Below are 72,089 nucleotides of genomic sequence, written 5' to 3' on the forward strand. Positions count from 1 at the left end.
TCGTGGTCGACCACGATGGAGGAAGAGAAGACGATAAGAATTGTAATAAGAGTAAAAAAAAAACACTGTCGCGAAGAGAGCGGGAAATATATAATGAATAAAATAATCTGAAATAAATGAGAGGCGTGGGAAGTATTTGTAAATTAGTTGGAAGCACACTCTCAACTGCCTCCCACTCCCCGCCACCCACCGCGGGCGGCCTTGCCACCCACCGTGGGCGGGAATGAGTCTACTATAGACTCATCCATCTCCATTTGTTAGCGGGAAGACGAACTCACACCTTGGTGACCCACTCCCATCATTACCCCATCTCCAGCCCCCATTTCCCCTCCTCACCCCCATTCTTCCCTACGAGTCCTATCAACACCCGAATCCCGCCCTACAATTCCCTTCAAACTCCAGTCACTACGAGTCCAGGTTATGAAGGCTCTGTGAAAAAGATAACAAGGAACCACATGACCTGGAAGTCAGTGTTTCAACCCCAGCTCCAACATGGTGCCTTGTGTGGCGCCTGGCTTGGTGCTTCTATTGTGGTGTGATGTCTGGCTTGGTGGTTGTGGTGTGGTGTGACATCTGTCATGGTGGTTCTGTTATAGTATGGAGCCTGGCTTGGTAGTTCTGTTGTGGTGTAACGTCGGTTTGGTGGCTTAGTCGTGGTGTGACGTCTGACTTGATGGCTTTGTCGTAGCGTGACGCTTAGCTTAATGGTTCTATCGTGGCGTGGCGCCTGGCTTGAGGGAGAAGGATGACCAACAACGCCGCCGACGTCAACTCCTCCACTTGTAAGGTAATCACGCAAGTGATTAAGAGTTTAGTTAATGGTGTGCTCAGACCGGAGGGTCGTACCGAGTGGTTGTGTAACAGGACGACTGAATAATTCAGCAATTAGCGAGCAATTTGGATCTTCATTTATATGTCTGTGTTAACGGGAAGGGCATAATAACTTTCTCAGGTGCTGGATTAGAATGAAGTTCTTGCATGTAGATGATTTAGGAGGTTTCGAAAAATATGGATAAATAGAACTGTAATTACAATTTTGCAAATTACTGAATTACTGAATTTTTATTTTATTTAGGTTTTAATTGTGTAGTATTGAGTTTTTAATTTGGCTTTTAAATGTGTATTATTCAGTTTTTTAATTTGTTTTTTAAATGGATATTATTTAAAACCAAATTAAAAATCTTAATAATACACTTTTAAAAAACTAATTAAAAAACCTGAATAATACCCATTTAAAAGCCAAATAAAAAACTCAATAATTCACACACTTAAAACCTTAATGTGTATTATTGAGGTTTTAAATTTGTATTATTAAGGTTCTTAATTTGGTTTTCAAATGTGTATTATTGAAGTTCTTAATTTGGTTTTTAATTATACGTATTCATATTGCTCTGAGACCTTGTTGGTGTATAATACCAGAGTATAATCCTTATGTACTGAACACCTGATATGTTACTATCTACAGAGCCTGCTTACATTTCATCTATGTAAATGCACATTAATGATACTATGTAAAGAACACATCGACCACTTTATGTAGGGCAGACGTAACTCTGTGTATCTATGTATTTATGTCTGTAGGTTAGATTACCATTTAAAAAGCACTACAATCACCTTCTGTGGTTGATTGTTCAATAAATCCCTGAACTATATGTTTAACACATCTCTCACCCTGTCCATGGAGGACAGAAGAAAATGTATATATGCTGGTTAGCATTGTAAATGTGTGGCCACGTCTGTGATAGAAAATAATAATAATAATAATAACAAAAAACTACCATCCTCAGGGCCTATCCAATATCCATAGACCTACTGACATCTCCAGAACCCATTCACATTCTGTGGAAGAAACTAAATACATTTACCACCCAAGACTGAATATAGTATATGAAATTCTGTAGCCTCTTATGACAAGGCTATTCAGATTCTGCGTGGTAACAAAGATAACATTGTCTCAGTAGAACGGTTAAAAAACGTACCCAGTGGAACTTGTGATACCAGACGAATGATGTACAGTATGAATGATTAATGTATAAGCTGTGTAGGGGAGACGAAATGTAAATGTTATGAACAACAACTCTTCCATTATCTTGTAATATCCAAAATTGAAAATTATTTGTTTTTAAAAACAGACTTGACAATGTGTCATAATATATTGTAAGTTCATAAATGTTACAGTGCAAAAAGTTTTGTAACTAGCTGCCATTATAATTATAAGGTGTGCAGATTTGGTGAAATTTTAAATGTAAAAATACTCGCTGAGGTCTGAGTAAAACCTGCTGTGCCCTCTGTAAACCTTTTTGCGCTTCCGCTCACAGGATGAGTAAGGGCGTGAACAATAAACTTCCACTCCCAGGACAGGTACGGGGTGCACAATAAACTACCACTCACAAGATGAGCACGGGGTGCACAATAAACTACCGCTCACAAGATGAGTACGGAGTGCACAATAAACTACCGCTCACAAGATGAGTACGGGGTGCACAATAAACTACCGCTCACAAGATGAGTACGGGGTGCACAATAAACTACCACTCACAAGATGAGTACGGGGTGCACAATAAACTACCACTCACAAGATGAGTACGGGGTGCACAATAAACTACCACTCACAAGATGAGTACGGGGTGCACAATAAACTACCACTCACAAGATGAGTACGGGGTGTACAATATTCTACCGCTCACATGATGAGTACACGTTGCACGCTAAATTAGCCTCCTTCGACAGCAAGTCAAAATCAAAACTTCAGAGCCAACTATCCAACCTCCAGAGAGAGAGAGAGCAATGACATCATACAAAGTGATGTCAATGTTGTTTGTTTGTAGGAGGGGGAGGGTGTTCATTGTTTGTTTGTCTGGTATTGTATTTTTATTGTTCTTCTTTATTGCTGGTTTACTTGTTGTTGTTTCTCATTGTTTTGTGGTATTGTAGTTTACTGTTGGTTTGTTGTTGTTACTTATTGTTCTTGTTTGCTACTGATGTTATTTGCTTTCTTGGTAGCTAATGCCGCTTATGTGTTAGAAGGTAAGTCGGCCCCCCTCCACAGGGGAGAGTTCACAGCCTCACACGAGGGCAAGTTGAAATTTAAATAAGTTTATTGAGGTATAAGTACACACAAAGGGATGAGGTGGCTCAAGCTAACGAGGGCAAGTCGGCTTCACACGAGGGTAAGTTGGCCCATATGAGGGTAAGTTAGTCCCCACATGAGGGTAAGTTAGCCTCACATGAGGGTAAGTCAGCCCATATGAGGGTAAGATAGTCCCCACATGAGGTTAGGTTGGCTCACATAAGGGTAATTCTGCCTCACACAAGGGAAAGTCAGCCCACATACGGGTAAATTAGGCCCACATGATTAATTGCTCTGTATTAATTTATCTCTCCATTTCACTAGATAATAACAACAATTGTCTTTATCATTATATATTAATTAATTTTGTTATTAATATAATTGTATGATATTAACCAGCTCACTTAACTTCCCACATACAAAAGTTTAATCCATAATCACTGATATTAATATAATTTTCGATTCACCTCGAATACATTATTCAACAATGATGATAAGAACGCACTATAGTATTCAACACTCTTCCGTTACTACCAAGTTATATATACTTCCGTTACTACTATATATATATATATATATATATATATATATATATATATATATATATATATATATATATATATATATATATATATATATATATATAAATCTGGCGTAATTTTTTTGTAAGCGAGTGGAGTGGACAAAAAATATAAAGTTATCCGTTGTGACAAATTAGTGAGCGATGTGGTACTCTTTGTGTAGTGCTGGAAAACGGACCAGGAATTCTGAGCGAGGCTTCTGCTAGGAATATTTAATTAACATTTATTTTGTGTAACTCAGTTATGCCGTTGGTAAGATTTGTTATGGGGCATAAAATTTTGTAAATAATATTTGTTTGTACAATACATACATTCCAAGACTGAAGGAATATCCAGTTAATCATCCCGCCCTCATGTCACTTCCATTAATCGATATTTTCGCTTATAGATCTATATCTACTCAGGTGTAGTGCGGTATATAAACCCAAAACTCTTGTTTATTCCCTTTATTTACGGGTTATTTGTGCCACCTCCTGGGTGGCTTAATCTTCATCAATCATCAATCAATCTTTCCTGTTTACACGCACCTGGGCCTTATATATATATATATATATATATGGAATATATATATATATATATATATATATATATATATGGAATATATATATATATATATATATATATATATGGAATATATATATATATATATATATATATATATATATATATATATATATATATATATATATATATATATATATATATATATATATATATATATATATATTCTGTGTTGATTATTGTCTTGTTTGCGGCTTCTATCCCCCTTAACTAGTGCTCTTGCATATTTGTATGTATGTATGTAATTCTCACTGAGAGAATTAACCCAAAACAGTCCCGGATTCTTGGATGTCTACACATTTGTCCAAGTTCCTAGCATCCTTTAATTTTAATTACAAGAAAGCTGAGTTGCATTGAATTGGATATGTCTAACAACACCAGCCCATAACACCTACCCATACCACCTACCCATACCACCTGCCCATACCACCTACCCATACCACCTACCCATACCACCTGCCCATACCACCTACCCATTCCACCTACCCATTGCCCTTGCCGAAAACCGATTACTGATACCAATTACTCATGGCGCGGTGCTTGCAAGTGATTTATCACATTTATCTTAAATTTATTTACCATATTTATTTTAAATTTCCTATATATTTAGAACTACAAATAAGTTTCACACAAGGAGCCCTGAAGAATAAATTAAACCTATACTGATGAGAAACCTTATCCATCAGAGGAAATAAGGATGTCAATGGGTGTAAAACAGAGACAATGGGTGTAAAACAGAGACAATGGGTGTAAAACAGAGACAATGGGTGTAAACAGAGACAATGGGTGTAAAACAGAGACAATGGGTGTAAAACAGAGACAATGGGTGTAAAACAGAGACAATGGGTGTAAACAGAGACAATGGGTGTAAAACAGACAATGGGTGTAAAACAGACAATGGGTGTAAACAGAGACAATGGGTGTAAAACAGACAATGGGTGTAAAACAGAGACAATGGGTGTAAAACAGAGACAATGGGTGTAAAACAGAAACAATGGGTGTAAAACAGAGACAATAGGGTGTAAAACAGAGACAATGGGTGTACAATAGAGTCAATGCATTTAAAACAGAGACTAAGTCTAGCCTTTAATAATGGAACAGAGGCATCCGCGACGTTAATATGAAAGCGCTGACCATCTGTAGCACAGTTTCACTGGGTTGATGAAGACAGCTACACACACCAAGACAAATTGCCCTGCCATTTAGGCAAGATATAGCACAGACAGCCACACACCTGCAGGGTCTGGGGGGGAAGGGGATCTTAGAGAACGTGTTTTACACCCCTAACGATGCGGTGTTTACCGGCCCCCTGCATATAATTCCCCCATAAAGAAGGAAAATAAAAAGCCCTAAAAGCTGATATATTCTAATTGGATGCTGTCGTAACGAAGGGAAGTCCCCGGCCGCCCTCAACGCCGATCTTCAGGAAATCTAATCAAGGTAACGATCTCACCTGATCCTGTTGCTCCTTACCTGGCTACCTGGAGAGGTCCGAGGGGCGACCCGAGAAATCCATGTGACGACCTGGAACGAGTCTCCAGAGGACGCGAAGAGGCTCCGTGGAGGACCTGGAAAGGATATAGGCAGGCTTTAAGGAGGACCTGTAGATGGTCTAAGCACGCGTTAAGGAGGACTTGGAAGGATTTGAGCAAGTTTTTAAGGACCTGTGGAGGATGACCTGTTTATCCGGGTAACCCGAGGAAGATCTAGAGACGTCTCCAGGGGTGGGTCTATAGCCTGCCAGTTGCCATAATATTCGCTCTAGCAATTGCCATAAATACGGATGCTGCAAGCTGGCACAATATTAACGACAGGACCTGCCACATATTAACACTCCCCACAGGCACGCACCTCCTTCCTTCCTCCCCCCCTCACCTTCCCTCACACTCCGCATACTTTACCCTCAACGCACAGCCCCAAAATTAGCATTCTATCATGCTATTACTGATAACAAAAAACCGTAGGTTAATTTGCTGTGTTAATCACGTTGGACCACTTTATATTAAGTTAATCCACTGATAAATTATTTTAGAATGCAGTAATGTTTTTGAGTAGATTTTGCGCGTGATAAATCCTTTAGCATTGTTCGAGTACAAATATCAGACTTGGTAGAGACAGGTAGTAAAAAATATCATAGTTTTTACCATGTTGATGTTCTTCATTATCGTTTGACAGTAGCCTATTGATGCCATTTATTGTTTCATTTTGGTGTATACATTTGTTTTATTTAAGTGTTCAGGTTTGAAGAAATGTTTTCCGTTCATTATTATTTATTGTTTTTTTATTTTATTCATTGCATTCACATTTATTGATTACAAACAGAGGGACTAGATGTTGCCCGGATGAGTGGCTGTCAGGTGTGGCTGGGTCAGGTGTGGTTTGGACAGGTGTGGCTGGGTCAGGTGTGGTTTGGACAGGTGTGGCTGGGTCAGGTGTGGCTGGGTCAGGTGTGGCTGGATCAGGTGTGGTTTGGACAGGTGTGTTTGGGTCAGGTGTGGCTGGGTCAAGTGTGGTTTGGACAGGTGTGTTTGGGTCAGGTGTGGCTGGGTCAGGTGTGGTTGGGACAGGTATGGCTGGGTCAGGTGTGGCTGGGTCAGGTGTGGCTGGGACAGGTGTGACTGGGTCAGGTGTGGCTGGGTCAGGTGTGGTTGGGACAGGTGTGGCTGGGTCAGGTGTGGCTGGGTCAGGTGTGGTTTGAACAGGTGTGGTTTGGACAGGTGTGGCTGGGTCAGGTTTGGTTGGGTCAGGTGTGGCTGGAACAAGTGTGACTGGGACAGGTGTGGCTGGGGGTGACGATGCAGAAGGGTAACAAAAAATAAAAATGTCCCTACAGACATCATCAAAGTTTCAATGATTGGAGACAAAATGATTATTAGATCGAACACCAGCAGTCACCCCTCCTTCCCGTCTACCCCTTCCTACCCCCTCAATACTCCCGCCCTCTTCCCCCCCTCTCATCAGCCCCGTCCCTTCCCATTTCCAAAGGAACTCATTTTTCCTGCGGGTGATGGATTGTCTATTTTGTGATTTGATTGATCCGTCGGAAGGGAGAAATATATATATATATATATATATATATATATATATATATATATATATATATATATATATATATATATATATATATATATATATATATATAAAGTCTATAAACTGACTAACCAAAACGCCAATTTTACTAGGGATAATTTGATGCAACGTTGTGGTTATGTTGTGGTTACACTGTGGTTATGTTGTTACGTTACTAATTCGTTGTGGTTGTGTTCCCAAACAGATGAAAATCTATTGATAAACTATGGAAAACTAAATCGCCATTTCAGATTTCATAGGAAACTTAGGTTGTAGCAATAGGAGCCAAGCCTACTTTAAAAAGGGGCACGGGGCTCCATGCTTGGGATAAACCCTCCCCTCCAACCCCCCACTATGACACACTCTCCCATACATTCACAATTCTTCATGGAAAGTTGCGTGAGGCTAACCACGAACGTCTGAACTCCAACCTCTAGATTGATCCAAACAAACTTCCTCTATTATAAATTTGGATAAATATCCAAAGATATTTAGGAGAGAGAGAGAGATAGACTGACTCAGAATTTCTCCACAGACTTGGAGAAAGAGTAACTGAAAAAATTAGTGACAGAGAGTGACAACCCGACACAGACTAACATAGAAAGTCAGAAAAAAAGACAAACTGAAAGAGCAGAGACAGTCATAATAAAATATAGAGACAGACATACACAAAGAAACAAGAATACAGGCAAAAAAAGCAGGCATAGACAGATATAAAAAATAGACATAAAGAAAGAACTGTGGCACCCGAGTCGACCCGGGCACCGCCGGCTACCCCCATCCCAGAATTATATAAATATAGGGTGTCCCCAAAAATGTGTACACACTTTACCAGCTGATAGCTCAATTCATGTTTCTTTAATTTCAGATTTAACTCATTGGAATTAAAAATTGGCAGCTAGACAAACTAAAATCCTACTTGAGGATTGGAAACGCAGTTGAAGTACAAAGACAGCGTAGGAGGGAGTTTCAAACTGATCCACCTACGCGACTTATCATCACTTGAATTATAGAAAAGCTTGAAGCCTATTCAAACTATTGAATATTTGAAACTTATTCATATGGAACTATTCAGAATGACCACAAAAAGCGTTCCGGAATACAACATGGACGTTGACGAGCCATACAAAATAAGAAAGGGTACTAAAAACGTTTCAACAAAATCCAAGAAAATCTCTGTGGCATCGTCTGTCCAGCGCATTTTGAAGAGCTGCCATTAGAAAAGTTACATACCAAGTCCACGCTATCAATGTAGGTGATCCGGATCGAAGAGTGGAGTATTGCGAAATGCACTTGGCAAGTTGTGTAGAAGATGCACACTTTCCAACAAAGATTGTGTTGAGTGATGAGGCTACATTTAAATTAAATGGTTCACTTTAACCACCCAGATTGCACTTACTGGGGACCTTTGAATCCTCGTTATGTTAAAATATCATGTTAATTTACCAGGCGCTACAGTGTGGCGTGGCTTATCATCCAGAGGATTAATTGGACCATTTGTTTTATGCAACTGTGATTGGTCTCATTTACTTGAACTTGCTGCGACAGTCTGTCATGCCAAGCATTAGAGAGGTCTTTGAAGATGAGAAGTTTTATTTTCAGCAAGATAAGGCACTCCCCCACACAGCCCATCCTCCTGTATTAGTAGTACTTATAGTAACGATGAGGACCATAGTACATATACCGACGTACAAAGAAATTAGAAAGTAGAAATCGCTACTATTCAGTTAGACAAACCGGAAAACTAGTTTCTAATTATGTTGCAAAGACAAACTTGACTAACCTAACCTTCCTATGCCTAATGCACGATATCTGAGGCCTAATATAGTACATATGTGTTCTATTCTAAGGCCTAGGAATATTTAAGTTTGCTTTTTAGGTTAAATTTTTCCGACTAGACAGTGAATAGTACAAAGTTCTACTATCTAATTGCTTAGAACGGCAATTTTTGTACTATGGTGCAGATAGTGACAAAAACTACTATCTAAACAGGAGAACGGGTTGCCCAACACGAGCATCGTAATGTATGAGCGTGCCATTCCAAGTAGCACGGGCTATGGTGAGCCCGTAATGGACTTACCTGGCACACGGACATCAGTTTGAAAACAGGCGTTGATAAAACCAACTGAACAATGTCTATAGATACTATTACACCCCGTCTTATGTTTATCAATACTGTCACTAGAAACAGAATCACACAATCAACATAGACAAAATATAAAATCTAATCACTTTAGACAATGATTTGAAATCTGAGAAGTAACATTCTGGACTAGATTATTGTCACAGACACACGGGAACACTCGACTCTCTCTCCGTCACTCACTCACTAGTTACTCAAAACAACTCTATGAACTCCTGCAATTAAAATGAACACAAATGTGTGGTTTATGTAAGTATCTGGTGGAATATTTACCTCGCCACCGGGAGAGTAGTGATAGCCTCTCCTGCCCCGCCGCCATGTTGTCGTCTCCTCCACTGAGGACGTCCTCTGGTATTAAGACACGTGGATGGGAAATTGAAATTGAAATTGAAATAAGTTGATTGTGTGTATTTATACCTCAGTAAACTTATTTCAATTTCAGTTTCAATTTCCCACCCACGCCCTTTATTAATACCAGATGACCCTATCATTTCTGATTAACCTCTAAATATTCCCATTTAACATTGCTCTATGTGTAGGTCATGTGAAAGAGTCAATTTTTCCTTTAGAAAATATTGATGTACATTCTACCGGTAAGCCATAATTAACACATGTCTTCCGGCCCTACTTTCACGGGCGGAAGGATATGAGGGAGCCGCGGTGTGCCAGCTGACTGGGAACATAAACAAACACAAATTCCTCAATGTTTGTGTTATATAGACTTCTCTCTCTTAAACAAAGTGCTACATAAACTGTCTCTTCAAAAAACATGTTTCATAAGGGAGATAAGGTGTGTATACCTGCTGGTGTTGTTGTCATATATTCCTATAGTGTTTAGAGTTTAGCTAGAGTATTACCAACCTTCCAGCAAGGATAAGAAGAAAAGGTCTTTTCCAGTGATGGTGGAGCCTCCAGTCCGGGGATGACTAAGGGTAAAACTATATCGGTGTAGAGGTGAACGTGAGAGTGGTTAACCAGTAGTTGAGAATGGTGTACTGCGCGCATGCGCCTCGCGCACGATCATATCCTCCCCCCCCACACATACTCTAAGCCTGGTAGCACCAGTGGTTATAACGAGGACAGTACTAGGGGGCAAGTGCAGTGTTTGACACACACACACACACACACACACATTAAGTGCTTCGAAAGTTCTGAAAAGGCGGACATTCGCCTTTTTATATATTTGAAAAGACTGTATTTGGATTCAAGATCATATATGGATTGGAACAAGCCCACCAGCTGATTTCTGTGGTAAGTACAACTCTCTGGTACTGTACTGTAGGCTTCTTTTTACTTTGAAGTGTTTTAAGCTATCATTTTATGTTGTTTTTTTTTTGGTTTGTTTTGTTTAGAAATGCATAAGTACATCATAGCATTGAATCCCATATGGGATAATAGGTTTCTTAAATTGAGGAGAGGTTCTCAAGACACCAGTAATCCCTCTCGTCTCATCATTAGTTGCAATCTTTAGTCAAGAATTCAATACATAAATTGTTTTAAATAAGACAAATAGGATAATAGGATTCACCACAACAACAACGAAAAACGTTACTAATATGACAGCTAATGATATTCTTTAGGTTCAGCTTACCCATGTTAGGCTTCACTTAGATTATGGTAAGTTTTGAGCACCATATTCTGAAATGGACATAATGTCTCTAAAAAATATACTGTACAGAGGGAGAAATGACAACCTTAGTCTCAAGCTAATGAAACCTCTCGTTATGACGAGAGATGAAGAAAGCTTAATTGACTTGACTTTCTCTAGATAGGGGGAATAAGAATGAGATGAAACCTGATGAAAATGTAGACATGGAAGATAAGGAATAACATGGAGGATGTTAAGAAGAATGTTAATGTCAACACAAAACACAACACCAAACAATGGACTAAAAGTCTGATGTACATTTAGATTTAGAAAAGCCCTTACTAAATTCTAGTGTGGAAATGGGTTAGTTGATTTATGAAATAGGTAGCTAGGTAGCATAATATACAATTGGTCCTCTATTATTGTATATATACTTGTGTATATATATACACACACAAATATATCTATACTTTATGTATATATATATATATATATATATATATATATATATATATATATATATATATATATATATATATATATATATATATTTCTGTTTTACTTCTCATAGAATTGAACGCAACAGCATATTATCACAATGGCATGTTTTTATGGCTAAAATATATGTACGTGTGTATGTACGTATATATGCATGTATATATGCATGTATATATGCATGTATATATGCATGTATTTATGCATATATATATATATATATATATATATATATATATATATATATATATATATATATATATATTCTGGCAGCAGGTTTTCTTTTAAACATGTCTCATTGAATATGACCGCATATTCTGTATTTACTATCTTCTGGTTTAGGGCTTCTATCCCTCTATTATTCTTGCATCAGGGTTTAGTTGAAGAGGAGTTCTCCAAAACTCATGTTCGTTTTGGAGCATAAGTTTTGGAGAACTCCTCTTTCAACTAAACCCTGATGCAAGAATAATAGTTAGAGGGATAGAAGCCCTAAACCAGAAGATAGTAAATACAGAATATGCGGTCATATTCAATGAAACATGTTTAAAAGAAAACCTGCTGTCAGAATATATATATATATATATATATATATATATATATATATATATATATATATATATATATATATATATATATATATATATATATATATATGCATAAATACGTGCATATATACATGCATATATACGTACATACACACGTACATATATTTTAGCCATAAAAACATGCCATTGTGATAATATGCTGTTGCGTTCAATTCTATGAGAAGTAAAACAGAAATCTTTTCGCAAGATATATCCATATATCTATAAATATATTAGACTGAACAGACATTTCCTCTTTTTACGTGCACGCTCGAAGCCCTCCTCGCCGCACGGCCTGTTTAATGGCTAGTGGTAAAACTGAACATGGCACACGACGAAGGCGTTTGATCTCTTATCTCCGTCTGCAAGTGACGCTCCGGATAACGAAAGCCCTTGAAGATTATTCTATGCTGTTAGGGTTTTGGCTTTTTTGGGAGTGTACACTGTGCTACATTGATAATACAGTGTGTTATTTTGGACAGTGCTGCTCTCACGAGTATTTTATTTTAACCTTCATGCACCGTACCTGGAGATGCAGGTAGGGTGCGAGTGAGTGGGGGAGAAGGGGTGCAAGTGAGTCAGTGTGTATGTGGAGGTTGGATGGATGAGTAGGCGGGCGAGTGAGTGAATAGGCTAGAGTGGAGGAGAATGCCTCGGTGAGTGAATGATTTGGTGAGTGAGAACGTGGATGGGGTAACTTATTCATCCTTGCCCTCCTTGGATGATGAATAAGTGGGTGCGTGAGGGGGTGGAGTTCAAGTAAGTTTATTGAGAAAAGGAAGTAGATCTCAAAAGGATAGAGTACCTTAGGCTAGTTCTACCCTTGAAAGGGGTCGAGGGGTGAGTGTCTGCTACACCAGCACCCCCCCCCCCTTCCCCCCTCGCCCCCCAACCGGATAATCTAACACTCTCAAGTCGTCATATTAACTGGAGCGGCGGAGCAAGATTATCTCCGCGTAATGTCTCCATTAGAAGCAAGGAGCCCCGATGGTGGTGGTGGTGCTGGAGGTGGTGGTGGTGGTGGTGGTGGTGTTGGAGGCAGTGTTTAGCTAACAATTCTATTAAACATTGTCTACGGGGGAAGTGATGTCTAGCTCTACATTCCCCGCCTGCTAGCCTTGATGTATATGTTCCGTTATAATTTGCCCTTAAAGTTGTGGATGGAGGTGGCTTCCACAGCTTCTTCTTTCAGTTCATTCCACTTGTTGACTACCCCCGTACAAGGTACGAGTATTTCCTAACATTCCTTCGGCTCATTTGTGTTTCCAGCTTTCACCTATGTCCTCTTGTCCTTGCTTTCTCTCAATCTGAAGAGGTTATTTTTGTCCACCTTATCTATTCCCCTCATTATCTTGTACGCTGTGATCATATCCTCTTTGTTCCTCCTGTCCACTAGGACTGTGAGATTTAGTTCCATTAGTCTATCTTCGTAGCTTAAACCTCTTAGATTTGGCTGCTGTTTTGTTGCAAACCTTTGTAGTTTTAAATTGTTACTTTATGCTTCACTAGGTGCGGATCCCATGCATGTGCTGAATAAATCCATTATTGGTCTAACAAATTTTATGTAGATTGTTTTGAAGGAGTCCCGATTTAGGTTTCTAAACGATGTTCTTATATTGGCAGCGTCCCATATGGTGCCGATGTTATTCTGTTTATTTGTGTCTCCGGTGTAGTGTTGGTATTAGATCCACTCCCCAGCCTTTCATTCTTTCCAAGTTCTGTAGTTGCCTTCCCTTAATGATGTTGATACATCTTAATCTCTTCTCTTTCTTTCCCATCTTCATTACCTTTCACTTGTTAGGATTGAATTTCAGCAACCATATCTTTGACCACTCCTTAAGTTTGTCAAGGTCGTCGTCCTGTAACTTTCTGTAGTCGTCCTCTGTTTTTACATTCCTCATCAGCTTTGCGTTATCAACAAACATTGATATGTACGAGCTCACTTCCTCTAATATATCGTTCATATAAATTAGGAAGAGGAATGGTCCCAGGACCGACCCTTCTGGGACCACACTTGTTACATTCCTCCAGCATGAAACCTTCTTTCTGTGGCTCTTTGGTTCCTATCCTTCAGGTACTCCCTTAAACAGTTCAGTGTTTCCCCAACTATCCCAGCCTGCACTGTCTTTCATGAGGAACAGTGTCAAATGCATTGGAAACAATCTAGGGAAATCCAGTCTACCCAGTCCTGCTCTTTACTATCGTATTTAATAACCCTGCTATGAAACCCAGTTAAGTTTGTCTAGCACGACTTTCCCTTCCTAAAGCTGTGCTGACATTTTGTCTCACAGTTGGGCCTCTTCAGATGCTCCATCAGTCTTAACCTGATTACATTCTTTTATACATTACTTTACGTGGAATACTTGTCGAAGACACAAGTCTGTAATTTCGTGCCTCCTAAATATAGTGCGTCGCTTCCACCCAACACACCCACTCTCATACTCCCACCCGACACTCCCACCCGACACTCCCACCCGACACTCCCCCGACACTCCCACCCGACACACCCACTCTCACACTCCCACCCGACACACCCACTCTCACTCAATACACTCACTCTCATACTCCCACTTAACACACCCACTCTCCCCCGTCATAATCATTTAATATTTCCTTCCCTTTCACATTCTATTAGATTCTCTCACTTTCCCTCATGTTCCATCATCCTCCCTTCGGTTTGTACAGTGTTCCCTCACCTCCCTAACAGTACCTACGGTGAGAGGAGGCACTCTCCCCTGCAGCAGCCTCGTGGCCAACCCTTCACTATCAAGAATAATAATGAATAATCACTATTCCTCTCGGTTATATTTCCCTACTCTCGCTCTCACACTAATCCCACCCTGTTCCTCCTTACCACGTATTCTCTCATTTTCTATTTCTCTCACTCTTTCCCTATTCTTCCCTACCGCGTACTCTCTCTCATTCTGTTTCTCTCACAATCTCCCTATTCTCACCCTATTTCTCCCTTCCACGTATTTTCTCTTTCATTCTTTTCTGATTCTCTCTCTCTCTCTCTTTCTATCCCAAAATAAACTTTTATGCTGACAGCCTTTGTTCCCCCAAGCTGTTATTGTGGCCCGGTTTCAGTCGCATAGAAAACGGGTATCGGAGCGCCTACCGACAGAGCATAATATCCCGGTGATGTAAACATCCCGCCCGTAAAACTCCTTCCACTCGAGCACAACAGCATGAATGGACGGAGCCACGTCGTCCAGTCCTGTATGGTCATTTTTCCAACGATCTACAAGCCGGAATTCGGCTCTTGTAGCTCAGCGTTGCTTAGCACTCTCTGGTTACCCCACCACCTGAGGGTACTACTCCATTCATGTGGGGGTATGGATTGGTTGTGGTTGGTAGGGGGGGGAGGGGGGGTAGGGGATTCACTACAATATATCATGGCTCGTTTGGGGGTCTAATTGGCAGTCTTCCTATTAGGCTCTGTAATTTATATGGCAAAAAATACATTTTTTTCAGATTTTTTTTTGTATCTATATTTTCCATTGATACAACAGTGATCTGATGGGTGCACACCTTTAGTGCCTCATCAGATAAATTAAAAAATCTTGTGCAGAGAAGCGTGGTCGTGTGCGCCGGCCGGGAAAAATGGTTTTGTATGTTTTATATCAAAATGTTTACTGACTATCCCATTATATTTCGGAAATTTCCAAAGGATGTTACAGCATCTGACTGTTTGTGGAGATATAAAAAAGAATTACAAATTTGTTTAATCTTTGTATGTATGTATATATATATATATATATATATATATATATATATATATATATATATATATATATATATAATATATATATATATATATATATATATATATATATATATATATATATATATATATATATATATATATATATATATATATATATATATATATGTGTGTGTGTGTGTATGTTTGAGGACTGGCTGCGACTCGAACGTCATCGAACTGATGACGTCCGAACACTTCCGGAACAAGTGCTTCACTGACGACTTTTGTTCGAACCACAACGCTGTAAATACTTCACGCACGTACTACAAATCCAAATAATAGCCAACAGAACCTAAACACCTAACATAACCAATGCCTGAATATACACAATTAATATTATAATAATAATTTATAAATGAGAAAATTCTAGTTTTTAATTAACAGCATGCTTAAATTTATGAATGCGTCTTTGGGGTCGACAGCTGGATGGAATGGACTTGGTCTAAGGACGGGTTGTGAGTCGTGTGTAAAGTTTTTCATTCATAAACGGAGTTTGGCAGGTGCATGGAATGGACTTTAACCTTTATTTATGAGGACGGGCTGCATTAGCACCAGAGCTATGATAACTGAGCTATGAGTTTAGATTTAAGAGACTGATCCCTGTATTACCAGAACAAAATATACACACTGGGCCCTGATAAAAATAAAAACAATTATCCGTGACCAATAAATTAGACAGAAACAGACTGTTCAGTATAGGAGGGATATTTAATAAAAAAAAAATGTTATAGTAGCCACCAGACAATTCGCTCCTTGCTCAGTTGTAGAAAAGGACAAGAAAAACAGAAGAGAGGAAGCGAGGCCGGAAGGTTTGTGGCTGACGGTGTGTGGCAACACTGGCGCGAGTGTCCGTGTTTGGACTCCTGCCGACGCCCCCGGCTACGACGTAATTACTCCCCCTGGGCCTAGTCTTCTTTTCATATTCGGAGTCGTCGATGAGTATGTCTGTCATTATATGTGTTCATATTTTCTGCTTGCATGCCTGCATTTGTCATTTCCGTTCGTCTTTCTGTCTATCTTGATATCTGTCTTGTTGTCCTTTGTATATGTTTCTGAAATATTCACAAAATTTGCGGGAAAAAAATGTAGCCTATCTCGCTCAAAAAAGGACACTAAATTAATAATGAATTTTGAAGCTATGTGAGATACATATATTGTATTTAAAAGTATTTTGTGCGTGCGTGAGATACATATATTGTATTTAAAAATAGATTTCCGCTAGGCATATTTACTAATAACAAGATACATATGTTTCTTGTAAAATGTTAAACGCAGTAAAATTATAGGATTTTGCATATCATATATATAAAGTACACACATATTGGTATATACATATATTAGTATATTTTGATAGAAGTCTTTCTTGTAGACAAATGTTATTGACTAACAGAGAGAAGATGATATCAATTATCCTAGCACGAATCTTCTTTATATATCTTAGATTCTTTTTCACTTGAGAAGAAAATATAAAAATATTAATCTACAAAAGATCATTTTTATAGCTTTTATAGCCTGACACTTAGGAGATTAGTGTCGTTGAACTTATCAACATTTTATCAATAAGTTAAACTTATTTTATCAACAAGTTAAACTTATTTTATCAACAAGTTAAACTTATTTTATCAACATGTTAAACTTATTTTATCAACATGTTAAACTTATTTTATCAACATGTTAAACTTATTTTATCAACAGCATTTTATTAACTAGTTAAACTTTTCGTTGAAGTTATCAACACTTATCAACAGGTGATGAATCGTTGAACAGAATATATAAACCAAGAAGGATGAAACATCATATATCAACAGAGTGGGGGTTGCATCCTGGGGAGGGTCCCTTCTCCAAGGCTTAGGGGTCTCTACAATTGCACCAAAGGTGGTACTCCTCTCTATATATACAGTAAATATATCCGAGGTGGTTGGGGAGGGGACAAAAAACAATGTCGCGCCAGCCAATGTAATAAACAAATCTACAGGTATGTAAAAAAAAACAAGAGAAAAGCTCTTAAAACTGGGTGTCAAAACAGAGACGCCAAGGTTGGTGAGATGAGGCTTCAGTAGTGAGGGCGGCGACAGCTTACGAGAAACCTCCTCACTATAGCAAAGGCAAGTACCCGTATTGCCCGTATTTCAAGGGCAAGTACCCGTATTGCCCGTATTTCAAGGGCAAGTACCCGTATTGCCCGTATTTCAAGGGCAAGTACCCGTATTTCCTAAGCTTCATGTCAAACATTTCTGTGCTCCTCAAAAAGGTGATTAGGGTAAATCAGGAGCATCGATCGCGGTTGACAACTCTCTTCAGAACTCCGCCGTTTGTAACAAGCATTACAAATGCATCATATTAAGAAAAGTAAACGCTTACAAATGTTCTCGTTTTCTATGCATCGGACTCGATGGGTTAGTGGGTTGCTTGGGTTCGTACTTTTTTCGTTAGGCTAGAAGGTTGGATTTTTTTTATGAAGGGAAAATGAAGAGATTCAGCAAAGACGTGGGCAGCATACTGAAATCAAAGCAGCTTGGTTTTGGAGCCACCAAGGTTGTGAAGTGGTTGCTCATACACCACGAGTGAACATTGTCAACATCACCCATCAAACACCTCACAATAATAGATTTAAAAAAACTAACTTTCTACGAGGTCAAAGGATGAGATGAAATCCGTGGTATTCCTTGCCATCTCCCTGTCCCATGTTTATTCATTCACTCATGCTGTAGTGAGGAATCAAAGTGTTTTTTTGTTTAGCCATACTGATACTTTGCTCGCTTTCCTCTTCTTGCCGGCCCGACAGCCTAGCCACGTCCAGATTTAGCACATGATTCTTAACCTCATTCCTGGTAATTTCAAAATCTTCCACGGCTCCAGTGCACATGTTTACTGTATACAAATTTACTGTAAGTATACATGTTTACTGTATACATGTCTATTTATAGCCACGCAGAAGCTGACCAATACGGGTTGCATCGTTTGAAGTGGGACGGGGGGGATTCCACTTTTATGGAATGCCACACAAAACCCAACGAAGACAAGAACATTATCAAGAGCCTCATCACATTGCACTGCCCAGCAGAGAGAGAGAACCTTGCTTATCCTGTAGTGCTGTCAATCCTTCTTAATCGCCCACATGGAATTTCGTTATACTCCACGAAGTGTGGTGGTAGCTGGTGTTAGATTACAGGAGTCTGTACCCTGGCTGACCCTTGTATCATCTTCAGTACTCGTCAAGCAGGTGACCCCGCCACTTTCAGAAAAATGGCTTAGTTCAATAAACACAGGGAACGAGACCACCACTCCGCTTCAATCGGATTTAATACCCTTGGCTACTGAAAAAGTGCCATACAGTTTCTTCATGGATTAGGTACCTAGCTCGTCGAAGAAACAATGAACCCAGATTCGGCAAGCTTCGTCTTCTAGAGCCTTAATGTGGGAAAATGGTCTCTGCATCTTTGGTCCCAACCCTTGTGGGGGCCACGATGCGGCTGTTCGAGGCTGTGAAGGAATGAGCGGGGCTGTGCATTGCTGTGCAGGGCTGTGCAGGGCCGGGTCTGGGCCACTTAGGGCGGACGTGCTCCCCAGCAGTAAAGGGTCTGGTCCCATGCAGACATCTCTGTATCCTGATTACCCTAATCACGACAGGAAACATTCATAAATCTCATCTTCCTGGCGACCACTCAATCATTGGCACTCACTTAGCGGCCGGTGCCACAGTGCCTCGAGGACCAGGCTCCCGTAAGAGCCAAGTTCTGGCCTCAAGTGCACGCACACTGAGCCTTTGTTACCGACTGTTGAACATGATTGGTTGGTGAGTGACAGTTGGATAGGGATGTCCTTAGGAATCCGTATTTCATACGAATGTCAGCAAGAGCGAAACTCCCGCTGATAAGGCAGGTCCCCGAGTCCCTATGTCGCCGCCCACCCTCATGAACTTTGATATGTTGCTCTTTTCAGTGTTCAATTAAGGGGCAACAAAGGTTTAATAAGTCGTGTTCCTTATTTCCCAACTGCAACTTGAGCGGGTGAAAGAGGATTCCGTTTTCTATTGTGTGATCATTGTCTTGGTCGGGGCTGGCGATCGATGTCATTACCGACACTTCCTGCTGCCACCGCCACTTCGCCGCTAACCCGGGACGACATACGGGTCAGTTCCGCGCCCGTAATTGCGTGCATGTTAGGGCTGAAGGGCCGTGTTGATGCCGCGTGTGGATAATTGAGGGAGAGACGGCGGCAGATTCGGCTCCGGGACGAACAATGTGTGGGAGGTCGCACAGAGCCACCAATGAGTCGACCCCCAAAGATTTTCTTTACGTTCTCGCCCTATAAACCTCTCCTGAAGCACTCCGGTGCTACTTGGCCAAATAGCTGGTTTTTGTTCGGTTTATTTATACTTTCAGTCTCATTATCTCACCTCTCTTGCTTATATGAGTTAAATATAAACTCCATAACGTGGTAGAGGTGTGTGCCCCTCGTTGGCGACGCTGCAGGGAGCGACATGGGAAACCAGCAATATGGCGGATACTCACGTACATTTGAAGGCGGCGAGGAGGGAAGACAGTGCCAAACTTGCAGTGCCTCGAAGGCCGGTTTTGCTGGAGGTAGTCTATACTGCAGCGACTCTCTTGGCGCCGCTGGGATTAGCATTTTCCTCCCCCCAAGTCATCCAGTTCTCGATTTACGGCCAAACATGGATATCTGTTGTGTGGTGATGTATAGGCCTCTGTGGGGACATGGAAGGCTTTGTTTCTCTTGATGGAGCTGTGCTTCTGCAGCCCCCTTCAGCCCTGCCACCCCCACCCCCTCACCCCAGGCACCCCCCTTACCCCTGACACCCCCTCACCCCAAGGCTGTCACCCCTGCCACCTCCTCACCCCAGGCCTGTCACCTCTGCCACCCAATTCCTGTCATCCCCCCTCCATATCACCCCTGCCACCCCACAGGAATCATTAAGAACTTTGTATACCACATATGTCAGACTAATCCTGGAGTATGCAGCTCGAGCATGGAGTCCATATCTAGTCAAGCATAGGACTAAACTGGAAAAGGTTCAAAGGTTGGGCACCATTCCTCCCCCCTTCCCCCCGTCCCAACCCAAATCCTTATCCTGACCCCTTCCAAGTGCTATATAGTCATAATGGCTTGGCGCTTTTCCCTTAAAATTACCTTGCCTTCCCTTGCTACCAGACTAGTACCCGTACTGAGGGGGATATGAGCTACAAGGAAAGACTACGGGAATTAAAGTTAACGTCGCTGGAAGACAGTAGAGTTTGAGGGGACATGATCACCACATACAAGATTATCAGAGGAATTGATAGGGTAGATAAAGACAGAATATTTAACACAAGGGGCACACGCACTAGGGAACACAGGTGGAAATTGAGTGCCCAAATGAGCCATAGAGACATTAAAAAAAACTTTTTCAGTGTCAGAGTAGTTGATAAATGGAATGCATTAGGAAGTGATGTGGTGGAGGCTGACTCCATACACAGTTTCAAATGTAGATATGATAGAGCCCAATAGGCTCAGGAACCTGTACATCAGTCGATTGAAGGTTGAGAGACGGAACCAAAGAGCCAGAGCTCAACCCCCGCAAGCACAACTACGTAAGCACAGTTAAATATTAATATAAATAATAATTACATTTTGCCTTAATATATACATTTATAAAGGAAGCACTCACTTGCCATTTGGAGCATACCCAGTACAGATGCCAGTATAATAATAACTCAATAACTAATAATTTAGTTATAATAGTTATTAACTAATAATAACTCAAGGATTACAATATTAGCTACAACTAATAACCCAATACGATAACTGATAATTTTCTCCAGTTCCTTGAATAGATTTAAGTTTTACCCAGTCCTCATCTAATACTCCAACCTTGGAGTATTATGGCCCATGGGCCTCCTCTATCCTCATGCTCCAGCCCTCACCTGATCATGCTCCAGAACCCGTCTCATGCTCCTTCCTGCCTTCATCTCACGCTCCAGCTCTCAGCAGATGCTACAGCCCTGATCTTATGCTCCTGTGCTTTTCAACTCGTATAACTTCTGTTTCTCCTTCTCCTGCTCCTCTTCATCCTCCGCTTTCTCTTCCTCCTCCTTCTCCTCTTCCTGCTGCTGCTCCTCCTCGTCCTCGTCCTTCTCCTGCGTCTTCCCTCTCAGCGTCTCCTAACCAGTCTCTACATACCAACAACCCGCATGTTCCCCTTAACCTGATACCACCTCTATCTCTGACTCCATGCCTGATACTCCTCCTCTTTCTCCTACCTTCCTTCTCTTCCTTTCTCCTACCTTCCTTCTCTTCCTTTCTCCTACCTTCCTTCTCTTCCTTTCTCCTACCTTCCTTCTCTTCCTTTCTCCTACCTTCCTTCCCGCTCTCACCTGCTGGATGGTGTTCCAGCAGACATCTGGAGGAATTTACCGGGTTACGATTTAAAAGTAAACATTTGCTTGGGATTCCACTAATCAACATTTATAAAAACAGCTAAAATATGGGAACATGTAGCGTGTGTGTGTTTGTGTGTAGTTGACGATAACGGGAATAGAACGTCGTCTTCTCTATTCCACCGTTATTACCTGACAATTGTTGATGTTGAACTCTAACAGCCAATTCTCTGCCCATTCCTTTAATTGGTTGAGGTCTTCAAGTCATTTTTAGCAGTTTTCCCGATGTTCTAGGAATATATATATATATATATATATATATATATATATATATATATATATATATATATATATATATATATATATATATATATATATGACAATGTCAGACCACGGAGGAAAAATGAAACAGGAATTTCCTTAAGTACTTTCGTATATTAATACATCTTCAGGAGTCAAATATATATATATATATATATATATATATATATATATATATATATATATATATATATATATATATATATATATATATATATATATATATATATATATATATATAGAGGTGTTGACTCTGGAGGTGACACAGATTAGACAAGCCAGAAACCCGCTTGAGTCTAGCACACCACACCACGACGACTTCCTTACCTCACACCTTCCTCCAGGTATCAAAATACGATCTACCACCTGCTGGCTGCCACACTCATGGGTTATACGACCCTCCCGCCACGACCCCTGCCTCACCTGCCGCCACGACCCCTGCCTCACCTGCCGCCACGACCCCTGCCTCACCTGCCGCCACGACCCCTGCCTCACCTGCCGCCACGACCCCTGCCACACCTGCCGCCACGACCCCTGCCTCACCTGCCGCCACGACCCCTGCCACAACCTTCTCCCCCCCCCCCCCCACCGTTCATGACGCCCGGGTGATGTACTTATGAAGCACTGTCCTGGAGAGGAGAGCAAACACCCCAGGCCTAACAACAAAAACAACAACACCACTGTTCCTCCCCTTCCCTATCCTCCCCTCGCTCCCAAAACACCATCCCTGCCACCTCCCCTACCAACCCCCACCACCACCACAACCACAACCTCCTCTATCACCCACCACCACCACCACCACAACATCTACCACCCATCACCACCACCACAACCTCTACCACCCACCACCACCACCACCACCACAATCTCCTCTACCACCCACCACCACCACAACCTCCTCCTCTACCACCACCCACCACCACCAATATCGTCCACCGACGCGACCACCACACTCATGTACCACCATCCACCACCATCGCCTACCCTACCAGCATGACCATTCTCACCCACAACACACCAGGGGCGGCAGCTCCCGCCTTTACACTGAATGAAACCATACCCGTGAATCCTAGGTGCTGTCTTGTTTGTTTTGGCTCGGGGAGAGCAACACGATCCTGGAGGGGGGGGGGGGTAGATGGGGGTAGGATGGGGGGGGGGGAGTGGTGGGATGGGGTGGAATAAGTGGGAGTGCGGGACGATGTGAGGGGGGGGTGATTGTAGGGGAAGGTGGGGAGAGGAGTGGATTGGTGTGGGGGGAGGTTAAATTTTTTTTAAATTTTGCCCCGAGGGGCGAGTTTATTGGGCAGCGCCACTCATCTTGTGAGTGAACATACCGCCATAGCAGAATGTACAACACTCCCCAATAGGAAGAAAACCCGCTGGGTTGTTCATCCTGTCACTTGTACCCAGACACAGCTGGGACTTGCTTAACTGTCTCAAGTGAACAGCTCCTCAAACAAGAAGATTAACATTTATCAACCCTTAAAAGCTTACGTTATCTTGCGGGTGCAAAATGGGGAAATCTTTTAAGAACAGTATCAATATTTGACAAATAGTGTTTTCCTAACTCAAACAATGTGGGGTTTATTATTCTACAGTTATTCCTAATGTCTCTCAGGTGTTCACATTCACGTAGATAGTGGTCAAGGCGGTGTCCATCACTCTCACCACAGATTCTGCAACTTCGCTGATCAACTGTTGTTTCCATTCCAAATCTCCATGGATATTTGTATCCAAGACGGATTCTCGCTATTACAGATTCTCTCACTCGTCGTCCTCCTCTTCGGCCATACTGATTGGGATTGCCAGCTGCAACCATGTTGTACCATCGTACAGATTCACTGGTTTGTGCTTCTATCCTCCTTTCCTCAGTTACCTTGTCACGGTGATGTTGCCTGATAATACCTCTAATTTGTAGTTGAGTCTTGGGTATGAAGTATTCAATATGGTCTCCTTCAGCGCCTTCAGCAGCCAGCACATCTGCTCGTTCATTCCCACATATTCCAACATGGGAGGGGATCCACAGAAACTTGATGACTCTTCCCTGATTGGTAAGTACTCTCACAGCTCTCTTGATTTCAGCGACTATTGCAAGATTTTCTGCCTGATTTTTACTTAGGCTTTGCAGTGCTGCTTTTGAATCGGTGCAAATCACTGCACCATTAGTGTTCCGTTCAAGAAACCTTAACGCCATAACAATGGCAGTTAGCTCTGCTTGCGTTGAAGAGGCATAGTTCTCAATGCGTGCTTTTTCTTCATTTCTGCGTTGGAAGGTATTATCCCTGATTACCGTGTATGCTGCACCAGCCCTGCCATTGATAGGATTAGATGACCCGTCAGTGTAGATTTGATCTAGTTCATCTCCGGCTTCTTTATAAATGTCCTCGAGATACTTGTGCCTCATTTCTTGTGGTATCATGTTGGATTTTTTCATTGCCATTTCATTGATGATGATCTTGCATGAGTCATCCTCCCAGGGAGGTAACCTCTCTACAGGCAGGAGCTCACGGGCTTGCTCAAGCAGGTGAAGCTCTTCAAGGTAGCAGACTGATCTGTGATGCCATTTTTTGCTTCTCCTGTTTCCCCCTGAAAGTAGCACAGAGCTCAGTTTTTTCTTGGCAATATCATTGTAATGGGGATCTCTGGCTATCCTAATTGCAAGCTTAGCATTCAGCTCCTGAATTCTGCTTTTAATACTGGGAAGGGACAACTCCTCTCGTAGATTAGACGTTTTGGCAGTTCTTGGGACTCCAAGAATGATTGTCATGGCTTCATTTTGAATGCTTTCAAGCCTTTTCATATCGGTTTGGGAGTAGGTGCACAGTACTGGTGCGGCATAGTCTATGACGGAGCGCACATAGGCTGTGTACATCATTTTGAGCACGGCAATTGAGGCTCCATGTCCATTCCAGGTCATAGCTTTCAGCGCCTTGAGTCGACTTTTGCATGTTCCTATGAGTTGATTGAGCTCCTCTTTCTTTCCCTTGTTAGAGCCGACAGTGACGCCAAGGTACCGGTAGTGGTCAACCCATTCAAGTGTTACACCATTAATTTGCAGTTCTTCATTTGCTCTCCGCTTGTGATGGGAGTCCATAAACGTATTTTGTTGATTAAATTGGAGCGCGTTTTTCTATTAACTTTCTAGAAGCGAGAATATTCTGTACAGTTTACAAATATTATTGTGATGAGTGTGTGAACTGAGGACGCTCTCACCGTCTGGTTATTGTGTAATAAACTCATTTCTTTTGGCTCTGTCTCACTCCTCATTACTTTGTAATTTGTGAAGTTATTATCACCTATCGTCATTTTATGAGGTACTAGATGTGAGGCAGTATGTCTGTCACCTGGATGAGAAACGGCAGGAATGTCATTTGAATGAGAAACAACGTGATTGTTAGCTGGAAGTGAAGCAGCCTTGAATTACTATCTCATTATATCTTTATTCCTCTCTGATTATTAAGTCCTTCTTCTCTCCTCCCTCTCTTCTCTTCTTCTTCTTTCTCTCTCATCCATTCTTTATCTCTAATTTTGTTATAGTTCTCAGGAAACAAACAATTATTGACACTCCTAGAGTTTAGTTTCTGTGATTACAATTACATCGGGATTGGTTCAGGGGAGATGAACGATTAGTTCCAGGGGTGCAGAGTTGGTTTTGGAAGATAGAGGGAATGGAGTGACTGGTATGATTTGGGGATGGAGGCGTGGCCAATGTTGGGGTGAGGGGTGAGGCATCGTTGGCAAGACGGTAAAGGTGTATTGGGTATGAGAAATGAAGTTGCTTTATAAACATGGGATGTGGCTGAGGTGGTGTGGATTGGGGGGAGTTGGAGTGGATATACTAGATTGAGTCATGGATACCGGGATAAATGAATGATCATTCATTAACATAATAGTCGAGTGAATGAGTCGGGGGAGGGTTGTTGTTGTTGTTGTTTTAGATTTAGCTACTCAGAACGAAGTGTCCATGTAGCACGGGCTATGGTGAGCCCGTAAACGGGGGGTAGGGTTTGGGTGGATATTATGAGTGCTGAGGAAGTGAGGTCTCCGCTCCTTCACCACTTCCTTCTCTCTACACTTGGAGTTTCCTATCTCCATTTGTCACGTCATTGCGAAGAACACACATATTCCTTGCATTTTCTTGAGTACTGGTGCGCTGTTATTGCCAGGATTTATTTGAGACATTACATTTTCTATTTTAAATTTTGCCCCGAGGGGCGAGATTATTGGGCAGCGTCACTCATCCTGTGGGTGGACACACCGCCATAGTGACAGTATTGGGCAGCGCCACTCATCCTGTGGGTGGACACACCGCCACAGCAGCATGTACAACACTCCCCAATAGGAAGAAATCCCGCGAGAAATTATCAATCAAATTAAATATTCAAAAATGGTAGTACATTTATAACTAGGAACGTTTATATAAAAAGTACGGTATAATAATGAGATAAGTCACGATAACAACACAATACGAAGACATTGTCATTATCAGACTCACAAATTTAATCCATAACAACTTATTACAACTTATTACAATACTGACTGGACTAAACAGGTGTATAACAATCTAAATCATACATTACAGTTTAGTCACAAAGTGAGTGACATTTAGCTAAGAATGAGAAAGATAATGTGTTATAAATACAATAAATAATCACATAATTAGGATGATTACAGAATTATAGCAGTAGTCCTGGCTTGGCGCTTTCCCTTGATAATTCCTTCCTTCCTTCATCACATTACATAGTTATCACATTACATTACTCAGCACAGCACCAAAACCAGTTGATTGACGGTTGAGAGGCGGGACCAAAGAGGCAAAGCTCAACCCCCGCAAGCACAACTAGGTGAGTACATCAACAAATTCTGGGGCTGTCGTGGCTCAAAATTACTCCAAAAATTGACCAGACCACACACTAGAAGGTGAAGGGACGACGACGTTTCGGTCCGTCCTGGACCATTCTCAAGTCGATTGTGATGAGGACAGGTAGGGACAGGCAATAAATAGGCAAGAGAGAGCTGAGGAGGAAAGGAAGGTGTAGGGGATAGTAGTAATAATGGTCTCTAATGGTCATTAACTTGTTAATGTCTCTTGGTTATTAAGGCATATCTCCCTACGGCTGTGGCTAGCGAACAGTTGAGGATAGTTCTTACTTTTGACTGCTACGTTATTTTCATATTGGTTCTCTTTTTCCCCCTCCCCCTTTCCCCTTTCCTGATTCCCCATATACCCGTGTTTTATTCTTTTTTATGTACGTTTGTTACTCCCTTTAGTTCTTTAGGCTCTCTGTTTTGCTTCCATTCTCTGTTGCTTCTCTTTCTTGCCTAAGGGCTCTGCTTTTATAGCTGTGGCCAAAGTTCTTTCAGATTCCTTCGTCTGGAAGGAGGGGAATGTATCTTCTTTCAGTTTATCAGTTTATTTGTTTTGTCGGCATCTTTTTTTGTGTGTTCTTCCTCAGTCTACCCTTCACCATTGTATTTTATCCAGTAATACTCTGGAGTGTGTGTGTGTTTGTGTGTGTGTGTGTGTGTGTGTGTGTGTGTGTGTGTGTGTGTGTGTGTGAGTGTGTGTGTGTGTGTGTGTGTGTGTGTGTGTGTGAGTAAGTAATTATCAATAGAAGGCACCAAACCGGGAAGGCTATGTAGCACCATCTTGTGTGTGTGTGTGTGTGTGTGTGTGTGTGTGTGTGTGTGTGTGTGTGTGTGTGTGTGTGTGAGTAATTATCAATAGAAGGCACCAAACCGGGAAGGCTATGTAGCACCATCTTGTGTGTGTGTGTGTGTGTGTGTGTGTGTGTGTGTGTGTGTGTGTGTGTGTGTGTGTGTGTGTGTGTGTGTGTGTGTGTGTGGCAGAGAGGCGCCACGGGGACAGTGGGTGGTAGGCAAGGGGCAACAAATTGCTCGGGAGTACAATGAAGACAAATGACTCTGGAGGCCTCAGACGAGTCAATGCTTTTAGTTTTTGTTGCCATCTTTCGCATATATTGAAGTTGACAGGTCATTATCCCTTTGTTCCAAGGTGTTCCTCCACTTTATAAATGGGTAGTTGGCTTCAGGTGCTTTAGGTGTTCTGGCGAGGCCTGAGGACGGTCCCCGCTCAAGACGGCGCATCAGTCGAAGATGTAGCAGTCTTAGGAATGAAAGTAGCAGTAGATATAGAAGTAGAAGTAGTAGTAGTAGTAGTAGTAATGCTAGTTGTAGTAGAGGAAGTGATGTTAATATGCCGCGATGCTGGAGAATGCTAGTCGCTTTATCTTTATCTTTTTGCTTTTGCTTTATCTTGGGCTTTGTCTTGAGGGATGTGGACTTCTTAGTAGTGTTCTGGGCTGATACACGAGCGTCCAGACAGCGCCGTGATCCGTATGCACATAACTATGCACAGATAACATGTGTAAATTACACAGGGCAAATATATATATATATATATGTTGCCATAAAAAGGTAAGGGTGGGTGGAAGAGAGAGTGAGAGAGGGAAGGAGAGTGAGGGAGATACGAGGAGAGAGTAAAGGGGGATGAGAAGAGAAAACGAGGGAAGGACAAAATGGGGGGGGGGGGGGAGATATAGTGTGAGGAGGTAATAGGAAAATATAAGCGAGGGATGAGTGGAGGAAGATAAGGAATGAGGATATCCAATGAAGGATGTCACCTTCCATCTACTAATATTGGTATGACCCCCACAAAGTTTTCGAGGAGACTGATCTGCCATCTTCAAGCTGGCGCCCCCTAGACACCATATGCATAGTGTACATAACACAACACTCACTGGGAACATGCTGGTAGATAATACAACGCTCCTGGCAGCTACCAGAGAAGACTGCAAATATCGCAAGGTATGTGTGACTGACTGTGTGTGTTTGTGTGTGTGTGTGTGTGTGTGTGTGTGTGTGTGTGTGTGTGTGTGTGTGTGTGTGTGTGTGTACTCACCTAGTTGTGTCTGCAGGATCGAGCATTGACTCTTGGATCCCGCCTTTCGAGCATCGGTTGTTTACAGCAATGACTCCTGTCCCATTTCCCTATCATACCTGGTTTTAAAATTATGAATAGTATTTGCTTCCACAACCTGTTCCTGAAGTGCATTCCATTTCCCCACTACTCTCACGCTAAAAGAAAACTTCCTAACATCTCTGTGACTCATCTGAGTTTCAAGCTTCCATCCATGTCCTCTCGTTCTGTTACTATTCCGTGTGAACATTTCGTCTATGTCCACTCTGTCAATCCCTCTGAGTATCTTATACGTTCCTATCATGTCCCCCCTCTCCCTTCTTCTTTCTAGTGTCGTAAGGCACAGTTCCCTCAGGCGCTCCTCATACCCCATCCCTCGTAGCTCTGGGACGAGTCTCGTTGCAAACCTCTGAACCTTTTCCAGTTTCATTATATGCTTCTTCAGATGGGGACTCCATGATGAGGCGGCATACTCTAAGACTGGCCTTACGTAGGCAGTGTAAAGTGCCCTAAATGCCTCCTTACTTAGGTTTCTGAATGATGTTCTAACTTTTGCCAGTGTAGAGTACGCTGCTTTCGTTATCCTATTAATATGTGCCTCAGGAGATAGATTAGGTGTTACGTCCACCCCCAGGTCTCTTTCACGCGTCGTTACAGGTAGGCTGTTCCCCTTCATTGTGTACTGTCCCTTTGGTCTCCTATCTCCTAGTCCCATTTCCAAAACTTTACATTTGCTCGTGTTGAATTCTAGTAGCCATTTCTCTGACCATCTCTGCAATCTGTTCAGGTCCTCTTGGAGGATCCTGCAATCCTCATCTGTCACAACTCTTCTCATCAACTTTGCGTCATCCGCAAACATCGACATGTAAGACTCTACGCCTGTAAACATGTCGTTAACATATACAACAAATAGAATTGGTCCCAGCACCGATCCTTGTGGTACTCCACTTGTTACTGTTCGCCAGTCCGACTTCTCGCCCCTTACCGTAACTCTTTGGCTCCTTCCTGTTAGGTAGTTCCTTATCCATGCTAGGACCTTTTCCCCCACCCCCGCCTGCCTCTCGAGCTTGAACAGCAGTCTCATGTGCGGTACTGTATCAAGGTACTGTGCGGTACTGTATGTACTGTATCAAGGTACTGTGCGGTACTGTATGTACTGTGTGTGTGGGTGTGTGTTTACTAGTTGTGTTTACTAGTTGTGTTTTTGCGGGGGTTGAGCTTTGCTCTTTCGGCCCGCCTCTCAACTGTCAATCAACTGTTTACTAACTACTTTTTTTTTTTTTTCACACCACACACACACACACACCCCAGAAAGCAGCCCGTGACAGCTGACTAACTCCCAGGTACCTATTTACTGCTAGGTAACAGGGGCACTTAGGGTGAAAGAAACTTTGCCCATTTGTTTCTGCCTCGTGCGGGAATCGAACCCGCGCCACAGAATTACGAGTCCTGCGCGCTATCCACCAGGCTACGAGGCCCCCTACACACACCCTGTGTGTGTGAGTGTGGGTGTGTGATTAGTATGAGTAACTTTGAGTGTGTTTAGGTGTGGGGTGACTGGGTGTGAGTATTTGGGTGTGTGTGTGAATGAGTGTGAGTGTGGGTGTGGGTGTGGGTGTAAGCGAGAGCGTGAGTGTGGGGCCCAACAAAAGTTCCTTCTCATCAATCATCCGTTAAACAAGATATTTGTTTTTCCAGACAGCTCAGACATGGACACGATAAACGTGCGTCCAGCGGGTGGTAGCAGAGTGGGCGGGGTGTGGGCGGGGTGTGGGTGGGGTGTGGGTGGCGTCGTGGGCTTCGCGAGTTCAGTTTTAATCCCTGGTACAAATTGTACCGTACCCAATGACACCCATTTGGCAGAAGCAGAGACGTGAACCTATATTCACTCTTATGTGCCGAGGGAATAGCGTCTACGCCACAACTGGCCAATGGCAAAAATATGCGGCATTATTTATGTCTTGAGAGGCATTTGGGTGACCCCTTCCACCCTCACTTTCCTGGAATGGGACCCCTCCCAGCGGAGAGGAAGACCTCTCTTCCCACCTGGGGATCCCTCACACCCCCAGTGCCTACCTAGGTGTCAGGTCTAGTCATCAAAATCTCTTCCATCTTTACGTCTGGACCCCCTCTCAGTCTGCCACGACCCCCTTCTGTGGTCACCACGACCTCTTTCAGTCTACCAAGATTAATTTTGTGCCTATCTGGCCCCTTTACACCATCACAATCCTTGTATAACCTCCGCGACCACTAAATGGTCACTTGGCTCCAAAATGGCATTAACCATATCTCTCTTGGCTACACAGTCCTTGTCTGTGATCCAATATGGCCCCTTAGGGGGGCCAACATAGTTTCACCTCGCCCTCTCTATGGCCCCACGACCCTCCGATGGCCACAATGACCTCTCTGTGGCCCCTCACGACCCCTCTGAGTGACTGTGTTGTGGCTGGCAACTGAGTGACTGGTACACGTGCACTAGCAGGGGCAGAAACAAACACATGCCACGCAGTCGTAGAACATATTCCGTGATGGATCACTGATGGTTGTGTTGATACTGGTGAGGGAGAGAGTGGTGGTGAGGGAGAGAGTGGTGGTGAGGGAGAGAGTGGTGGTGAGGGAGAGGGAGATAAGTGAGGGAGCGTGTGTGCGGAGTGTTGGAGCAATGGTGGAGGGAGGCATCATGCTGTAGTTGTGGAGAAGATTTGCAACTCATTTGCCCGCGCGAACCTTTCTCCGTTTTCTATGGCTATAGGCTGGTCGGGGAGGGGAGACTGGCCTGACTTCTTTATCATATATAGTCTCATAACTTTGCGCCTCGATGACGTACTGGGAGTTACAAGTGTCAGAGCTTGATGACGTCAGATCTTTTGTGATTACATTATCATCAAATTCAAAATGTATTTAGAGAAAATGTTTAAAATTATAGAATATTATAGAATTATAGAAAATGTGTAAAATTATAGAATTGAACTGAATGTTTTTTTTTCCGTTTAATGTATTGAATTGTGTACAGAACGTAATCATTAATTCATTATATTTACAATGTAAACCTTACATTGTGATACAATTAGCTTCAGCAAATGATACAATTAACAATTAGGAATAATAGCATTAACTTTAACAAATAAAACAGCTTCAATGAAGGAATCTCTATGATAAAAAACGGATCTCGTCTATGTTGTATCTTTTGACATAATCTTTCCTCTGTATTTTCATATATTTCTCATATAAGTAATTTCATATAAATTTAGTTAGGTTATCGTAAAAATATATTTATGGTTACAGCTCCATAAGATATGTTAATGTTGGTGCGCGTATGCGCGTGTGCACGCCATTGTTTTACTGTACTCGCCTAGTTGTGCTTGCGGGGGTTGAGCCTCGGGTGTTTGGTCCCGCCTCTCAACTGTCAATCAACTGGTTTTACAGATTTCTAAGCCTGTTGGGGCTCTAGCATATGTATATTTGAAACTGTGTATGGAATCAGCCTCCACCACATCACTGCCATTGATGTTGTCAAGTTGTCAACCACTCTGACACTAAATAAGTTCTTTCTAATATCTCTGTGGCTCTCTACCCCAGCATCTCTTGATGCTGGGGTAGAGAGAGAGAGAGAGAGAGAGAGAGAGAGAGAGAGAGAGAGAGAGAGAGAGAGAGAGAGAGAGAGAGAGAGAGAGACAGAGAGACAGAGAGAGAGTAGAAGGGGTTGGGGCACATCTCTACAGCAAACATAACACATGTTGTGTTGAACATATTGTCACGCAGGTTGTCGTGGTGGAGCAGGGGTGGTGTTGGGCTGCACGCTGCAGCTGGTGTTACACATTGTGTCGATTGTATTATAACACTCGTAGTTTCATATGTTTGTAAGTGTTTGTTTCATTGTTGCCTATGTTTTGTGTCTTATCTTATAGCTATCGATGTCTTTGTTTGTCACGGTAGTAGTGACCTGACCCTTAAACTCCTGTGCACGACCAGTTGACACGATGTTCTTGACCTCACTGGTTATGGGTCAATTGCAAACTTGTTGCATATAGTTGTTATTTTTGGGAGGGGGGGGGGAGTCCTTGTGAGGTGGATAAGATATAATTGAAAGGTGGCTTTGTCTAGAGAGTGTGTGATCACTAGTGAGGCTGTCAGCCCACATTGCCACACCTGCTATACCCACCAGGCCACACCTGCTATACCCACCAGGCCACACAGTAACAGTAATAATCTTGGTAATAAAAATTTTGTTTTATTCCAACATGTGTCTTGACATTAGCGAGTCACAGGTGATTGTTTGAGTCACAATCTCGGGTGATTGTTTGAGTCACAATCTTAGGTGATTGTTTGGGGGTCGTTAATGGCTCTCATTCCTTCATCTCCCTCATACTCATCTCTCTCCACTCCCGCCAGCCTCCTTCCTTCCTACCCTGCTGGGATTCGAACGGGTATCCGGATTAACGTGGAGATCGGTGGGTATCGGGTGGCGGAGCCCGGTGGCTGACACAATCGGTCCGCCATCTTAATGGAAGCAGGTAAACAGTGGTCTGGGCCCTGGGACCCGAGGCTGGTATCCTCTTTGATAACAATATATGAGTCGCGTTCCTCTTGCTGGTTGGGATTCCTCCGATACGCTCTGTCTGTCTGTCTGTCTCTCTGTCTCTGCACCCTGGAAACACAAATCGAAACTGTCTCTATTTTCCGCTTGTTACAACTTGTAATAAAGTTGTTACATCTTGGCTTAACGTGTTTATGACGTATTAGAACGTTGTTACAACTTGCTATATTGGTTGTTATAACTGGTTAGGAGGTGTTAAAACTTGTTCGAACGTTGTAGCAACGTCGTAGTTTCGGTGTGTGTTTGACGGGTGTCTGTCTCTCTCTGTCTCTCAGGCAGCGTCACTCACTGGTATCTTCTCTCACAAACACCTAGCAACACTCAAGCATTCGTGAGCAACACTAAGAATTAATATCCACTTGCCAATCAACAGGAGAATGTCTCCGAGTTGCTGGAAGAAAACTAACCAGTAATAAGTAAAATATTTGATAAATACAGTTTATGTGGGAATTAAGGATCTTAAGATAACTGTTAAGTATTTATCGAGGAACTAATATGAATATAGTCAGCAATGTTCGGTGCTTGAGAACAACATCAGACGCTCAAGGGTGAGTTGTAACACTTGTGCTAACACAACACAACGCTCAAGGGTGAGTTGTAACACTTGAGATAACACAACACAACGCTCAAGGGTGAGTTGTAACACTTGAGATAACACAACACAACGCTCAAGGGTGAGTTGTAACACTTGAGATAACACATCACAACGCTCAAGGGTGAGTTGTAACACTTGTGCTAACACAACACAACGCTCAAGGGTGAGTTGTAACACTTGAGATAACACATCACAACGCTCAAGGGTGAGTTGTAACACTTGTGCTAACACAACACAACGCTCAAGGGTGAGTTGTAACACTTGAGATAACACAACACAACGCTCAAGGGTGAGTTGTAACACTTGAGATAACACAACACAACGCTCAAGGGTGAGTTGTAACACTTGAGATAACACAACAAAACGCTCAAGGGTGAGTTGTAACACTTGTGCTAACACAACACAACGCTCAAGGGTGAGTTGTAATACTCTCTCCCTCACCCCGTCTCTCTCCCTCCCACTGTCTCTCCCTACTCCTCCTCCTCCTCCTCCCTACCAGCCTGTCCCATCCCTCCTACCCCCTTCCCACAGCCCCTCTTCCACTCTCAAGGCAACAATAGTGTAGCGTGTTTACAGAGCCAGGAAGCCGAGGAGGCTTTTAACACGGGCAGGTTATCGTCCATCAGAGCGGCTCCGTTCCTTCACGTTTTATGTGGCAATTCTTTAATCTCTTATTAAAAGATTTTCTCTCTTGCAAACACCACTAAGGGGAAATTTTTTCCCCATCCATGTCATCACACACACACACACACACACACACACACACACACACACACACACACACACACACACACACACACACACACACACACACACACACACATATAATGGGGGCTTGTGGCTGAGTGGACAGCGTTTAGGACTAGTAATCCTTGGGTCCGGGTTCGATCACGGCACTGCCGGAAACAGATGGGAAGAATTTCTTTCACCCCCCCCTGATGCCCCCTGTTACCTAGCAGTAAATAGGTACCTGGGAGTTAGACAGCTGTTACGGGCTCCTTCCTGGGTGTGTTTGTGTGTGTGTGTGTGTGTGTGTGTGTGTGTGTGTGTGTGTGTGTGTGTGTGTGTGTGTGTGTGTGTGTGTGTGTGTGTGTGTGGAAAAAAACAATGGTAGTTAGTAACAGGAAACAGTTGAGTGATTGACAATTGTGTATCAGGAACCCTGAACATTGAAACCCATCTTCTCGAATAATACATCACATATTACCCTCAAAGTCCTCAACGGACAAATAACGTGGTACTATAAAGCATATAGAGGCTCGGAAACAATCACGTGTTCACCGCCTGGGTCAGTTAAGTTAGGTTCGCGCGTTTTAATACACCGTTTAATATCCGTTGTGGCAACGAGAGAGGAGGAGCTGTACACTTAGACACCTGTTGCTTCCTCGTATCATTCATCACTTCAATTATTATTATTATTATTATGAACAAATCCACAAGGGCTGTGACGAGGATTCGAACCTACGTCCGAGAGCATCCCAGACGCTGCCTTAATCTTATTATTATTATTATTATTATTATTATTAAACAAGATAGAAGTATCCATTCACCATTAACACAAAATACCTTTCATTTACCGGTTGTAAAACACCGGTAAAAAGACAGGTGTGTTTTGCTAATAGCAAAACACACCTGTCAAACACCTGTCAAACACCCAGTTCTTGCCCCGTAAATGTGTATGTTCCTTTAATGAGGGTCAATACCTGTGTGCTCGACACTTTCAGGTGTTACATGCACTTCCCTAAACTTGCGGTGGTGTTGAACCACTGCCAGGGGTGCAGGAGCTTGTCGGGGAGGGGGGACTGCCATGGAAGGGGGGGGGCGGGGGGAGTGTTTTAATGTGTGTGTGTTGGGGTGGTGGGGGGGGGGATTGAGTTATACCGTTAGATTGGATGGTGGTGGATTGTGCCATTGATGGCACAATCAATGGATGGATGGATGCAATGGATGGGTGGATGCAATTGATTCATATTTAATGTGCAGGTTAGCGATATGTATACTTGCATCTGCTTTATGTATACACTGAATATATGAAATAAAATGCATATGTGCCTTGTACATAAATATAAACAAATAAACTCATATACATGTACGCCTGTTGGTATACACACGCGCGGGACCAAAGAGCCAGAGCTCAACCCCCGCAAACACAACTGAGTACACACACACACACATAAACGGACGCACACACATACAGATACACGCACGCACACACCTGTTAGTCTTGTGTTTATTGATAGAGCCTATCGGAGCTCTGTCAAATGTTGATATGATAGAGCCCAACAGGCTCAGGAATCTATACACCAGTTGATTGACAGTTGAGAGGCGGGGCCAAAGAGCTGAAGCTCAACGCCCCCTGCAAGTACAACTTGTACACACATACATAAATATAAACAGATACACACACACACGCACGCAAACGCACGCAACACATATGTTACTCTTGTCATTGATAAGACAAACACCTGTTTACTTCCTGAAATAAAAGTATTTAACCATCTCTCTCTCTGTCTCTCTCTTTCTCTCTCTTTCTCTCTCTCTCTCTCTATGTCTCTCTCTCTCTGTCTCTCTCTCTCTCTATGTCTCTCTCTCTCTCTTTCTCTGTCTCTCTCTCTGTCTGTCTCTCTCTCTCTCTCTCTCTCTCTCTCTCTCTCTCTCTCTCTCTCTCTCTCTCTCTCTCTCTCTCTCTCTCTCTCTCTCTCTCTCTCTCTCTCTCTCTCGATAGAGAGGTCGACATCCTAACAATTTATCCAAAATTTGCTTGTTCATTTTAAAGAATGAAGAACAATTGTATTTATATTGTTTTTAAGTTGCATCTCTTATGAACCCTTGTGTGGCAGTGCACAATAGAACAGATAGTACACAATAGGCAGTGCACTACTATCGAGTGAACGATATGGAAGAAAATGCGGAAGAGAAGCAGTGAAGAGCAGAGGTGCCATAGGCACAATCAGAGAACACTGTATAAACATCAGAGGTCCGCGGTTGTTCAACACCCTCCCAGCGAGCATAAGAAATATTGCCGGAACAACCGTGGACATCTTCAAGAGAAAACTAGATCATTTTCTCCAAGGAGTACAGGATCAACCGGGCTGTGGTGGATATGTGGGCCTGCGGGCCGCTGCAAGCAACAGCCTGGTGGACCAAACTCTCACAAGTCAAGTCTGGCCTCGAGACGGGCTTGTGGAGTAGAACTCCCAGAACTCCATCAACCAGGTATCAACCAGAAAGTTGATTTTACATATTCATACATTAAAACATTGATGGTAACCATGATATATATGTGCTTCAGCCTACAGTTTAGACCTATTGTCTTGTGTATGACCCTCTGTCCTGCGAGACTGTGAATACCACCATTATCCTTACTTTATTAAGACTTAATTGAAATCCTCAGATTAGGCAAAATTGTGATTAAATTATGTCAATAAAGATGTTAATAATAATAATGTAAAGTGTCCTCTGAGCTTAACAACCATATCATGATGAATGTCCCAGGCGAGGACACGTGTATACCTTCCGCTCCATCCCTGACGAGGACACATATGTATACCCCGCAGGTACCTCTTCACCCTCCCATTTCTGGCCAGGACACATGACTGCCCCAGCTGCACCTCCTCACCCCTCCCCATCCCCAGCCAGGACACATGTATACCCCCATGAGCACCTCAGTGAGTCGCTCAAACCTGGACCAGTCAAAGCTGTATCAAGTTTCTCTGAGGGGGTTGGGCTTTACGTAAGTCTCCCCCACCCTCCCTTCCCCCGGCCCCATTCTCCATTTGTCCTCCCCCTCCATCCCCTCTCCCTTCCCCCTATCCACTCCCTACTCCCTTCACTATCTCCTTCCTTCCTTCTCCTGAGGAGATTCCGAAGTTTTAGAGCGAATATACAGCTACGCTTTATAAAGCCTCATCTTGAATACCCTCCAGTACCACTACACACCTTACAGAAAACTAACGTGCAAAAGTTCCAAGCAGTACAAAATAAGGCGCTAAGGAGAGCAGCAAAACACCGTCCACCATGTGATTAGACAATCCAGGAGCTCCACGAACTCCTGAACATACAGCCACTAAACATCAGACTGCAGCACCAAGCCATCAGGGTGTGGAACACCATAGAAATGTTAGAGGACCCGATGTTAGAAAGATTACTCCAAGATGAGACGCCCCGCTCCCACAGCTGGTGGCCCAAGAGCCTCGATCTACTTGATGGAAACACAGCCCCACAGTACATAATTCCTAGATGAAATACTGAACAAAAACCTCTCCCTTCTTATAAAAAATTATTATTATTATTATTATTATTATTATTATTATTATTATTATTATTATTATTTTTATTATTTGTATTATGCCGTTAAACAAAACAAAAAAAATAAAGATCATCAAAGAGAACATCGAAACATTTTTGAAAGCATCGGAGTGCGTATATGTGAATGCTGTACAGTACTCATCTTTAGACTCATAGAATGCTGTACAGTACTCATCATTAGACTCATACACACACACACACACACACACACACACACACAGTTCCCTGGCAAGCGACTGAGCAGCTTCGCTTAGCTACCAACACACATCGTGTCAGCAAGGCGGACAGCCCGCCACTTATCATAGCTCACTATATACTTTCCATTTCCAAATTTTTCCCTTGTCCTGTTCCTCTTCATCCTCTTAACTTCCCCCTCCCACCAAAAAAAAATCTCCATTCCTTATCATGAAGGAGAAGGCAGGGTAGGTGGAGAATGAGTAAGCGGAGAATGAAGTGGGTAGTTTGGTGTTGGGAAATGAGAATATGAGGAACGAGAAGGCGGAGAATGAAGCGGGTAATAAGATGAGGGAAATGAGTTGGTATGGAAGGGAAAGAAAGGGTGTATTATCAGGATAAGGATACGGGTTTGGTCGGTAGATGGATGGGTCAGGGAGTTGAAGGGTTTAATAAAAAGTTTGGAGAATGGAGTATGGGTAGAGAATAAGGTAAGGAATGGGCACTCATGAGAGAGGGTAAAAACGATGAGAGAGAGAGAGAGAGAGAGAGAGAGAGAGCGAGGCAGCTTCAGAAAAAAGCATCATAGGAAATAATAGTCATGGATCAGTATCTCCTCAATTACACCATTTAATTAACTACGTAATTATATATACTTAACATGCCCATAAAAACTGACAGTTAATGCTAAGGGTGATTTAATAAATTTAACAAAATTAAAGGAATAATAATAACCATAAAACACAAATTAATCACCTTAAAAAAAATAAATCACATTGCAAAATCTGAAAATGTTACCTTGTAAAAAAAATACACTTCAGAAAAAACTAACCATTGAGCAGAATACATTTTGCAAAACACACACACACGCGCACTTTGCAAATGAGTCTGTGGTCGGCCGGGTGAGTGAGTGAATGTAGGAACAGGTGAGTGTGTTTGCTGAGCTCAGCACCCAACCCACTCCCCCGCCCAGCATCGTATTACCCGCCCTTGCAATTCGATTTGGCTGGTTTAAGAACTTTAACATGAGGATATATTAGATTAAGCTATGATACTGTAAATATTAGTTTGGTGTATGACTAGGCTGTGTTAGATTAGGCTCAGATACCATAATATTTGCTTGGTTTAAGAATAGGCTGTATTAGATTAGGCTCAGATACCATAATATTTGCTTGGTTTAAGAATAGGCTGTGATAGATTAATCTCAGATACCATAATATTTGCTTGGTTTAAGAATAGGCTGTGATAGATTAATCTCAGATACCATAATATTTGCTTGGTTTAAGAATAGGCTGTGATAGATTAATCTCAGATACCATAATATTTACTTGGTTTAAGAATAGGCTGTGATAGATTAATCTCAGATACCATAATATTTGCTTGGTTTAAGAATAGGCTGTGATAGATTAATCTCAGATACCATAATATTTGCTTGGTTTAAGAATAGGCTGTGTTAGATTAATCTCAGATACCATAATATTTGCTTGGTTTAAGAATAGGCTGTTAGATTAGGCTTTAATGCCATACTATTTACTTGGCTTAAGGTTAAGCAGTAGTAGATTTGACTAGCATATTTCTTGAGATAAAGACCGTGTTTTCTGCCAGCAGTACACGCAAGCATCCTGTACCTCGGGTACAAAAACAGCGTTATGTTACAATTTACGCTGCTTGATTTTTAACTGGAATAGCAGCTAAGATTACAACAGGTTTAATAATTATAATAATGATAATAATTTATTGTGTCTGGGGACAGGCAGAAAGTATATATATATATATATATATATATATATATATATATATATATATATATATATATATATATATATATATATATATATATATATACATATATATATATACGATGTATACATATATAATGTGATATATTATATATACATATATAATATATGACCCTCCCCAGGATGCAACCCTACAACACGCTGACTAATTCCTGTGTACATATTTACTGCTGAGTGAATAGGTGCTTTAGGTGATAGGAAACACGCCCAAACATTGCTGTCCCGCCCGGGATTCCCGATTGTGAGTGCGAGGTGGCTATGTCCCGACTGTCAGACCACTTGGACGGTCTCGCTTCATGCAGATCGGCGTTCAATTCCCGACCATCCAAGCGGTTGGTCACCATTCCTTCCGATCCGTCCCATCCCTTATCCTGATCTCTTTAAGTACTATATAGTCGTAATGACTTGGCGCCTTCTCCTGTCAGTTCATGGCCGGCTCTGACGGTTCATGGCCCTGATAACGGCCGGATCTGACGGTTCAGGGCCCTGATAACGGCTGGATCTGACGGTTCATGGCCCTGATAACGGCCGGGTCTGACGGTTCATGGCCCTGATAACGACCAGGTCTGACGGTTCATGGCCCTGATAACGGCCGGCTCTGACGGTTCATGGCCCTGATAACGGCCGGCTCTGACGGTTCATGGCCCTGATAACGACCAGGTCTGACGGTTCATGGCCCTGTGCCCCCTTGTTTACAGTCGTCGTGCCACGGTCATTACCTGGTAGTTCGCTATCATACTCTCCTACGAGATCTTAACGTGACTGCTCTATCGTAGGCTCCCAATCACCACGTGGGACCAGGTACATGTCTGCAAGTGCTTGTTTCAGTTAACGTCACCGTGCGTGTGTGTGTGTGTGTGTGCCAGCGGTTGCAGCTGTGGCGCCGTGCAGTGAGAAGCCAAGTGTCTGCATTACAAGTGTGCGACACCCGCAACCTCCTACGGGCTCACCATAGCCCGTGCTTCTTGGAACTGTTCCAGGTAGCGAATCTTTAACAACAACAACAACCCGCAACCTGTTGACATCGCCAACCATCACAGCTCAGCCGCACCTCAACCCGTCCTCCTGTTTACATAGCATTATTTTTGTAGCTATGTGGACATAGCTACATATATTGACGTAACATATTCTGTACATGTTCTGGACGTAGTGGTCACTTAGACAGTAAAACTTGGTACTGTTTAATTTGTAGAATCCGGAAATAAATGAAGCTCAAAACCGAATTTATATATTTATAGGCCTAGTATAGCACATATATATGTACTATATTAGGCCTCATATAGCGTGTATTAGGACGGTTAGGTTAGGGTTCATTAGCAATATAAATACAAAACCTTATCCGGTTTGGCCAATTTCAATAACACCAAATTCTATTTTCTAATTGTGCATTACGTCAGTATTTGTACTATGGTGAGCATAGTTACATTAGATACTATCTTAGCAGGAGGATGGGTCGCACTCCTCAACACGCGCGTGTTATATTGTGTGTGTGTGTGTGTGTGTGTGTGTGTGTGTGTGTGTGTGTGTGTGTGTGTGTGTGTGTGTGTGTGTGTGTGTGTGTGTGTGCTCTTCCTCTACTTCATGTTCTCTTTGCATGCATCCTTCTCTCTCATGATCCAGCATCCGTCTCTCAAGAGCTAAAGCTTATAAAAAAAGCTAAACAACCAGAGAAGCTTACTGATTATTTCCGGCGGGAATTAGCACCAGCAGCTGTCCCGTAAAGCTTCGTGATATCAAGCTTCAGGTGCTTCTGTGTAACTCATTTAAGAGAAGCCGAACTCCAAGAGTTAGTATCATTGAATCACACATTGATGGAAATCTCTATCCTGGTTGATTTCATAAACAAACCCTAATCCCGTCAAGCCATAATCCCAAGCCTGAAGAAGACGGTGATCAGACTGAAGCGATTAATGGGGTCTAGTCATTGAATAATTACCTGTTATCACCTGGCCAGTTCCCAGTGAACAAGAGAGACTCTTAAAAATACCTTCATTTTTCTTATCTACTTTGGGTGTTCTACCTGGTGACTGTTGACATATTAGCAGTGACTGTTGAAACTTTAAATAGGCTATCTGTTGACATATTAGTCGCTATTGAAACTTTAAATAGGCTATCTGTTGACATATTAGTCGCTATTGAAACTTTAAATAGACTATCTGTTGACATATTAGTCGCTATTGAAACTTTAAATAGGCTATCTGTTGGAAATTTACTGAGTGTTGAAACTTTAATTTGGCTATTTGTTGGCATTACTTGCTATTGAAAGTTTAAGTAGGCTATGACTGCTGAGAACTTAGTGGCTTCTGAACTTTTAAACAGGCTATCTGGTGAAAATGGACGTTCTTAAGTAAAGTATTTAGCACTTTTGGTGACTGGAATTGCAGTGTCCGTTGAGTTGGAGAAAGTAACAAAGCATTTCTCGGAATGACTGATAATGTATAATGACTTCTCCTACATTATACACATAAGTTGTAACATGTAATTTCACAATAGACACCATTACATTCACAATACAATATATTATGCGCGATATATTTAAAATACACAAAAGTGATGCATGATATACAGCATACACCAGCCCAGCGCATCATACACAATACATTGACGGTATGCGATACATAACTGGCCACAATACGAGCACCAGGTGTTGGCAAGACTGGATACATATGACACGTGACACTGGAAGACATGACACATTTGTAAGAGGATCCCCACCCACTCACGCGCGGCGGGGGTTATGAGGGGGGGTGGGTGAGGGGTAGAGAGGTGAGGAATGGGGAGTAGAGAGGGGAGGCCCGTTTGTCACGATTGCAATTAATAACTCAAGAGTGTTTAAGCATGTCGTTTATTGCGATGTGATCATGCCCCCTTCCCCACATCAAGACAGCACTCTCCCCTCCCACACCCCCTTCCAGCAACCCATTCCTCCCCATCCCCCTGCCCATCGTTGTAATGAACTTGTATGCGTCTCAATTGCCAAATCGATGTGACTGTAAGACCACCGCAGTTAATCATGTCATCCTTAATGATTGCCTGGCTGGTAGGGAGGAAGAGGAGGACGAAAGGAAAAGAGGAGGGGAGTAGGCAAGGAAGAGGAGGAAGGATGAAACCCGTCCTCAGACCACGTCCATTCCGTCCAGCGGTCGACCCCATAGATGCATTCATTAAATGTAACATGCGGTACATCCAAAATAAGAATTTTCTCAAATATAAATTAATATTGTTATGTATATTAGGATACTGTGCATATTTAGGCATTGGTTAGGTTCGGTGTTTAGGTTCTGTTGGCGATTATTTGTAGTACGTGGATAAAGCATTTACAGCGTTGTGGTTCGCACAAAAATCGTCAGCGAAGCACTTGTTCCGGAAGTGTTCGGACGTCATCAGTTGTGAGTCGTGTTCAAACCGTTTTTCCAGTCATAAACAAGAGGTTTGGCGGGTGAATGGAATGGACTTGGGGGTCTTTGTTTATGAGGACGGGCTGAGGAATGATGGACTCGAGCACAAACAACCCCGACGCCCATATCCCCTTCTCTGTCGAATCAATAAATGACACACAAACACCGACGATAGTGACTGATGATGATAGTAACAATTAAACTAGATGAAGTCAAACTCCCGCCTCGGGTAACGTTCACGTCATTACACACCTCACGTCACGGGAGTAACATTTACTATAGAAAAAAAATAGTTACGCCATTCATATTGGTGTTCACAACGGATAATTTACGAGCGGAATGGCCCTGACGCCTCGTTAGTGGCAACAGCCACCGTTTATGAGGTGACGAGCGCTTTCTCAACAACTGTTCAACTGGGGGTCAACCCTCAAAACCTGACAAAAAAAAAAAGTCAAACTCCAATAACAAACGGAATGTCTTCCGTAGCGGAATAATGAGGGAAGAGGGTGGTTAAGGAGGAATAATGAGGGAGAGGGGTGAATGATAGGGCAAAGGGATGCATAACGGGAATAATGAGGGCTTGGGCGGATGACTGGGAATAATGAGGGCAAGAGAGAGAGAGAACACGAACACACGATAAGTTCCTGTTATCACCACAAAATCTAAAATCCGATAAAGAAACATGTCGATAGGCACACAAGCATAAAGTACAAATTAAAAAGATAAAACAAAAAAACTGTATTAAAAAAAATATCGAAGTTGCTTCCAGATGTATTTATTTAATCTGAAAATAAGTAAGAGTTAAAATTTTGTGTTTTGGAAATTTTTGTGGAGTTGAGGCTTGTGGTGGCGGGTGGCGGCGGCGGGCGGTGATGGCGGGCGGTGGCGGGTAAGGGCGTGAGGGAGCCGGGGCGTGCAGGCGGGATTATGATGGATACGGTAGCGAGCGGGTTCCCCGGTACGATCTATCATTGACGGTAGTTTAATTGTGAAGACTTCATCAGCTTTTGTACTCACCGCGCCCCATACCTCACTTGTCACTCCTCTTGCCACACGCTGCGCACTCAATATCCTCGCACGCTTCCTCCACTTCCTCTGGAAATCGAACTTTTGAACATTGGGACCCTATTTTTTTTGTTTACTCTTACGGTAGTTATTATTTTGGTTCCGTCTGCTTTTCCAAGATGATGTATAATTAAGTACATTTACATACAATTAATGATTTGCATCATAAATCAACGGGAGGTGTTGTCATTCAATAGGATTTTCTGCTAAGCTTAGCGGAATGATTACACAATGCCTATTATAAGTAGTTTTCGCTCTTGTGTTGAGTCTATTATTTTGTATGGTTCACAAAAAGAGAAAATACCGCTGAATCATGAAAGGCTGATAGCTTAATTATACGCTTCCTGGAAGTGTCTGGACCCCCGGTGATAATAGCTGAAACGAGAGTATATGAAATCGCTTATATTGTTTAGCATTGACTAAGCGCTATTTAGCGCCCTGACGGATTCAAGTTCTGGGGTAATTATGTTCTTATGTTGAAGCTTAAGTGAGCTAGGGCTAATGACTTACGAAACCTCTACATCTTTCAACAATCACGGCGATTTTAGTCACATTTATTAAACACTTTGTGAGCTCCGAAACATCACAATTGAAGGCATTTTTTGTTTTGTTAAAAGCAACGTCATTAGCGCCTCGGAGCTCTTAAAATGGTTAATAAATGACAACTTAACGTATCAGCAGTTAAGGCAGTTTTTTCGGTCGCATTTATTAAACTGCTCAATTTAGCGGGTCACTCTAGATTTAGCGAGGTACGCTAGGTTTAGCGAGGTATGCTGGGAAAAGACGCTAGATATGATAAAACGTCCCTGATTTGAAGGTCATTCTTAGCATCATTATACCGTCAATATAATCATATCGTAATTATTATCATCATCATACTGTTATCATCATCATCCCATCATTATTATCATTGTACAGTTATTTTTTCATTATATCATCATTTTATCATTATATCGTCATTTTAATCAACATGAAGTCATTTCGATCATCATTATATCATTTCGATCATCATTATAACGTCATTTCTATCATTATACCCTTCTCAACACCATCATACTGTCATTCCTATCAGCAGTATATCGTACTTCTTATCATTATATCGTCATTATCATCATCATCATACAGTCATTATCATTACCTACATAAGAGTGGGGACTCGATCCCAGACCAGGATAACGCCACCCTCGCGTCTTATTACCGCAAATGACGGAATATATCAACCCTTACCATCTGTCACGTGACACACCAACACCGCCTCTGTGCCACAGCGCACGTAAGGTCACCTTTCTCGCGCTCGGATATCGGCGGATAAGCCACTCTTGCCCCGTGACACCGAGCCACCAATGAGAGTGGATAATGACGTCATATTTCACGAGGCAAGAATCGTCTTAAGAAACATCAAGATGGGTGTGGTGAAGCCAGGTGTTGACAGCAGGTAATGACTTGGATGGGTTTGGGTTGGATAATGAGTTGGATTTGTTTGCGTTGGGTTATAAGTTAGATGTGTTTGGGTTGGATAGTGAGTTGGATTTGTTTGCGTTGGGTTATAGGTTAGATGTGTTTGGGTTGGATAGTGAGTTGCATTTGTTTGCGTTGGGTTATAAGTTAGATGTGTTTGGGTTGGATAATGAGGTGGATTTGTTTGCGTTGGGTTATAAGTTAAATGTGTTTGGGTTGGATAATGAGGTGGATTTGTTTGCGTTGGGTTATAAGTTAGATGTGTTTGGGTTGGATAATGAGGTGGATTTATTTGCGTTGGGTTATAAGTTAGATGTGTTTGGGTTGGATAATGAGTTGGATTTGTTTGCGTTGGGTTATAAGTTAGATGTGTTTGGGTTGGATAATGAGGTGGATTTGTTTGCGTTGGGTTATAAGTTAGATGTGTTTGGGTTGGATAATGAGTTGGATTTGTTTGCGTTGGGTTATAAGTTAGATGTGTTTGGGTTGGATAATGAGGTGGATTTGTTTGCGTTGGGTTATAAGTTAGATGTGTTTGGGTTGGATAGTGAGTTGGATTTGTTTGCGTTGGGTTATAAGTTAGATGTGTTTGGGTTGGATAATGAGTTGGATATGTTTTGGTCAAATGAACAGGAATAACAGGTAAAGTAGGACGATGGATATTAAATTTTCCGCCAGACAGAACGCAAAGAGTAACAGTTAATCAAATCACATATAGAGCAAGTGCAGTTAAAAGCTCTGTACCTCAGGGTACAGTCCTTGCAACACTGCTTTTCCTAATTCTTATATCAGATATAGACAAAAATACAAATCACAGCTTCGTATCATCTTTTGAAGATGACACAAAAATCGACATGAAAATTACTTCTGTTGAAGACCTTGAAAAACTGCAAGCTGATGTTAATAAAGTTTTCGACTGGGCATCAGAAACATGGAGTTTAATTGTGATAAATTCCTGGTACTTAGGTGCAGTAAAAATGATGAGGATCTTAAACAAAATACAGGTTAAAAAGCACATTCAAATCTGCCCATAGTAGGAAAGTAACATATAAAAAACCTGAGAATAATGATGTCTGACGACCTAATGAGTATAGTATAGAGAGTATGACTATTGAGTAGTTTAGGGAGTATAGCCAAGCAAATATCGCGTCAGACTGATAATCCTTGCACTCGAGCGCGTATATGAATTCAAAGTTGACACACTAATTGTAAGCGAATCCTTGTCATCCTTGACTGCCCTCAGCTCCCCACAAGGTATAACTGTGACGTGCTTGTCTCTGAAGCTAGACACAGATATAATGAAATAATCAATGATGGAGTCAGAGTTTGTCTCCTGTGGATTCCTTCCCATATTGGTCTCCGAATGCATGATAGAACTGATGAGTTGGCCAAGACTTTTGCTCGTAAAGAGGGAATTGATTACCAACTTGGACTGCCTCTGACCAGCCTGAGGGCACCAATATCCCGGGAACATCAACTAAATTTTGGAGACTTGAGGCAAATTCAATTGCACACCAGTTGCTCCATCTATCATCATTCTATTGTGCACCACATTGTGCACAATAGAACTACCACATTGTAGTAGTTTATTGTGCTCCTTACTCATCCTGTAAGCGCTAGTTTATTGTGCACCCCATACCATTTCGAATTATTATATATTATATAACAATATACCCGAAAGAACGAGGTTTCGGATATGTAATTACATATGTAATTATTGAACCCAAGCTCTCGCCGTAATCAGCTGGAATATTACATTAATTATCCGGATGCATTTGAGGCGAATTGTCTTAATACCAAGACGAGCTCGCCCTCTTGCAAGACGCGTCTACCCTGTGTTAGTTACGGGGATCAATGTCCCCGCGGCCCGGTCTCTGACCAGGCCTCCTGGTCAACCAGGCTGTTAGGCGCAGCTAGCTACCAGCAGTCTGATGTATGGAGTCAGCGCCCAGTTGATTGTTTCTTCCTTAAGAGGTTTGACACATATGTAATGGGTTGTTTGTTCCTTATTGTCATATATATAATTGGTTATGTGTCCCTTATTATCACACATATATAATGGGTTGTTTGTCCCTTATTGCCTATATATATATATATATATATATATATATATATATATATATATATATATATATATATATATATATATATATATATATATATATATATATATAATGAATTGTTTCTCCTTACTTATATCCACCCAATGAGTTATTGACTCATTCACAATAACATTCATGATATACATTTTGCAGCCCATTCAAGGGAAAATTTGCCTCTTTTTTAATGTAGGTTATGTGATGATTGATTGGAGAAGGATTGGTAAGTTTAGGTGATAATTGATACGGTAGATGAGGAGTAATAGGCTATGTGGGAGTTGAATCTCACAAATCTCAATCTCAACCATGTGAGAGTTGAGTTCAAGTTCAAGTATGTTTATTGAGACAAGAAAGAAATACATCTCAAAGGGATAGAGTAGCTTAGTCTATTTCTACCCCTGAGAGTTGAGATTGGTTGGTTGGTAAGGTTTGATAGGCTAGGTTAGATAGCCTACGTTAGGCTTCGTAGCACAAGGTGAGGAGTGATAGGCCTGGTTAGCACTAATAGCCTTCGTGAGGCTTGGTATGATATTTAAGGATATTTATGAGTGCTTAATTTAATGTTGGTCGAGTCCGTGGTGCTAATATCGTTAAACTTGTTCACCAACATGTGTAAACTTTTCACAATGTTAGCCTGACACGTGTACTGGCACTGGCCTGACACCGGCCTGACACCGGCCTGAAACTGCCCCATTGTGCATCGTGTCCTCACACCAGGCTCGTTAAAGCGGTGGCCTAAACCATCCTTCTCCTCCCCCCAATATACATTCATCAATGTTAAGATTGTATTAAAAATTGGTTTGTTTTGATATATAAGTTCATATAAATATAAATTAAATTTATATGAATTGTTAGGCGTAGTTTAGGTGTTTAGGTTCTGTTGACGATTATTTGTATTTGTAGTACGTGGGTGAAGCATTTACAGCGTTGTGGTTCGAAGAAAATTCGTCAGTGAAGCACTTGTTCCGAAGTGTTCGAACGTCAACAGTTGAGAATCGTGTGTAAAGTGTTTATCATTCATAAACAGGGGGTTTGGCGGGTGCATGGAATCACTTTTGCGCCTTTGTTTGGAGGACGGGCTGTGGGTTAACTAGCATTGTGACAAGAAACGTACGAATGTTTCCTAATATTAGAATCGTTTGACCAAAATACGAAAGAGAGAGAGAGAGAGAGAGAGAGATGCACGGGGGCAGCGACAACAGCCCGCTTGTATACCATAAACAACAGTATCAGAGCGCCGTACTCCAAATCACAGTAAATCATGGCAATAATTGTTGTTTGTTAAAACCATTATACAATGACTAATGTTTCCTGGGGCTCGCCTGCTATTGTGGCGGTGGAGGTGATATTGGTGGCGATGGTGCAATTATTGTGGTGCCTGTGGTGGTGGTAGGGGTGGTGCCTGTGGTGGTGGTGGTGGTGGTGCCTGTGGTGGTGGTGGTGGTGGTGGTGCCTGTGGTGGTGGTAGGGGTGGTGCCTGTGGTGGTGCTGGTGGTGGTGCCTGTGGTGGTGGTGCCTGTGGTGGTGCTGGTGGTGCCTGTGGTGGTGGTTTATGCTGCGTCACTGATAGTGATGGACCAACGATGGTTGTGGTTTTGGTAGTAGTGTTGATTCTGTTTGTGCTGGTGGCGAATGAATTGTGGTTTACGGTGCTCAGCTCCACACAAGGTGGAGCTCAACTTGAACTCACTACAGTGCTCACTTACCAGTCCAAGTGGGTGAACATGGGAAGTCAAACATATAAGTGAAAGATAAAACAAGCCCGTCTTAAAATCAACAAGACTGTAATAACAACAACATATTATACATAAACACCAATGTTCTGTAGTCCTTACAGTGTGGCTGGTGTAAGTGTCTGCTGTATAACCCACTCTTACACTCTTAATAATGTCTTGATAACATCTTTCTCAACTCCTAAACTCAAAATTATATGATGTAACACTACCATACTATACTGTATGTCGTAGAACAGATCTCTTAGCCATGTCTGTGTAGGAGGCCAGAATGTATGTTTACTGGTTACAGTTATACAATGTATAACTGTATGGCTACGTCTCTAGTAGAAAATATACTAAAAAATATATATCTATACAATATAGAATAAATACCCCATTATATAGAAATCTAGCACGAATAGCCATTACGTAAAAGTGAAAGAATAACATACTTTATTTTTGGATCGAGAATTAAGAGTGTATCTACGTTTTACCTCTAATATATATATATATATATATATATATATATATATATATATATATATATATATATATATATATATATATATATATATATATATATATATATGTCGTACCTACTAGCCAGAACGCACTTCTCAGCCTACTATGCAAGGCCCAAATTGCCTAATAAGCCAAGTTTTCATGAATTAATTGTTTTTCGACTACCTAACCCTAACTTTTTTGGCTACCTAACCTAACCTAACCTATAAAGATAGGTTAGATTAGGTTAGGTAGGGTTAGTTAGGTTCGGTCATATATCTACGTTAATTTTAACTCCAATAAAAAAAATGTCCTCATACATAATGAAATGGGTAGCTTTATCATTCCATAAGAAAAAAATTAGAGAAAATATAATAATTCAGGAAAACTTGGCTTATTAGGCAAATCGGGCTTTGCATAGTAGGCCGAGAAGTGCATTCTGGCTACTAGGTACGACATATATATATATATATATATATATATATATATATATATATATATATATATATATATATATATATATATGGGCGTAATAAATGATTTCGTTACTGTGTAAGACTAGGTTGTGACCTGGCGTCAGGGGAGCGAGCAAGGACCACTGTGGTGGTGATCTACAGTCAGTGAAGTACAGGGAGAGAACCTTCTGTTTTTCAGTCCATAGTTTGTTTGTGCAGAGAGGCTCTGTAATCGTGACAGGAGACACTAGGTAAATGTTCCCCGTAGATGTCCTTGGTAGGAGCCTATAGGTCTTCTATGCTATGTTTTTCCCTTGTTGTCTGTCTGTCTAGAACTTTTCTCAGCATTGTTACTGTTGTTGAGTCTTCTGTGCCTCTTCAAGTTTTTGGCTCAGTCTCTTCGCCTCTTCTCTTCACTTTTCTCAAAGCGAACATGATTAATACTTCGTGTTCTTCAACTGCAATCTTTTTTCACTTTCTCTTAGTTCATCCTGCGGGTTCAGCATGCAAGTGTCACTTCACTGTAGGACAGAAGCCCACTGATTTTTGATCTTTGTGATTAATAAAGGCAACTGTCTTGTTTTCCCGTCAGCCCAACAACCGGAGGGCTTATGCCCCTGTCCCATCGTGCCCCACTTAACACCACCCTCATTGTTCTACTGCTATGTTGTGTCTGGACATTAGTGTCCTTGGCGGGACACATCTCTCCTCCCTGTCCAGCTCCAAACCCATTTTTTTACCCCCCTTTGGGTTTTCACCTTTAATTTTCTGTGGGAATAAAGACCATCGAGGCTGTGTTTTGCCTACTGACGTCATTTGCATTGTCGTTATTCCTCCTTTAGATTCATTTTCTCTTCTTAATGCCGCTCTTCCTCTTTCTCCACCTGCTGCCTGCGGCTGCTCCTGCTCCATCGGCTCCTCTCGACACACAAGAGGGAGGCGCCGGGAGGAGTGGCTTGGAGACAGGAGCAAATACTCAGCCGCTCTCCAAACATCATTAGTCTACCCTGAGCCAACACCTCCCCACTCCAGGAAACACCCAACCAAACACACCCCTGGAAAAGAAGGTCTGGGGCCAAGACTGTCCTGCTCGCCGCCCGGGGCACGAGAGGCCATTTTCAGGCCAGTTTAGTGCGGGTGCGTCGGCCGTTTGGGCGGCTATCAGGTTAGCACCCTCTTGGCGCGAATGGTTCGAATCACGGGACAAAAACTTGTTCCAAACACCATAAACCACGAGCAGTGGGTTTTAATACAGCAAATCTAAATCATATTCGTTTAAGTGCCGTTGGAGATATGAGTGAATTTATAAGATGACAAAATAGAAAATCCAATTGACGCATTAAAGGGAGGACAAAGATAAACTGGAGAGTGGAAGGTGGTCCACCCAGCCGACCATTGGCAACAGTGGTCGACCAAACCCGTTGCGAACCATGATAGTGCACTGTGAAGAAGCAAATTAATTATACACAGACTAACCTCCGGCACCCGACCACAGTAGCTCCCTAAGGAGCTCCCTGTAGTGTTACTGCCTTCAGGAGCACCCGCCGGGCCAACATGTGTGACCGGACGCTGTAACACCGACGACACGTCGCCTCCGTCACACCGAGGACACCGTCTGGGAACTTAAGATCGAATAAACGGAGGTCGGGTGTAATCTGAAGCCAGTTGTTAATGTGTTGGTACTGGCAGTTGAGCTGAAGTGCGGACGGTAGCTATTGCTCGCTCTCGTTAATGGATATAGCTCGCAGGGCCATTAACGGACGTATCCCGCTGGCGTGGAGGCAGCCCGCCTCGGCCCTCAGCTAGGGTAGGGACGAAGCAGGATTGCCACGGACAGGTTCGAACCTTTCTTGTCTCTAATGGTCTGAAGAACGTCAAGAGCCACAAGATTAAATTGTATTTGTGGTATATCCTATTGATTTTCGCTATTATCAACATCTTAACATTTTGCTTTATTTTTTTTTAAACTTTGTTTTTTTTTTGTGCCTTCGTGAAAATATCTTCAGAGGCAAATTTGACAGAGCGTGAAGAATATGTTTAAGACTTGGTTGTTGGTGTCTTTGTGTGGCGAGCGAGTGGAGGGGTGACCATCCTGGGGGGACATTCCCCCCCCCCTCTCACACTCCTCCATTTTGAACCAGTCACAGTCCTAGAATCTCTTTCTCTGTCTGTCTGTCTCTTTGTCTCTCTCTCTCTCTCTCTCTCTCTCTCTCTCTCTCTCTCTCTCTCTCTCTCTCTCTCTCTCTCTCTCTCTCTCTCTCTCTCTCTCTCTCTCTCTCTCTCTCTTTGTCTAGTCTTACACTAAGTCAACTGATGAGCATCTTGTAAAGATACATATTTTGTAAATATTTTGTTCATACAGTATATACTTCCATATATAGCTACAATGTATGTATATACGTACACATATCTAATATGTAACATATCTAATAGTGTATATTGAGCACGTGTCAGTATGTCTACAATTAATAAGATATACAAAGAATAAAATAGTTCCCCATTAATAGATTATATATATATATATATATATATATATATATATATATATATATATATATATATATATATATATATATATATGTCGTACCTAGTAGCCAGAATGCACTTCTCAGCCTACTATGCAACGCCTGATTTGCCTAATAAGCCAAGTTTTCCTGAATTAATATATTTTCTCTAATTTTTTTCTTATGAAATGATAAAGCTACCCATTTCATTATGTATGAGGTCAATTTTTTTTTATTGGAGTTAAAATTAATGTAGATATATGACCGAACCTAACCAACCCTACCTAACCTAACCTAACCTATCTTTATAGGTTAGGTTAGGTTAGGTAGCCAAAAAAGTTAGGTTAGGTAGGTTAGGTAGTCGAAAAACAATTAATTCATGAAAACTTGGCTTATTAGGCAAATCGGGCCTTGCATAGTAGGCTGAGAAGTGCGTTCTGGCTACTAGGTACGACATATATATATATATATATATATATATATATATATATATATATATATATATATATATATATATGTCGTACCTAGTAGCCAGAACTCACTTTTCAGCCTACAATGCAAGGCCCGATTTGCCTAATAAGCCAAGTTTTCATGAATTAATATATTTTCTCTAATTTTTTTCTTATGAAATGATAAAGCTACCCATTTCATTATGTATGAGGTCAATTTTTTGTTATTGTAGTTAAAATTAACGTAGATATATGACCGAACCTAACCAACCCTACCTAACCTAACCTAACCTATCTCTATAGGTTAGGTTAGGTTAGGTAGCCGAAAAAGTTAGGTTAGGTTAGGTTAGGTAGGTTAGGTAGTCGAAAAGCAATTAATTCATGAAAACTTGGCTTATTAGGCAAATCGGGCCTTGCATAGTAGGCTCAGAAGTGAGTTCTGGCTACTAGGTACGACATATATATATATATATATATATATATATATATATATATATATATATATATATATATATATATATATATATATATATATGTCGTACCTAGTAGCCAGAACTCACTTTTTGGCCTACTATGCATGGCCCGATTTGCCTAATAAGACAAGTTTTCCTGAATTAATAAATTTTTTCTAATTTTTTTCTTATGAAATGATAAAGCTACCCATTTCATTATGAATGAGGTCAATTTTTTTTATTGGAGTTAAAATTAACGTAGATATATGACCGAACCTAACCAACCCTACCTAACCTAACCTAACCTATCTTTATAGGTTAGGTTAGGTTAGGTAGCTGAAAAAGTTAGGTTAGGTTAGGTTAGGTAGGTTAGGTAGTCGAAAAACAATTAATTCATGAAAACTTGGCTTATTAGGCAAATCGGGCCTTGCAAAGTAGGCAGAGAAGTGCGTTCTGGCTACTAGGTACGACATATATATATATATATATATATATATATATATATATATATATATATATATATATATATATATATATATATATATATATATATATATATATAAATTAGTTCCTCTGAAGCTGAGAACGATTGGTTTATACTGCTATGAACAAAATAAAATGAATAGAAATTTAATGTAATTTTTCTCCAAGATCGTTGCCTAAAGTTTTATATTACTAGAAGAATGTTATTTATTGTTATTAGTTTCTTCCAAATATTTAGCAAGGCATAGCTGGTGGGCGGTGCCCAAATCACTCGTTACCAGCGTCTGATAATGTTTACACAAACTATTACCAGCTTCCACTTCTTGTTATCGAAGAACAGTAATGTTATGTACTCATATTTTAACTCACAAACTCACTGTAAACTCATTGTACATGTTTATTGTTGTTGTTTCTGACCGTGTTTGAGTAACTGTAGTTTCTTCACAATGAACTAACTGGTGATATGGACTTTCGGGCTTGGGTCGTCTGCAGCCTAATGGCGTGAGACGCCCACACTAGCCAGCCCCAACCCACGTGCTGACAACCCAACAGTACACACACACACACACACACACACACACACACACACACACACACACACACACACACACACACACACACACACACACACACACACACACAACCAACGACCCATACCTTATGTCAACCCAAGGTGGACAGGCCACCGAACTTTCCGTCCTCACTGTTCCAACCCCCCCCCCCCACCATCCTCTTCCAGAATTTTAACTCTTCATCCCTCTTTCTCTCCCACACCTTTTCCAACCCCTTTGGACATGGAAGGGGAACGTCCAGACCCCAGCTGGGGCTTGCCACTACCTCGCCACTCAGTAAAGCGATACCATCCTTATCTTCCCTGCACTTTCTCAAACAATAAAGTCACTAATATTATATTAGTTCCTAATACATATCGTGATTATCTGATGCACCAATTTGCCAAAGGTTACCAAATATGACAAGCTAAGAATTTGTGTGTACACACACTGGGACCACTTTGGCTGAAGGATTGTTATGTATTTGTGCACTGGGACTGCTATAGCGTCTATAAGATCCTTATTAAGACTAAAAATTATTCTTTCCCTGACCTAATATAGCCTTATAGATAATATGAAGAGGACATAAATTTTAGAGAGTTCCATAGATCTTGTTGAAAACAATTTAAGTGTCATGAAATTTTTATCTTGATCAGTGGAAATTCAACATGAGCCTCACACAGCACCTTCAGAGTCGTGGAATATACACTTCTCCAGGAGATCCGGGTTCGGGCTCCCGGGGTGTTGAAGGGCCAGCCTGCGCGGCACGACCTCACACTTCCAACACCGCAGTCATCAACTCTCTGCTCGAACAGAGCAGAGAGTTGACCAAAAATAAATACCGTCAGTCTGGGGAGCAGGGATGCAGATTATCTCCACTCCCAGTGTTGATCGTGCTACTGTAGCTACTCAAAACTACTGTAGCGACTCAAAACTACTGTAGCGACTCAAAAATACTGTAGCGACTCAAAACTATTGTAGCGACTCAAAAATACTGTAGCGACTCAAAACTACTGTAGCTACTCAAAACTACTGTAGCGACTCAAAACTACTGTAGCGACTCAAAACTACTGTAGCGACGACTCAAAACTACTGTAGCGACTCAAAACTACTGTAGCGACTCAAAACTACTGTAGCGACTCAAAACTACTGTAGCGACTCAAAAATACTGTAGCGACTCAAAACTACTGTAGCTACTCAAAACTACTGTAGCGACTCAAAACTACTGTAGCGACTCAAAAATACTGTAGCGACTCAAAACTACTGTAGCTACTCAAAACTACTGTAGCGACTCAAAACTACTGTAGCGACTCAAAACTACTGTAGCGACGACTCAAAACTACTGTAGCGACTCAAAACTACTGTAGCGACTCAAAACTACTGTAGCGACGACTCAAAACTACTGTAGCGACTCAAAACTACTGTAGCGACTCAAAACTACTGTAGCGACGACTCAAAACTATTGTAGCGACTCAAAACTACTGTAGCGACTCAAAACTACTGTAGCGACTCAAAACTACTGTAGCGACGACTCAAAACTACTGTAGCGACTCAAAACTACTGTAGCGACTCAAAACTACTGTAGCGACTCAAAACTACTGTAGCGACTCAAAACTACTGTAGCGACGACTCAAAACTATTGTAGCGACTCAAAACTACTGTAGCGACTCAAAACTACTGTAGCGACGACTCAAAACTACTGTAGCGACTCAAAACTACTGTAGCGACTCAAAACTACTGTAGCGACTCAAAACTACTGTAGCGACTCAAAACTACTGTAGCGACGACTCAAAACTATTGTAGCGACTCAAAACTACTGTAGCGACTCAAAACTACTGTAGCGACGACTCAAAACTACTGTAGCGACTGAAAACTACTGTAGCGACGACTCAAAACTATTGTAGCGACTCAAAACTACTGTAGCGACTCAAAACTACTGTAGCGACGACTCAAAACTACTGTAGCGACTCAAAACTACTGTAGCGACTCAAAACTACTGTAGCGACTCAAAACTACTGTAGCGACGACTCAAAACTATTGTAGCGACTCAAAACTACTGTAGCGACTCAAAACTACTGTAGCGACGACTCAAAACTATTGTAGCGAGTCAAAACTACTGTAGCGACGACTCAAAACTATTGTAGCGACTCAAAACTACTGTAGCGACGACTCAAAACTATTGTAGCGACGACTCAAAACTATAAGATAAGACCTTTGTTTACCGCCCTGTATTTACCCCCTGTACCGTAGTGGCCCGGTCACGCGAGGCAAAGTACGCCAATATTGCGTATAGATGACCATATTAGAACTGGTAACGGAAGCGCTCGAGGGTTTTGAACTTGGGGTCCATTGACGGGTCCGCGGACTTGAGGGGCGCAGTGCAGTTGAGGTTGATGTGATGTTATTTGTTCTGCTTAATGACGTCATGTAACATTTTTGCTGACAGAAGCGTAGAAGAGTGGAGCCCAGAGGCTGGAGCTCGACCACGAGTATTTCGATTAGTATTTTCATGTTAACACATAATGAACAACCTCAACTTTCACTTAATGAATGGTTATTTTGGTCTGTCTGTCTGTCTGTCTGTCTGTCTGTCTGTCTGTCTGTCTGTCTGTCTGTCTGTCTGTCTGTCTGTCTGTCTGTGTCTCTCTCTGTCTGTCTGTCTCTCTCTCTCTCTCTCTCTCTCTCTCTCTCTCTCTCTCTCTCTCTCTCTCTCTCTCTCTCTCTCTCTCTCTCTCTCTCTCTCTCTCTCTCTCACCGAAGACGCTGCGCCACCCAGAGCGATGGCCTTCGTGGTCTTCCCTATAAACATAGGAGCGGAGGACGGGGTGAAGTGCTGCTCCAGCCAGCCTCGAGAGCCAGCCTCGAGGGCCACCTTCGAGGGGCCAGCCTCGAGGGCCAGCCTCGAGGGCCAGCCTCGAGGGCCACCCTCGAGGGCCACCTTCGAGGGCCAGCCTCGAGGGCCAGCCAGGTGTCTTGCCCCGTGACGTCACTCTGAACACCTTCTGGGGTTGACCGAGTCTAACCTCACGCTGGACAAATAGTAAATACATTTTCCAGCCCAGAATATGCAAATAGTCGTCGAGGTGGTTAGTGAAAGATGGTAGTTGAAGTCGTGAGGGCACAGTACACCGTATATAACGGGGTCAAGCTGTAGCTTCAAGAACGTGTTACCAACCAAGACAGTTTACTTGTATAAAAGCTTGACAAACACCCGCAAATTGATACCTGATCAATCGGGCTATAATTCATGTACCAGGCTACCAGACATGTACTACAGCGGCGTCTAACAGCCTGGACTGACCAGACCACCAACCAAGAGACCTAGTCACAGACAGGGCCGGAAGATCATTGATCCTCGGATGATACCTCAAGGTGGTGTCTCCAGAGCCACTTGTGTGTATCTGCCCCTTGTCTTTGTAACACAGTCTTCAGGGCTGTCTGACTCTGCAAAGTGTATTTATGTTCATCTGCTTCTGACTAATAAACAAAGTACAACATTATCCGATAATTGCTTCCTATGCTTTCATTAACCTGCAGGGTCATGACCCACAGGGAGATGCCCTACAACAAAATATTGCTAATCTGAAAGTATTTCTACCTCACAAGCCGAGGTAGACAGTGTCTGGTGGTCGAGGATCTGGGAGTCAGGCCGAGGATCTGGGAGTCAGGCCGAGGATCTGGGAGTCTGGTCGAGGATCTGGGAGTCAGGCCAAGGATCTGGGAGTCAGGTCGAGGATCTGGGAGTCAGGCCAAGGATCTGGGAGTCAGGCCAAGGATCTGGGAGTCAGGTCGAGGATCTGGGAGTCTGGTCGAGGATCTGGGAGTCTGGTCGAGGATCTGGGAGTCTGGTCGAGGATCTGGGAGTCTGGTCGAGGATCTGGGAGTCTGGTCGAGGATCTGGGAGTCTGGTTGAGGATCTGGGAGTCTGGTCGAGGATCTGGGAGTCTGGTCGAGGATCTGGGAGTCTGGTCGAGGATCTGGGAGTCTGGTCGAGGATCTGGGAGTCTGGTCGAGGATCTGGGAGTCTGGCCGAGGATCTGGGAGTCAGGCCGAGGTCTTCAATGCGGGTTCGAGCGTGAGTTGACGGATTTTTCACTCCAAGACCGAAAGACGGTGTTGAGTTACTCGAGTGGCGACGCGGGGGCAGGAGAGTGCCAGACTGGCCACCGCGGCTAGGTCGATAAGGTCCTGTGTAGCACCAAGGATCAACGACTTTATGGCATGTGAGAGCCTTAGCCAGAGAGGCCCCCCCTCCCACAAGGTCCGGGGAATGAGCATTTAATGCCATACTTAATGCAAATGTCGTAGGTTAAGTTAATTGTATATTCAGAGGTGAATGAACATTTGAATAAACGCTTCCTCTTCATTTGTTTAATATCTGTTTCTATATCTATAGTATGTGCTATTCTATTTCCGCGTTTTCTATGGAGAGTGTCTGGTTAGGGGGCAGTGTATGATAGTTTTGAGGGCTAGTTGCTCCGGATCTGTGTCGTGATTGGTTGTTTAAAATGTCATAATAACTTGTGAATTGACAGCCTATAGAGGGTAGAAATAGCCTAAGCTACTCTATTCCTTTGAGATGTATTTTATTTTCTCAGTAAACGTAGTTGAACTTCCTACTATGCACCTCTCGTGATGTGATTATTGATTGACTTGATTTGAAGAAGAAAGAGGATATAGATACCGAAAGGTATACCGTATTTCTCGGTGTATGAACACTGAAGGTGTATAGTCGAACTACACACAAAAGAAGGTTCGACAAAACTAGTTTTCTGATTTTTTTTGTTTAACCGTTAGGTTAGAATGCATTATCTTGTGTTAAGGTTGGGTTGTGTTTGGTTAGGTAACGTAGGTTGGGTTAGCTTAGTATTTAATATCAGTTAGTCGAACTGTCTTGAGTATATCTGTTGCTTATACCTAGCTGTATACTTGCATAGTTGACGATACAAGTGCTGCTGATCAGCAAGCTATCGTGTAGGCCTTAAAATGACCAAACCATAGCCGATAGGCTGTATCTCCACAGTAACATTCTCTTGAATACGAAGCCTAATTCAGTAGCTCCCATGGTTTCATCACTTCACGATATCTGCTGCCAGCAGCAGCACTTGTATCGTCAACTATGCAAGTATACAGCTGGTATAAGCAACAGATTAATACGAATCTTCGTAATAATACGAAGATTAAGATAACTTATTGAAAACAATACGTTATCTTAATCATCACTGTAAGGATATTAATCTTCACTCTAAGTCAACAGTGAGATAGAGTGAAATAAGTTGCCGGCCAAATATAATAAGAGGCAAATTATTACAAAATAAAATAGTATTTATGGATACAAGGGGCAGAGGGGATGATGGTGCATTTAGATGAGCAACAATAACCCAGAATGGTCCAACAAGATCACTGTGATGACTCCTACTGACGGTCCTGTGTAATGATACGACCTCTTCTTCAGGCGCTCCACGACTCCTGCAGCAGTTACTGATGATCCTGCTTACTGCTTCTGCTTCTATCACAGTTATTATTATTATTATTGCTGTTACCACTTCTGCTGCCTCTCATCTTCATCCTATTCCTCACCCCCCATCATCGTTATCCCTCCGCTTCCTCTTCCTCCTCCTCCAACTTATTACTCTACTCCTCTCCTTCCTTCTTCTCTGCACTCCTTTTAAGCAGATTTTCAGCCTTTTTTCTTTTCTGCTGCTGTGTCTACTCCTGCTTCTCATTCTCTGTGCTTACTGCTCCTCCTTTCCTTCCTACTTTTGCTTCTGATTTGCCAGCTTCTGCTTCTTTTTAACTTACTCTTGTAGTTCTTGCGTCACTTTGTCTTGTTCTTCCTGCGTTCGAGTCTCCTACTCTTGCTGCTTCCCCTTTATCTCCTGCTACTATTTTTTCTTCTTTTTTTCTTCCTATCCTTATTATCTTTCTTCGCCTGCTCTTCTTTCACCTCATCTTGCTTCGTCTCTTTCTTGCGGTTATCCAGTCTCTACTCACTCTCATTCTTCGTAATAATGTTTCTCTTGCTGCTCCTGCTTCGTCTCCTACTAATTCTCCTTCTTGCTATTTACGCTTCTTATTCTTTTCGTGTCGTTCTCCTGCTTGTACTCCTCCTCCCACTCCTGCCTGCGCCCCTGGCAGCCTCCAGCAGCGTAATGTGGCCAGAGGAGACCTGTGATGGTAATCCAACACCACAATATCCCAGGAATGGTTGTGTCCTCCTGCAAGACCTCCCGGAGCCCCGGAAATGATACCAACTCTTGCATCTCCTTTATGCTGCACGGCGAAGAGGCTACCTGTGGCGCTGCTGGAGGGGGGACCTGGAGAGACAGAGAGGGGGAGGAGGGAGAGAGGCAGGTTAATGATGGAAAGGGAGGGGAAGGAAGGTTATGGAAGGGGGGGAAGGGGTGAAGGAGTAATTGTCAAGTGTATGCCAACGCACTGTGGCATAATCCACAGTGATTTACTGATGAATTAGCAAAAGTAATATAATCCAATCGACCAATCTCAGCCACAACCATCCACCCAACACAACACATAAAATGGAGTTCAACTCCATTTTATACAGACAGCCTCCACTCAAATTTTCGAAGCAAAATGGAAATTATCTGATGGATATTCTCCAGTCTACCTAAACACCTTTTAGGTAGACTACCATTTAGAGGGGTAAAGAAACACTAAGTTTACACACACAAACCTAGACACTTATAAGTGTGGGTTCACCTCACCCTACGATTAAGTAGTCCTTAGTCGTAGATAGCGACGAAGAATAGTGCGAGGTGATTGCTGCCTAACTTGTGCTAATGGCTGTCTACCAGGGCTGTTATCTTCAGTCTGGATCAGAGGAGGGCCATCAGACAGATGTATACTCCATGCTGAATTCATTTGAATGTTGAATAGTGGTATCACTTCTCGCAATAAATATGGCCTCAAGTGTATGTAGCCGCCTACATACACTTGAGGTATTCGTGTACACGTGTGTGTATTCACCTAGTTGCGTTTGCGGGGGTTGAGCTTTGCTCTTTCGGCCCGCCTCTCAACTGTCAATCAACTGATTACTAACTACTTTTTTTTCCACACCCCACACACACACACACCCCAGGAAGCAACCCGTAACAGCTGACTCACTCCCAGGCACCTATTTACTGCTAGGTAACAGGGGCATTCAGAGTGAAAGAAACTTTGCCCATTTGTTTCTGCCTCGTGCGGAAATCGAACCCGCGCCACAGAATTACGAGTCCTGCGCGCTATCCACCAGGCTACGAGGCCCCCTCGTAGCCTGTGTGTGTGTGTGTGTATATATAATGGCCTTAACTATGTCCTGGTGATTCAGAATGTTGTTAGCGATTACGCACTCCAGTTATTTTGTTAGTAGGGGACCTGCCAATGTTTAGTTAGAAGACAGCATAACTATGTTGTTTTCTCCAACCTTAATTGTAACTAGAACACCTCAATGGTCGAGGCTTGTTCAGTCCGCTCAGCCAATAGATTCAGTTAGTAGATTATAGTAACCGACGTTTTAAATGGAATAGCTTGTATACTCTACTACATGTATACTCTTGTATACTCTACTACATGTATACTCTTGTATACTCTACTACATGTATACTCTATTGTGTGAGGAAAGAGGCTCCTCCACCCGCCTTCCTCGGTAGGATGTTTGAGGCTAGGCCACCCCCCCCCTCCCCGTAGGATGTTTGAGGCTTGGCCACACCCCCTCCCCGTAGGATGTTTGAGGCTTGGCCACACCCCCTCCCCGTAGGATGTTTGAGGCTTGGCAACACCCCCTCCCCGTAGGATGTTTGAGGCTTGGCAACACCCCCTCCCCGTAGGATGTTTGAGGCTTGGCAACACCCCCCCCCCTCCCTGTAGGATGTTTGAGGCATGGCCACACCCCCTCCCTGTAGGATGTTTGAGGCTTGGCCACACCCCCCCCCTCCCTGTAGGATGTTTGAGGCTTGGCAACACCCCCTCCCTGTAGGATGTTTGAGGCTTGGCCACACCCCCCCCCCTCCCTGTAGGATGTTTGAGGCATGGCCACACCCCCTCCGTGTAGGATGTTTGAGGCTTGACCACACCCCCTCCGTGTAGGATGTTTGAGGCATGGCCGCCCCCTCGGTGAGGTGTTCGTGGCTGGCACACATCACTGGTAAGCTATTAGGATGTAGGAGGGTTGGGGTAGGAGGCCCCGCGGCCACCGTGTTGTGGCGGGACGCCCCAGAGGGAGCGCGCGTGTACCAGCCACCAACCCGCAGCAGCCTCTGGGATCCCTGTCCTCCTCACCCACCTGGCTTATGTCTTATCTTGCTCAGTTATTAATTACTTTTGTAGCGAGAGAGAGAGAGAGAGAGAGAGAGAGAGAGAGAGAGAGAGAGAGAGAGAGAGAGAGAGAGAGAGAGAGAGAGAGAGAGAGAGAGAGAGAGAGAGAGTTGTATCTGCATGGGATGAGCTTCAGCTCTTGTGCTTCATTCAACTATATAATATTCTCTAATCTGTTTAATGTAATTACTGTTGCTACAGTGAATAAATAACTTTTGTTTCATCTAAGCTTCCAGTTTCCACCTTTGTGTTCTCATTATGCTCCCGCCTACGCTAAACAACCCCTATTAATACAACTGACTAATTGACGAAATGCGGGTTCATTGCTGGCGCTGCGTAATTGGTCTGACCTACGTGCAATGTTGTGAATTACTGTAAGAGTTGCCTCACCCCTCAGTCTGTATACAGCTCCGGGTCTCCTCCTTAGGTTGTCGCCTCAAATCCATGTTTGCATGTCAGTGTCAAAGGTCATGGCCAGAGGTGATGGCCGCGGGTCACTGAATACAGCATGGCCACAGGTCATGGCCCAGCGAGCGCCATCCACCTGAACCACCAACCATAAGAGAGCCTATAACCAGAGAGGCGTGATGATCACAGGTTCGATACTCCCGCATAACAATGTTTTGATGGCGAGATGGAGTAGCTTAGTCTCAAGAGGAGGAAGACTATAGTGATGGAGGCAGTGTTGGGGGTCCTCGAGGGAAGGAAGCTGTGGCAGGTTACTGATGGAGGAAGTGTTGGAGAACCATTGTGAAGGAGACAGCTGAAGATCATCGAGAGTGAGTGTTGAGTATTACAGAGAGTGTTGGAGATTATTGAGTGAAGGTGTTGGAGAGATTTGGTAAGAAATTATGGAATAGAAAAAGAATAGAAAGAAGAAAGTCATCAATTCAGAAAGGATGAGAAGAGAAGGATATAAGGTAAACACAAGAGCCCATGTCACTTTATGATAACAACGTTGATACTATTAACTCACACCTGACAATGGGCTCCAGAATATAGCTGGAGATACAACTCTCTCCCTCTTACGGGCTATTCATGCCCGTGCCATCTCTTGGAGGGGGCTTAATCTTCATCAGTCATCTCTCCCTCCCTCTCAGCCTGTCTGTGTGTCTGTGTGTCTGTGTGTCTGTCTGTCTGTCTGTCTGTCTGTCTGTCTGTCTGTCTGTCTGTCTGTCTGTCTGTCTGTCTGTCTGTCTGTCTGTCTGTCTGTCTCTCTCTCTCTCTCTCTCTCTCTCTCTCTCTCTCTCTGTTTACCATTGCACCCGGGGGTGTGGCTGGTGGTGGAGAGTGAAGGTGTAGCCATGGGCGGCAGGAGCCATAAGACATACACACCTCACCAGGGCAGCGCCGGCCCCCTGACGAGCGCAGACATGTGTGATAAAATGTCTTAATTATAACCCCGGCACTTCTAGTCATTGCCGGAGTAATTTATGTCAGTTCATCCTCGCCTCCATGACGTCTCTTGCTGGGTCCGCTCGCACCGAAATCACCGATATCCCTTTACGCACGTATCCGCACGTATCCGCACGTATCCGCACGTATCCGCACGTATCTGCACGTATCCGCACGTATCCGCACGTATCTGCACGTATCCGCACGTATCCGCACGTATCCGCACGTATCCGCACGTATCCGCACGTATCTACATATATCTGCACGTATATGAACGCTGTATTTAGCAATAGATGTGGATCACGTCTTATCTATTTTGTTTAACTACATCAACAGGATTCCGCCTCAGAATTATACATTTTATTGGTTAATTGTTGATGAAGAGAAGAATAATGGAACGACAGTGAAGGGAAATATCTGGATATTTAAATATGGCTAATAACAAAATATTCTTCAATTGGTATAGACTCAAGAGTCGGTGAAGAAAAACACTCCGCTTAGATGAAAGCAACTCCGGGTAACGTGTCTGTAGATAATTAACAGGAAAACTGCCGTTAGTATAGAGGGAAAATCTCATGGAAGTGGGGATAAAACTCGCATATATCCTCTAGTTTTTTCCCCTGTGACTTTAACACCACAGGGAACTTGCTATTTAACGAGTTCCTTAACGAGGTTTTTAAGGAGTTCCTCCAAAACGAGAAACCTAATGTTAAACGACAAGGGAATCGCTGTAAAATTAACAGGGAAAAACTGCAGGTAGGCGAACACCTGTTGAACAGCTGAGGGAACGACGGGGGGGGGGGGGGGGGTGCCGGGAAGCCGAAACCTCTGTTTCACACCAAGATGACGTCACAAGAGACAGGTAATTAAGAAACGGGAGAAAACCAGTTAAATAAGAAGTGAAGTGCGAGCAGCCTCTTTCCTCTCTCTTCCATCCTTTCTCTTCTCTCCCACCTTTCTCTTCTCTCCCACCTTTCTCTTCTCTCCCAATCTCTCCATCTCTGCTTCCCTCACCTGCATAATTCGTCCACATTTCACGAAAAAAATTAAAACACTAATTTTTATCTAAAAACACATTTCACATCCTCACGCATTTTTTAACGATTATTTAAACAAAAAAATCCATTGTCAATTTACTGGCGTAGAACACCTGTTTTATACCTTAACTAAAATAAATAAATAAATAAATAAAATGGTCGCATCGAGTAATTACACATTTCATCCCCATCTACAGTTTATAAATGCACTGACCATTGGCCGGGTTTTTTCAAAGCCTTTGATATAAGGTTATTTAATTTGAGGCGGGTAATGATAGAAGGCTTATAAGCGCTCCATTTTGGTACCAATTTAAACAAAAATGGCAAAATCGTTGTCCAGCAGAGATGAGACCTGTTTTGGTCAACTGTATTACCAGTTATATATATATATATATATATATATATATATATATATATATATATATATATATATATATATATATATATATATATATATATATATATATATATATATATATATTAACAGTAAATTAAACATAATAAAATGTAACACAAACTTAATATTCCAGATAATTTAATATGATTTCCGTTAATAACAAGTTTACGTGTAGAAGCTGAACCTATTTCAGAGCTGTCAAGCGCTACCCCACAAACACCCCCACCACTCCCACTCCCTTCCCCCTCCGTCCCCCATCCCCCAGCACCCCAAACCAACCCCCTACCCCAATCCCCCCTCATTAAACACATGATTAAGTGGTGAGGTGTGATGAGGAAGCAATCTTTCATCTCCAGAGATCAATCCCAGGCATTGGCCCTAGCGGACCTGGTCCTAGCAGACCAGGTTAGCGCGAGGCACCAGAGGGGGGCCACCAGCGTGCCTTTGCTAGCTAGGCATTCCCACCCCTCAAAAAAGGCACCAAATATGTAATTATTTCCGGAAAGAGTAATCTTGCTGGCAATTGTAATGATCATTTATTGGGTTGTGGAAGGGGTGAGACACGTGAGGCAGGGGAGGCGTGCTGGGGGGTGAGACACGTGAGGCAGGGGAGGCGTGCTGGGGGGTGAGACACGTGAGGCAGGGGAGGCGTGCTGGGGGGTGAGACACGTGAGGCAGGGGAGGCGTGCTGGGGGGTGAGACACGTGAGGCAGGGGAGGCGTGCTGGGGGGTGAGACACGTGAGGCAGGGGAGGCGTGCTGGGGGGTGAGACACGTGAGGCAGGGGAGGCGTGCTGGGGGGTGAGACACGTGAGGCAGGGGAGGCGTGCTGGGGGGTGAGACACGTGAGGCAGGGGAGGCGTGCTGGGGGGTGAGACACGTGAGGCAGGGGAGGCGTGCTGGGGGGTGAGACACGTGAGGCATGGGAGGCGTGCTGGGGGGTGACACGTGAGGCAGGGGAGGCGTGCTGGGGGGTGAGACACGTGAGGCAGGGGAGGCGTGCTGGGGGGTGAGACACGTGAGGCAGGGGAGGCGTGCTGGGGGGTGAGACACGTGAGGCAGGGGAGGCGTGCTGGGGGGTGACACGTGAGGCAGGGGAGGCGTGCTGGGGGGTGAGACACGTGAGGCAGGGGAGGCGTGCTGGGGGGTGAGACACGTGAGGCAGGGGAGGCGTGCTGGGGGGTGACACGTGAGGCAGGGGAGGCGTGCTGGGGGGTGAGACACGTGAGGCAGGGGAGGCGTGCTGGGGGGTGAGACACGTGAGGCAGGGGAGGCGTGCTGGGGGGTGAGACACGTGAGGCAGGGGAGGCGTGCTGGGGGGTGAGACACGTGAGGCAGGGGAGGCGTGCTGGGGGGTGAGACACGTGAGGCAGGGGAGGCGTGCTGGGGGGTGACACGTGAGGCAGGGGAGGCGTGCTGGGGGGTGAGACACGTGAGGCAGGGGAGGCGTGCTGGGGGGTGAGACACGTGAGGCAGGGGAGGCGTGCTGGGGGGTGAGACACGTGAGGCAGGGGAGGCGTGCTGGGGGGTGAGACACGTGAGGCAGGGGAGGCGTGCTGGGGGGTGAGACACGTGAGGCAGGGGAGGCGTGCTGGGGGGTGAGACACGTGAGGCAGGGGAGGCGTGCTGGGGGGTGAGACACGTGAGGCAGGGGAGGCGTGCTGGGGGGTGACACGTGAGGCAGGGGAGGCGTGCTGGGGGGTGAGACACGTGAGGCAGGGGAGGCGTGCTGGGGGGTGAGACACGTGAGGCAGGGGAGGCGTGCTGGGGGGTGAGACACGTGAGGCAGGGGAGGCGTGCTGGGGGGTGACACGAGGGCTGACTGGTACAGGTGGACGTAGAGATGGACACACAGTAGCACAGAGCATGACATAGGAAATTAAGAGGCAGCATAATTATAGCAAGAGATAATGAAAAGTAAGAGGTTGGAGAGAGGGGGGGAGAGAGAGAGAGAGAGAGAGAGAGAGAGAGAGAGAGAGAGAGAGAGAGAGAGAGAGAGAGAGAGACAGAGAGAGAGAGAGAGAGAGAGAGTATATATTTTATCGAACATTAAATTTATGTCCTACTTGCGTATCAATGTACTCACCTGTTTGTACCTGCGGGAATGAGCCTTAGCTCTGGACCCCGCTTTTCTCTGCCGGTTGTGCACGCTCGCGCGCGCGCGTGTGTGTGTGTGTACTTACCTAGCGTGTCTCCGGCAGGCGAGATCCAGCTCCACAGCCCCTACCCATATGTACTGTTCCTGGTGTCCCTCTACCTCCCGATGTTGACTGCCACTACTAACAAGCTCATTCCACTTGCTAATTACCGTGTTGTTGTTTTAGATTTAGCTACTAAGGACGAAGTGTCCATGTAGCACGGGCTATGGTGAACCCGTAAAAGCTAATTACCCACATGCGCTGCTTACGGATACTTCCGCTCGTCTCGGTATGACTCATTTGTAATTCCAGATTACAACCCCTCCCCCCTCCACCTCTCCCCCCTCCCCCCTCCAAGGCACAGTTACCTTACGTTCGTACCGTGGATCAACATCCCCGCGGGGCCCGGTCTCACCAGACCTCCTGATTGATTGAGCTTTTATTTGTTTACTGAATCGACCAATCCGTTAAATATGCGACGTAGTGTTACAAATTAAAGCCTCGTAATATCGACGTTTTCTAGACATCGGCTTGAGGGGAAGGTCTGGCGGGTTGCTTGGGTTCGTCCGTTTTTGGTTAGACTAAACAGATGTATTTTTTACGGAGTGGCGTATCGAGAGACCATGTCTGTTTGTGTTGTGGCTCAGGGGTAAGACGCGCGTTTGGCATTCTCCAGGACGCTGGTTCGAGACTCCGTTCTACTCCAGTGATACATCACACTATTGTGGTTTGTGTGTGTGTATAAACATAGGAATAATAATAATAATAATAATAAAAATAATAATAACGGGAAGCTTACTTCAACAGTGTTTGCATGAAGATAATGACCCAATACTTGTATAAGTGTATTATTAAACCACATTTTGGGATGAACTACATCCTTTCTCAAGGTGCTGTTAACAAAGCTGTATCCCTGAGAACGGATGTATGTTCATCTGAAAGATCGGGTTAATGATACACTTAGACAAGTATCCGTCAATTCTTTATCTTCAGTAATAACAATAATACCACCACGATAAAAAAAGATCGGTCAAAATGGTTAATACTTGGCAGTATACGACATATATGGATGATATTAGAGAGGTCGTACGTCCGCCCGAGTAATATTGATGCATTAAAGTGGTCGTACGTCCGCCCGAGTAATATTGATGCATTAAAGTGGTCGTACGTCCACCCGAGCAATACTGATGCATTAAAGTGGTCGTACGTCCACCCGAGCAATACTGATGCATTAAAGTGGTCGTACGTCCACCCGAGCAATACTGATGCATTAAAGTGGTCGTACGTCAATCTGACCAATATTAAACTGGTCGTCCGTCCACCTGAGCGATAAACACAGGTGATAAAACTCGTTAACGAATATAATTCAGCACGTGGCTGCAGTCAGAAACAGTCAGAAAGGGCATAAAAGCTCCCCCCTCCCCCCACTCCCCAATGTTGGTGATAAGGGCCAAACGATAAGTTGATAACTGCATGATTACCGCCTTACAGTCAGCCAGGTGTTCACCTGGGCGCTGAGCTCGTTAATTACCAGCCAATAATAAAGTAATTAGGATCCATCATCAACCTCTTCCTCCTCCTCTGATGTTTCGCCGTTACTCTTAATTTGTGGCGTGATAGGAGGCAAGGGTAGGCTACTACGGCTCGGAGTATATGGTTTTTATTGTGCACAGGAATGAGGGTCTGTGTACACGTGTGTGTGTGTGTGTGTGTGTGTGTGTGTGTGTGTGTGTGTGTGTGTGTGTGTGTGTGTACTCACCTATTTGTGCTTGCGGGGGTTGAGCTCTGGCTCTTTGGTCCCGCCTCTCAACCGTCACTCAACAGGTGTACAGATTCCTGAGCCTATTGGGCTCTATCATATCTACACTTGAAACTGTGTATAGAGTCAGCCTCCACCTGTGTGTGTGTGTGTGTGTGTGTGTGTGTGTGTGTGTGTGTGTGTGTGTGTATGTGTGTGTATTTACTATTGCTTATCTTCACAGTACTAACAAACATTGACTTCATCATTGCTTTTCTTCCACAGTACATGGAGGTTACTTACCTGTACTTCCACAGTAAATTACTTATCTTCCACAGTACTTGCCGGCCTGGTCTAGGACCGGGCCGCGGGGCACGTTGAACCCCGAAATCATCGCATCGCAATGTACTACTAACAAATATTGACTTAATGATAACTCATCCTCCCAGTGAGATAAATCATGGAATTCAATGTATTGACCAAAAAAAAAAAATTAAATGTGTATTTGGACCAAAATTTTAAGAGTGAGCTCTAAAACAGCTCAAAAGAAACAGTGTTCTTGTGTATGATTACAATTATTTTCAATGTGTAATTTTTTTTTCAATTTCTAACGTCAAGCGAGTTTAAAATTCTTGTTTTATGCCCCCCTTCCCCTAAGACAAAACAAATGTGTTCATTATCACCAGAGGCTTCTGGCGCTCTTTCGCTTAATACGAAAAGCTTTCGTGAAGGAAAACCCCCCAAAAAATTAACATTCCAGTAACTTAGCGAATAAAACCAAAATTTTGTTCTTCCAATCTAAAAAAAAAACAGTAAAAAACAAACAGACTTACACATGCACAAATGGCGCGTCACTGCCCCGCGTCTTCAAGTCATCATAAATGCAAATATCGAAAGAGAGAACAAATAAAAAAGAAGAGGGGGAGGAGGAGGAAGAGGGGGAGGAAGAGGGGGGAGAGAGAGGAGGAGGA

General features: G+C 43.0%; 1 protein-coding gene and 1 long non-coding RNA gene across 3 annotated transcripts in view; both read right to left on the reverse strand.

Annotated features, from left to right (window-relative positions):
• Nucleotides 1–9,749, reverse strand: part of LOC138370078 (uncharacterized) — a 95,427-nt gene extending 85,678 nt beyond the window's left edge. For both annotated transcript variants that reach the window (XR_011230020.1, XR_011230021.1), the window contains exons 1-2: nucleotides 9,698–9,749; nucleotides 5,686–5,780 (exon numbers count right to left, since the gene is read on the reverse strand). This is a non-coding gene — a long non-coding RNA (uncharacterized lncRNA). The remainder of the gene's footprint in view (nucleotides 1–5,685; nucleotides 5,781–9,697) is intronic.
• Nucleotides 9,750–21,865: 12,116 nt separating this feature from the next.
• LOC138369914 (uncharacterized) lies at nucleotides 21,866–46,797 on the reverse strand. The gene is made up of 3 exons (XM_069333664.1): nucleotides 46,715–46,797; nucleotides 22,118–22,257; nucleotides 21,866–22,005 (listed from the first exon to the last, which is right to left on the reverse strand). Exons 1-3 carry the CDS (start codon nucleotides 46,795–46,797, stop codon nucleotides 21,866–21,868), a joined length of 363 nt encoding a protein of 120 aa, XP_069189765.1.
• Between the last annotated feature and the right edge of the window lie 25,292 nt (nucleotides 46,798–72,089).

The sequence above is a fragment of the Procambarus clarkii genome, chromosome 30, assembly GCF_040958095.1.
Source record: "Procambarus clarkii isolate CNS0578487 chromosome 30, FALCON_Pclarkii_2.0, whole genome shotgun sequence".
Lineage (NCBI taxonomy): Eukaryota > Metazoa > Arthropoda > Malacostraca > Decapoda > Cambaridae > Procambarus > Procambarus clarkii.

Excerpts from the sequence above, each read along its gene's own strand:
- LOC138369914 (XM_069333664.1), bottom strand. The coding sequence starts at position 46,797 with ATGACGTCATTATCCACTCTCATTGGTGGCTCGGTGTCACGGGGCAAG. Across the intron at positions 22,258-46,714 it reads GATATCCGAGCGCGAGAAAG|ATGTCTGCTGGAACACCATC; the intron begins GTGACCTTACGT and ends AAATTCCTCCAG. Across the intron at positions 22,006-22,117 it reads GAGAAAGGAAGAGAAGGAAG|GGAAGACGCAGGAGAAGGAC; the intron begins GTAGGAGAAAGA and ends AGACGCTGAGAG.